The sequence below is a fragment of the Chelonoidis abingdonii genome, chromosome 9, assembly GCF_003597395.2.
Source record: "Chelonoidis abingdonii isolate Lonesome George chromosome 9, CheloAbing_2.0, whole genome shotgun sequence".
Classification (NCBI taxonomy): domain Eukaryota; kingdom Metazoa; phylum Chordata; order Testudines; family Testudinidae; genus Chelonoidis; species Chelonoidis abingdonii.
Genome location: NC_133777.1, coordinates 8,990,183 through 9,060,996, shown reverse-complemented (window position 1 = coordinate 9,060,996; position 70,814 = coordinate 8,990,183). Strand labels below are relative to the sequence as shown.

The 70,814-nt window shown below is 50.0% G+C and overlaps 1 protein-coding gene across 2 annotated transcripts; it reads left to right on the top strand.

The window, feature by feature from the left end:
* Window positions 1–39,476: 39,476 nt before the first annotated feature.
* On the top strand, window positions 39,477–70,146 carry SLC29A4 (solute carrier family 29 member 4). 2 transcript variants are annotated; one of them, XM_032767761.2, is made up of 12 exons: window positions 39,477–39,548; window positions 47,541–47,713; window positions 50,083–50,214; window positions 51,146–51,259; window positions 52,160–52,288; window positions 53,917–53,991; window positions 56,239–56,504; window positions 57,601–57,736; window positions 58,924–59,111; window positions 59,638–59,878; window positions 61,295–61,372; window positions 69,989–70,146. In XM_032767761.2, the coding sequence occupies exons 2-12, from the start codon at window positions 47,551–47,553 to the stop codon at window positions 69,994–69,996; spliced, it is 1,530 nt and encodes a 509-aa protein (XP_032623652.1). In that variant the 5' UTR covers window positions 39,477–39,548; window positions 47,541–47,550; the 3' UTR covers window positions 69,997–70,146. The 2 variants fall into 2 exon arrangements, with proteins under 2 accessions (XP_032623652.1, XP_032623651.1); XM_032767760.2 differs by lacking the exon at window positions 69,989–70,146 and having other exon boundaries at window positions 61,295–63,898.
* Window positions 70,147–70,814: the final 668 nt, after the last annotated feature.

The window sequence follows — 70,814 nt, the reverse complement described above, 5'->3', positions numbered from 1 at the left end:
ACAGTTGCAGAGCTGTAAAGTGCTAGTGTAGACAAGCAGTTGAATGCTGGCTTCCTACCTGAGGCAGCGTAGATAGTACCTGACTTGTATATAGCACTGTTCATTCATAGATCTCAAAGTGCTTTACCAAGGAGGTCAGTTTGGTAACCCCCAATTTACAAATGGGGAAACTGAGGCACAGAGAGGGGAAGTGACTTGCCCAAGGTTAACCAACAGGCCAGAGCCAGGAATAAAACCCAAGGCTCATGCATTGCAGACCAATGCCTTTGCTCCTAGGTGTGGATGAAGGCACTTGTAGCCTTACTCTGATGAGCTACAGGAAATACCAGCAATGTAGTATGACTTAATGTGTGATATTCCCCATGGTACATTCTGGACAGATGGACAGCTGTGTCCCCTCAGAGCTCCAACCTGGGAGGCCTTTTACATTGCTTGGCTGTAAGAGCAATCACCCTTGGTCCTGCTCGCGTATGGCCTCTCACATGTAAAATCTCTCCCAGCTGAATTACGTGATTGCTCTGGCCTCATGAATTACATACAGGGAGACACCAGCAACTTCCCAGTTCCAGACCTTCTCCCAGAACGTGTGTCTTGTACTGCCCAGCACCCTCCTGGACAATACTAGGTCATAGAAAGTCCATCATCTCAAATCCTGTTATCTCAAGTGGCATTCCCAACACTTCAATCCAAACACACTGGTTTAGATAAAACAATAAAACAAGTTTATTAACTACAGAAAGATTTTAAGTGATTATAAGAATAGGGCCAGAGATAAAATGCAGACTATCTTCTGGCTGGAAGCCTCCAGACCAGGACTCCTCCTGCAGGTCAGTGTTTCTTCAAGTGTTGTGGCTGCCGTGATCAAAGAGGAGTGGAGCAGAGAGGTGTGGAGGAGAGTGGTAATTTGTCTTGTGTGTGTTCTCTTTCCTTATACCATTCTCCCCTCTTTGAGGATTATCTCTAGCTGGGGGTCAGGTGACAGCCATTCTGTTTACATGGGAACCCCCAGTTGTTCTATTGTCAATCAGTAAAGTTCTTGCTCACACCATTCTTGAATTGCCACATACCTAGCTGATGGTCCAATTGATTTTGTTGACACCTGGCTATGGTGTTGGTTTGTCTTTTGTTCCTGAGAAACTGGTTTGTGCCTATTTTTCTAAACGTGGAGCACGTTATACAGTAGAATCTTATAATTTTACATACAATGATTATACACATATTGTGTCAGGAATAGTAATGTTCAGCAGATTGAGTTTTCAGAGGGAACCTCAGAAGGCATACTTTGTACAAAATTTATCATGGATTTCTAAAAAGGATGCATATAGGCATGTAGTCTGTCTCGCTGTAATATGTATGTTATCGGCTGAATATTGGTATGAAGCTTTATCCTTTATATAGAGCAGTAATGTTTAATCGCTACTATGGAAGGGCGAGGATATGTAATGCCAGGACTGCCCTGAAGAGGGCTGCCTTTGTCAGAGCTGGAAGTATTCACGATTGACTCTAGGAGTTGGGCATCTACCCAAGCCTGATAAGGACACTGAGTTTATGGTGTCTGCCAGTGGAGAGTGCTGCTTAGGGTGACCAGATGTCCCGATTTTATAGGGACAGTCCCCAGTTTTGGGTCTTTTTCTTATATAGGTTCCTATTACCCCCCCACCCTCTGTCGGGATTTTTCACACTTGCTGTCTGGTCACCCTAGTGCTGCTCTTTAGATAAGCTGCTGAGACGGGGTGTTAATTTAGCACCTCCGGTTGGATTCCGTGACTTTTTTTAAAGAATAAGGGATAACTCATCTGTTCTGCCCTATACAACTAGGGTCTCTTTTCCAAGGCATTGTGGGGAGTAGAGGCGGGGAGGAGCATGTTCTCATGGCAAAAGCACAGGCCTCGGATTGTGTCATCTTGTGTGTTTACAGCATACAGTACCATGGGGCCCCAAGTGGACTGGGGCCTGTGGGTGCCATAGCAATGAAAGTATTTACTAATCCTTGTTCTGTCCCCAAGTCTGCCTCTGACTAGCTGTATGAGAGCGAGTCAGTGGCGTTGCCTCTCTCTGCCATGTTTCACCCATCTGTAAAATGGAGATAACGCCCACTCTGCCGGCATTTATTAATTTATTGCACGCTTCATGTCTTGGCTGGAAGGTGCTCGGATACAGTGGGGAAGAGCCATGGTATAAATTCATGTATTCCCCTGTGGGGGACATTTTTTCCTCAGCAACACCAGTGTCTTTGTGTCCTCCGGTTTCACCGTCCTCCTGCCAAGCATCCCTGTGTGGGATTAAGAGGATCCTACCCCAGTTTCCAGTTCCTCTGTCCATCTTTGTTACATCTTCAGGACCAAATCCCACAGCACCTGCCGGTTTGCTGAGCTCGCTCGGCTGAGTGCTGCCGTGAATTGGCAGCCTTATGCAATGAAACTGGAGCCCTTAGGAACGGTTCAGCCTTGTGCACTGAGCCCTTGCTGTCAGCTACAGGTCTGCCTTTGAAGAGCTCTGTGCAACAGAGGAACAAAGCAAACGGTTCCTCTGTGCAGACAGCAAATAAAGCAAAATCACACTGAGCTTCTGTTCCCTTTTCTACTGAAAACAACTTAAAAATAAAGGGGACGAGGGAATAGAAAGACTTTTTGTAAATTTTCATATTTGAAACAGCCTTTCATGTGTCCCAAGGCGAAAGGCAATTTTGCATTTCAGGAGGTCAGAGTATAACTACTTCTTTCATTTTTTCCCCATTTTAAATGTTACTAACTCTCTCTCTCTCTCTCTCTCTCTCTCTCTCTATATATATATATATATATAATTTCATTCTGTGGCTTTTCTTTTTTTTTTTTTTAAACAGCTCCTGTCTCCCTCTCTCTGATTCCCTGGCCATTCCAAGAAGTTTGAGGTGACTTTATTGGAAAGGAATCTAGAACCAATTGTAGATGCAAACACCACCAGTCCTCCAGCAAATGATAAAGAGGAGCCACCTTAGGCTGTTGGGTAACCTGCTTTCCTAAGAGGGAAATGAATTTATACATGGGCACTTCACCAGCATTGTTGATATGACGTCAAGTGTCAGGTAGGTGTCAAACCTAAACTGCTCTCCGCAGAAATGGCACCTGATGGTAAAGCGTGTGCAGAAACCAGCGCCTGCCCTCTAGCCTGTGTATAACTAGCCAGTGGGGGTAGCAGAACATCATGGCTCCCACGAGGCGGGAAGAGGATATGGAGCAATACCAGTAATAGTCACTTAAAACCTACCTCTGCCTGACTGTAGCAATGTCCACCCTGCCTCTGCTGAGGAATAACCTCAGCTACACAGCCTGTTCCTCCACCCTGGCTATAGTGTTTCGCAAGCCAAAGCCTGTTGCAAAGGGTGTTGCAGAGAAAGGGACTTTGAATAATCATCAGAGAACCTTCCCCTCTGATCATTCCTAGTTGCCTCACTGAGTGAGGAGAGAGATGCCTTTCTGGCCCTACAATCTAATTGTGTCTGATAAAGAGCCCGCAGTAGCACCTCTGCTCCAAAGAAGGGAGACGCAAACCTTTCATTGCCAGGGGCTGCTGTTTGTTTTCTCTTCTGTCAGCTTACCTCTTCCTGCTGGAGAAGGATTGGTGATTGCACTGGAGAGCGAAGCCTGCTGCAGACACATACCCTTCTCCCTCTCACCACCGGCTATGAGGGATATCAGAGTTCACTTTAACAGATGCACTCTGGGATATTCAATGACACACAAAGAGCCATAGAAATGAGAAGCATTTCTAGAGAGATGAAGCTGGTTTAGTTGCTTTAAAACACATGCATGGTGGTGGTGAGGGGCAGATCATCATCTTTCTGTGACATTGTGCAAAAAAACGAGAGAGAGAGAAAATCCTGTTTATGAAACCACACTGCCTGGTAGAAAATTGATCTCCGGGAAAAAGCTTGTGGCTAATTTTAGCTCCTCTTGTTTCTTTAAAATACAGCAGTGGTTTGACTGTTTTGGCAAGTGCCAGCCTTTCTCCCCCCTCCACCCCACTCACCTTCTGCCTGCCAAATGATGCTTTTATTTATAGCAAGGGGCTCATGGAAGGAAGGAGGGCATATGGACATAACAGAGAACTGGGAACAGGGCAGCAGGGGCAGGAAGACAGGCAGAAAAAAAGACAAGAGATAAGAGGAGGGACAAGAAGCCTTGAACAAGTCCATGGAGTAAGGACTGGGCTGGAAATGATGTAACTCAATTTGGCAACACACTGCAGGCCTGCCTCTCCTCTCACCAATGTAGCTAGTCACTTCAGTGGTGCTAATCCTGTTTTACACCAGCGTGAGAGCAGACTCGGGCACTGTTGCACTTTAAGAAGCCTTCTGTTGCACTCGGGCAATTCTGTAAGAGACACTTTCACCAAAATCCTGCGTTCCCACTTTGTTTTTCCACTCCCTACATCTGATGAGAGATTGTATCTAAAGAGATCTTTCTTTTTCCTGAGGGCTCCCCTCCTCTGGTCTAATCCATTCAGCAGCATCACAACCCATCTCAGTATGACATTCTGGGGTGCAGTCCAAACCAGTGTGGGGCTGTGTCACCACCTGCCCTGCAACCTTGTGTTTCTCACCATGCTTTGCTGCTGTAGCTCCCACCTTGGCTGCTCACACACACCATGCAGGTAAAACCTTGCGTATCTGGGTATCAGGGTTCCCTCTAACTTTTCCCACCCATATGTGGAATGAATTCTGTTCCATGCATCAGTACGGAGGAGATGTGTAACACATCACCTCCATATTGGTGCGCATAACAAAAGTCATGTGGAGGGGGTGGGGCTGAGGGGTTAGGAGAATGGGAGGGGGCTCAGAGCTGGGGCAGAGCGCTCGGGTGCAGGGGTGTGAGGATTCTGGCTTAGGGTGTGGGGCTGGGGATGAGGGGTTTGGGGTGCAATAGGGTGCTCAGGGGCTACGGCAGGGAGAGAGGACTCCCCTAGCTCTCTCTCCCCGCAGAAGCACCTGGGCTGGGGGGGGAGAGGCACCTCTCCCACGGTAGGTCCCTGGGTGGGTTCCCTGAGCACCTGCGCAACGCTAAGAAGGCTGCTACATAGCCTACCAGCCACACTCTGGCTTCAATCAGCCAGGCTTACTACTTGCAGGGTGACCTCAGCACACTTCCAGTCCCAGATATCCCCCCCACAAATGTGTGATCTGCCCTGTCAAACCCTCTCCTGGACAGTGCAGATATATTTGGTCCTTTGCCCCTCTAAGGGGATCAACATACTGCTGCCTTAAATGAAGTTACCCAAACAATTCACAACAGTGGATTAGTTTCAATTAAGGAATAAACACGTTTATTTAACTACAGGGAGATAGATTTGAAGTGAGGGCATTAAAGTCAGAAATTGTTACAAAAGAAATAAAGAGAAAACGCTTCCTAAATGTAACAACCTGGACTTGGTTCCTGGTGATGGTAAAGTCCCTTACCACATTTCCAGTAACATCGCTGACCACACTCTTAGGTTACGATCTGGTCCCAAAGGCCAACAGCTGTTTCTTTTGTCTTGTTAGGAGAAAAGAAAGAGAGGGAGAGGGAGAGAGAACTTGGGGTGGTTTTGCCCCTCGCTTGTATAGTCCGGTTCCCCTGTGAGAGGCATTTTCCTGAAGGTTACAAAACAAAGTTTATTCACACAGTAAAGAAGGCAGTATGGCATCTGGCCATGAAATAGGGATGCATGCTGTTTCTTCTCACCTCTGTTTGCTGAAATACAGATTTTCCTTGTCTCCTGTTTTCCCCCTCTTGCTGTCTGAAGACCCTGTTAACAACCTATATACAAATTGAGGTAAACCCGCGCTCCTTTGTTTAAGACCTGCTTGACCAGTCCTGCCTAATCAGGGCTACGTGGGTTTGAACATGAGCTATCAACATCAGTTAGAGGGAATTCATAACTTTATATATAATGTTGCTACACACATTTCATCATGGCAGGATTGACCAGTAAGTTATTATTTTTCAAATGATGCCACACAAGGCATATTTTGTACAAAGATGATTACAATAGTGTGCAGGGCATGAATACAGGGTGCTTTTAGTCACACTCCATTCTGCAGCACCTGTGGAGGTGCCACCACTGACGCAAGAGAGGTCCCAGTGCCTGGCTGATCAAAGCCTATCCCCAAGGGTACTCAGGAGTTAAGATTTCCCCTGAGCATTGAGAAATTGCTGATGGAAGGAACCAGGGACAGAAGGTGGAGGGTGACCAAGGGGCTTTCCCCTGCTCCTGGGTTGTGGCAGGTTTTGGAAAGACCTAAAATGGGAAGGAAAAGAAAGGGAAGGGAAGGTGCCCACAACAAGACTAAGCAGGTACTGGAAATCCTGAGTAATAAAAAGGTTTGTACTTGCTATTGTCCTAATCAAAGGGACTGGGGAGTAGGATGGGTTCCTTTCCCCTAACCTTTGCTGCTCATCAGCTGAGGGACTGTGTTGGCACAGTGCTTCACGCAAAGGGGCCTCATTCTCAGTTGGCCCTGAGACGCTGCTGTAATAATCATGATGAATAACTAACATAGAATGGCTCCTGGAGACCAGACAAAATGGGTGGGACTGCTCCCAGCTCTGTGCTACCTGATTTGTGGAAGGAGGAGGCGGTCACAATACAGCAGCTGTCCCTCTGCACTGCTACCTCTGAGGCAGCAGGCAGGGTCAATAAAAACCCTTTATATAATTTATTATTCACTTAAACACATGCTTTGATAAAGGCCTTCCAGGAGCAGAGTCCTGAATCTCCGGAGAGCACCTTCTCCCTTGGGCGAAAAATAGCCGGTGCTCAAGCTCACTAATATAAAGCTACAGTCAGCTCTCTTCCCCAGTCCACTGTAATATTGGTAGCTGTTCCAGGCGACATCGGTACCTGGCAGCTGCAGGGATAAAGAAGGAACTGGGAAAAGGAATTCTTTAACAGACTGGCCTTTAAATGTACTGCACGTCCCCGTCTTCCTTTTCCCCGGGTCCCAGTCTGTTCAGGGCTGATGGATGTTGGAGACTGGGGTGGGAGCACTGAAGCACAGACGTGCATTTTATGCAAACTCAAGGGATGCTGAAACCCTTTTCTGCACCATACCATAATTCAGACTAGAAGGAGCTGATGACTTTGTTTTGCCGCCATCCAAGATGCTCCCCCCAACCCTTCCTTCCTGTCCAGCCTTTGATCTTTCTCCCAAGAGGGGCAGCCCAGACCACTCCAGCAGGCCTGCAGCCACTGGCTGTGCTGCTGTCTTCTACTCTGTGCCTCCCAGATGCCCCCTCTGAATGTGGGGCCAGATCCTAGGGATCCCATGTTGATCTGCCCTGATCTGAAATACCTTTTCATTTCCTTCCCTCTCTCCTCTCCCAGAGGCCTTTGCGCTGACTGCCTCGGCCATCTCTATTACTTTACAAATCTCACTGGGTAACAAACCTGTGTCCACCTTGGAACATCGCACTGGTTATTACACTGCACACTTCAGCCATGCTGAGCAGCAGGGCTAGAATGCAGATCCTGCTGCTCCAGGCAGCCCAAGCCCCTCCCTCCCCGCTCTCAGTTAGATGTTAGTAATAAAAGGCAATGGCTCATAACTGAGCAGTTCTGATTCTTCCAGGGGTGCTGCTCAGCTCCACTAGTCAAATAAATACCTACAGCTCTTCTCCCATGTCTGTACCTCTGGATTCCTCTCTTCCCCCTGCTTCTCTGTAACAATATCGTGTAACTCAGTAACGCTCCTGGGGAGACAGTGCGTATGCTAGACGCGCTATGAAATGAAAGTAACACCATGTCCAGGAGGCACTCTGGGAATGGATATCAAGCCCAGGGAAGCTTTCATCTGGGGTTTGGTTCTAAGATGAGGAAGGTCTTTGTAACTGGTGCAGAATATTACGTTGATTCAATGGCACTGGGTCTTATTCCAGTTCTTCAGAAGTAAGAACCAGCCATCTCTGGCAGGGCTATGCCCATGAGTGGGTGCACGGCAATTATTATTGCACCCAGGGTAGGTGGTGGTATGCGCTAGCTAGTGGTTCTCAAACTAGGGCCGCTGCTTGTTCAGGGAAAGCACCTGGCGGGCTGGACCGGTTTGTTTACCTGCAGTGGGAGCTGTGATTGGCCAAATCTGCGGACACTGCAGGTAAACAAACTGGCCTAGCCTGCCAGGGGCTTTCCCTGAACAAGCAGTGGCCCTAGTTTGAGACCCACTGTGCTAGAGAGCAGAGGTGGGGGTGTCAGCTTGCTTTGCTGACAGGGCCAGCTCCAGCTTTTTGCCGCTCCAAGTGGTGAAGCGGGAAAATAAATAAATAAATAAAGCCGCGATCGGTGGCACCTTGGCAGCAGCTCTACCGCGCCGCATCATTCTTCTGCGGCAATTCAGTGGTGGGTCTTTCCCTCCGACAGAGACTGAGGGACTCACCACCAAATTGCAGCCAAAGACCCGGACATGCCACCGCTTTCCATTGGCTGCCATAAGCACATGCTTCCTTCGCTGGTGCCTGGAGCCGGCCCCGTTTGCTGAGCTGGTAGGGCCTGACTGGCCCAGAATGCTGGAAGCAGCCTGATCTGCTTGGTAAATGGCCTGTATTTTTACCTGACCCAAGGATCCATTTCACGGATAAACTTTTATATGGCTGTCCTCAGCACACTGCCTGAGCACTTTACAAATGTGAACTAAGGCTCATGACTGCCCTGTGAGCTAGGGAAACTGAACCACCAAGACGTTAAGGTCCCACAGGAAGCCCAAATATGGCCAGGAATAGAACCCCACTCCCCTGAATCCAATGTAAATATCTTAAACAGAAGACGGTCCCTCCTCTTATGCCATTGCCAACCACCAGGGCTGCAGACAAATATCACGTCCACTGGAAAGTTGGAGATCCCATTAGTCGAATGACCACTGGGACAGCAGATTAGCGGCTTGGCCTGTGACCCAGCCAGTCCTTCCTTGAAGCAGAAAACCTCAGCACAATGGTGCATGGCAATGAAATTCTAAGGTCTTGAACAAGATCCAGCGGTGTCACCCATCTGCTTTTGGGCCATCAATTCCTCCCTGGTATTCAAGAGTTTGATGACGAGCCTGGGTGTTTTCAGTCGCTTTCCAGAATGGCTTCATCGAATTTATCAGCGTTGCCATGTGCAAGTGTTAGATACAGAGTAGAGCAGCAGAGGGTGGTGACAAGGGGGAACGAAATCTGGATGCATGTCTGGGAAACACTTTTCATGCTATGCCAGGGTGGAGGAGGATTTGCATTTCAGGCAGCAAATGCTGATTTTTCTCTTCTCTAAACAAGGGTTTCAAAAGGAAAAAGAGACTTTGCTCAAGGACACGCTGAAGGGGTTTATACGAGGACATGGGCCCTGATGTCAGTGGAGTTTGAGGGGGGCACTCCACCATGTGGGAGGAACTCAGCATCTCATAGGATGTGGTGCAAAAACGTGAGTATTGTGCCTGCAGAGGCCTCCTGAACATGAGAGAATCTCCCTTCATACAGAGAGTATGGATCTATGCATATACATCCTCTGCTGTAACCCAAGGTGCTCATGGTTACATGCTGTCTCCAACTGCCGTCTGTGGTCAGTGTCTCATCTTACTATCGGCAGCCTTCTTTGTGTTGGTTTGGCTATCTGACGGGGGGGTTTATCCAGATTGACCAGCTGGCAGAGTTGGAGCTATTGCTACCTAATGGCTGTAAAAACTTTGGTATGGCTTTTTGCTTAAGAATAGTCCCTCTATTTTGCTAAGGGTTGTTGTCTTTGCACCGAGTTTCTATGTGCAGGTGTCGGTGTTTCGGTAGCGGAAGTTGGTGCATAATGGGTTTAATTTCTACAAAAGCCTTTGATAGAGCTTCCTGGGGACGGATGTCGGCTGGAACACACAAGCATGCTGGGATGGAGGGGTGGATGGGTGGCAGACATGTTTTTCCTTTAAGGCCATTTGCAGCTGGAGGGTGACCTTGCTTCTCCCCGTGAAAGCAGAGCAGGTTCTCCCAAGGGGGGCCCTGAAGCTCTCACTAGAGCCGGGCATGTTCCCTTCCAAAGCCTCTGTGTGATTCTTATGTGAGGACAGGCTGCTGAGTAGCAATGCATTGCCACAAAATTCATAGCCTTAAAGATGGGATAGGAGCACTGTCTTGAGGGTGGCTCCAAACTCAATAGGAGTGTTGCATCCTGAATGTCCTAGGCTGAGCCTGTCTCTCTAATAGCATGGCTCAAATCCAAATGCTCCCAAACTCTGGGCGGGTTAGAGTAGAACCGGGATCCAGAGCCAAACTCAGCAAGTTTGGCCCATCTCTGCATTATAGCTTCTCCCTTTTCTTTTCCACATGGCTAAGCTTTTCAGATGGCCGCCCACCATCTGGGACATTTGGTCAGTTTAGTGATAGTTTCACCAAAGCAATTTGTATAATTGTCCCATCACAGCTGAGCTCCCCAGATCTTTACTTTATCTGTGTCTGTGGCTGTGTCTATAGGAATATGTAATGAACAGATTATTCAATTAGGAATTTAACACATGAACAGGTGATCATTTAAGAGGATTTCCAGTAAAACAGGATATGAATAAACTGGTGTGCGAGTAATGTATTCTCTTAACTGGTTTATTCCCTTATCAGTTTTTTTTAAGCACTTTAGCACATTCAGTTTGTCATTGTTGATCCTTTTCTCAATGCTCTCCCTTCCTCCCCGATTTATGCAAATCCTCACTAAGGCGTTTAATGCGCTGCACGTGTCAATAGCGCTGACATCTCCAATAAAGCCTCATACTTCATGCACGCCCTGGCTGATTCAGATTGGGGGACGGGACCTGATCTTGGAAAGGGGAGGTTTCCATTCAGCACTTGCTGCTTTTGCCAGTGGAGCTCCTGATTAAATCTCCCCATCTTTTTGCTGTATTTCTTTTGATGAAAATGCTTCTTCTCTTTGCACTATAATCTTACTGATATATGAAGGAATTTGAATAGGGAACTGAGGCCAGTCCTGTCTGGGTCTATTTCCTGGTGTGTCACTCAGCTATTGGAGGAGCTCAAGGGGGCAGTTAGATGCATTAATGCTCATTGGCTTTAAAATGTATGGGAGGATTTCTCATCCAAGAGAGAACATGAGCAAAAGGGGTGGGCAGACAGACAGACTATGTGCAGTGGCAGCAAGGAGAACAAAAAAATCCTGCAATAGCTTGTTTGCATTCTGTCAAGAACCCAGTGGAGAAATCAGAGGGTAAAATCCTGTCCTCCAGGTGCATTCCTTGGTGACAGAGCTGACTGACACATTAGTTGTGGGGACTCACTGCCTCTCCCTGAAAGATGCCTGAATATGTTAATAAGGAAAACTGGAATTGCAGGGTAGGCTGGATACTGCTTTGCAAATTGTTAGAGAGGCAGAAAAGCAGATTTTCCCATTAATAGATCTAATGGAGCTGGGGATTTTTAAGAAATCAGCCTGACAACTGCCACAGTAATTTGCATAATGTTACCCAGCATCCTCTGCAGTTCGTTTTGTTTTCTGATGATTGCAGTGATTTTCCAACATTTTTTTGACATGAGCCATTACTTCAGGTCAGCCTTCCTTCCCACCCTGATCCTGCATCTTCTCTGTGGCCATTAGAGCCAGGTCTCGATGCATTCTAGATTCCACAGCTCAGAATTCACCTTGCTCTAATATCTCAGCTCTCATTTTGAAACAAATGGTTTCCAGCCCTCCTGGTTGCAAAGATAAACATGAACAGAGTGTAACCGAGGCAGGGTTGTCCATCTAAATCTGCAGACAGCCTGAAACAATGACTCTGAGAGGTGTGAACCAACCCATTGATATCAAATGATCGTTAATTCTGGAACCTAATGATAACACTCTGGGAAATATTGAAAACTAAAACTATAGGGCAGGGCTGGCTCTAGCAATTTTGCCGCCCCAAGCATGGCGGCATGCTGCAGGGGGGTCTCTGTCGCTCGCCGGTCCCGCGGCTCTGGTGGACCTTCCGCAGGCTTCCCTGCAGGGAGTCCGGTGGTCCTGTGGCTCCGGTGGACCTCCTGCAGGTCATTTTTGTCTTTAACTCACTAAAATCCTCAATTTAAAAAATGACCCAAAGCTTCTGCAGAATCCAAGGTCCTAGCTGGAAAATTTTGGCTCCTCTCACCCCAGAGTGTGTGGGAACCTTGATTATAATGTTCAGTAACATGACGTGTTAGAAGGACGGTTTGAAGGGGCAAGTGAAAGTAATTCCACTCTATCGAAGCATTGGGCGCTGCTTCTTGCTTACATCCCAACTTTCTGTTTCTGCGCCATTCAATTCCTCTCTCTAGGTTCAGGACTTCACCTGTATTAGAACCTGAGTTATTCTTGTAGCCTCCAGAGGATAGGGCACTTGGAGCTAGGGTTAGGGTTCCTATTGGTAGGGCTTCCCACCCTAGCATTAGCGTTCTTCAGGGTAGGAAACTTGGAGCTAGGGTTAGGGTTCCTATGGGTAGGGCTTCCTGCCCTACGGTTAGGGTTCCTAAGGGTAGGGAACTTGGAGCGAGGGTTAGGGTTCCTATGGGTAGAACACACTGCCCTAGGGTTAGGGTTCCTAAGAGTAGGGCACTTGGAGCCAGGATTAGGGTTCCTATGGGTAGAGCTTCCGGCCCTAGGGTTGGGGTTCCGAAGGGTAGGGCACTTGAAGTTACAGTCAGGGTTCGTATGAGTAGGGCGCCCTGCCCTAGGTTTAGAGTTCCTATGTGTAGGGCACTTGGAGCTAGGCTAGACTTCCTATGGGTAGGGCTTCCCACCTTAGGGTTAGGGTTCCTATGGGTAGGGCAGTTGGAGCTAGGGTTAGGGTTCCTAATGGTAGGGCACTTGGAGCTAGCGTTACGGTTCCTATGGGTAGGGCTTCCCACCCTGTTGTTAGGGTTTGTAAGGGTAGGGCACTTGGAGCTTGGGTTAGGGTTCCTAAGGATAGGGCACTTGAAGCTACGGTTGGGGTTCCTATGAGTAGGGCTTCCTGCCCTAGAGTTAGGGTTCCTAAGGGTAGGGCACTTGGACCTACGGTTAGGGTTCCTATGGATAGGGCACTTGGAGCTAGGGTTAGGGTTCCTATGGGTAGGGCTTCCCACTCTAGGGTTAGGGTTCCTAACCTTAGGGCACTTGGAGCTATGGTTAGAGTTCCTAAGGGTGGGTCACTTGGAGCCAGGGTTAGGATTGCTATGGGTAGGGCTTCCAACCTTAGGGTTTGGGTTCCTAAGGGAAAGGCACTTGGAGCTAGGGTTAGGATTCCTATCGGTTGGACACCCCGCCCTAGGGTTAGGGTTCCTATGGGTAGGGTTTCCCGCCTTAGGGTTAGGGTTCCTAAGGGTAGGGCACTGGGAGCTAGGGTTATGGTTCCCATGGGTAGGGCACTTGGAGCTAGGGTTAGGGTTCCTATGTGTAGGGCTTCATACCCTAGGGTTAGTCTTCCTATGGGGAGGCCATCCCACGCTAGAGTTACGGTTCCTATGGATAGGGTGCCCCACTCTAGGGTTTGGGTTCCTATGGGTAGGGCACATAGAGCTATGGTTAGGGATCCCATGAGTAGGGCTTCCCGCCATTGGGTTAGGGTTCCTAAGGGTAGAGCACTTGGAGCTAGGGTTATGGTTCCTAAGGGTGGGTTACTTGGAGCTAGGGTTAGGGTTCCTATGTGTAGGGCTTCCCGTCCTAGGGTTAGGGTTCATATGGGTAGGGCTTCCCGCCCTAGGGTTAGGGTTCCTAATGGTAGGGCACTTGGAGCTAGGGCTATGGTTCCTATGGGTACAGCTTCCCTCCCTAGGGTTAGGGTTCCTATGTGTAGGGCACTTGGAGCTAGGGTTAGAGTTCCTGAGGTTAGGGCACTTTCGTCAGACTAATGGTCCATCTAGCTGAGTATCCTGTCTTCCAACTGTCATAAAGCATAAGTCCCAATTCTGAACCTTAGCGTCAAAATCTGGGTGCCTGCATGAAACCTCCAAGCTTAATTACCAGCTTAGATCTGATAGCGCTGCCACCAGCCAGAAATTCCAGTGTCTGGCTCACTCTGGTCTCCCCAAAACCTTCCCTGGGGGACCCCAAGACTCAGATGCCCTGAGTCTCACAACAAAGGGAAATAACCCACTTCATCCGCTTCCCTCCCCTTCTTACACTCCTGCCAGATCTTGCTCGCCTGGGTCCACTAGGATGAGATGCACCAGGTGTTTCAAAGTCCGTGAAACACATACACAAGAGTAGGAAATCAGGTTTCCCTCTCACACCTCTACTCAAGAGTCCCTGCAAATGCAGGCTTAGTGACCTAATATAAAGGGATTTCCTCCCTTCGTGATCCGATAGCCTTAACAAGAGAAAAAAAATCGAAACTAGTGTCTTAAAAAGAAAGCTTTATATAAAAAGAAAGAAAAAAGACATAAAAATGAGTCTTCTGTAATACAGGTGGACAATACAGGGTTCATTGGGCTTATAAAATGAAACAATGAATAGGACAGCTCTTAACCAAAGAAATACAATGTAAAACATTACCAGCAAACTAACACGCATGTAAACTACAAGAACCCAATAATAAGCCTTATTGTCTTCTACCTTCTGTACTTACATCTTGGACAGAAGGATTAGAAAGGCCTGAATGATAGAGAGATGGCACTCTCAGAGCAGAGCAAACAGAGACGAGTACGAAAAAATAGAACACACACACCCAATTTAATAGGCCCAAAAACCTACCTCCCCTTTGAGAGATTTTGAAAAGATTTGAAAAATCTTGTTTCCTGATTGTCCTCTGGTCAGGTGTTTGGTTCCCTTTGTTAACCCTTTACAGGTAAAAGAAACATTAACCCTTAGCTATCTGTTTATGACACCAACAGTTGCCAGTACCAGATTCTTCAAAGGGAATATGCCTGTCCTGGAGACAGCTTTATACACGTTTTTTGGGCTCCCTGCAGAACAACAACCCACAGAATGTTAAAAAATCATTTATAGGATGTCCTAGATCTGTTGAGGAAAGGGACAAGCTATTGAGCTTCACAGAATTCTTCTTCCGGTCTAGGGAAGGAAACCAGAGTGTGAGGGAAATGCAAGTTGGGACAGATTGTTACATGGAAGGCGGTTAACACAAGTGGTATCGTGTAGCATGTAACTTATTCTTGGCCGTGCCCCTGGCTTGTCAGGCGAATCACCAAACCTTGCTGCGCTTTGGTGTCCCCATCTGAAAAATGCCTCCCAGGGTTCCTGGGAAGCTACGTTTATAAGTGCTGGTCAAGTGCTGTGAGAGCCGTAACTGAAAAGCACTATCACAGGGCAGAGCGTTGTTACACATCACCGAGCTCTTCACTGTTTTGTTTCATCCTCGACCTCAACTCTTTAAATAGCCTAGATCAGCAGGAGCAAACCCAGGCGCTGAGCCCATCAAGACACCGTCGCTGATTAGCAGGCTTCTTCCACTGCTCCTGCTGCTGATTGTCTTTTTTTTTTAATTATGCTAAGTCGTCGTAATCAAGGTCCTGAATTAGCTACTCATCTTGGATTAATTAGTGATGGATGCCAATCAGTTTCAGCAACACGGAAAAGGCTCTGGATGGCTTCTGTTCGTTTATCAGCATATTCCTAGGATTGTGTGTTTGTGTGCGCACGTGTGCCTCTGTGAGTGACTGTGCTGATGGGTATGATGGTCTAGAGAGTATTTGGTCCTGCCGTGAGGGCAGGGGACTGGACTCGATGACCTCTCCAGGTCCCTTCCAGTCCTAGAATCTATGAGTCTATGAATAAGTGCCACATGTAACCATGGGGACAAAATGTGGTACAATGAGATTTGCATACAATTCTGTACATGCACACCTAGGCACTAGGGACTACATGCAATGAAAGGTCTGCAAGAAAGTGGAGAGACCCCCCCCCCATCACAAATCTACCTGTGTCCCCTGAACAGTGCCCCGTCTCCTGGGAGGAGTAAAAACCACCCTGCCTCCCATGTCACAGAGGGAGAGGAAGGAGTGTTTGCAGGCTAGCAAGAAGAATCTCTTTCCCCTTCACTTTGTTCTGAGCTTCTGTGTCTCTCTGCCAGAGATTTGACCCTAACACCTTGTGACCACCTCTATTTACAGTCATAGCGCCTCCTTGCATCCAGACTTGGTGTTGCACTGAGCTGTACCTTTAACACCCCCTTTGGCTGCTTCCTTGGTGCTACACCGGTTTATCCTTTGCCTTTGTGTTCTGGGACTAGCCCTCCAACCAAGACATTTCTCCAATCTGGTCCCTTCTGAGGTATCAACCGCCCAGTGTAATTAGCTTCAGTCAATGGTAAACAAGAAGGCCCCCTTCCCCTTTGTAGGACTATGTCAGAATCACCAGCTTCACTCTTGGGATTTCCCTTCCAAGTGAGTCTCTCCTGGACAGTGGGCCCGGCCTTTTCTGCCAGCTCCCTCAGGCTCCGTGATAAGACCCAGCTGTCTAATGAGCCTTACCTAGCTCTGCCTCCTCTGGCCAGAAGGCAGTCAGTCCATCAGCCCACAGGTGGGGAGCATTTCTCTAACTGAGGCTCTTTCTCTTCTCCAGCAGGTGATGGGAGAAACCCCATCACATACCTATTATGCCATCAGCTGTTAAAAGCATCTGCTCTAGTCTTCCCATGTTATTACTAAGACCAATGCCACACCTCAAAGGACCTCAGCAGCCCCTCACTAGCACTCCCCACCCCTTCAGACTGCCTGTGAATGTTTCTTGGCCTCCTTCCCAAGGCAGTGCTTACGGTGCTTAGGGGCACTGAGCTTCCAGAAGTCCTTTCTATGCCCTGCAATGTGCGTCAGCCATCTCTCAGTCCCCGAAGTTTCACTATGCAGCTGGATATTTCTATGAACCAATGTGTGGAACATCTGGACTTGTCAAATCAAGGATGGGTTTCATTTTCCTGTTGGCGAGCCTCAATAGCCTCAGAGAGGCTAAGTCGTCGCTGATGACTTCAGTGACCAAAGTAAGTATTTATTCCCATTAACCCTGCAAGGATGAGACAGCTATGGGAGAGTGTGGTGGATTCTAGTCTGGCCTTCCTATCTATCTATCTATCTATCTCTATCTTTCTTTCTTAGGGTTTTATACGGCCACCCATCCGTGTAGTATCTTGCACTGTATCTGTAGCACTGGGCACTATGCGCGCAAAATCAATCACAATAGCCAGCTGCTCGGTTCCAGCTGCAGGGCTGTTTTTTCTTACTAGTGGTTATTATTCATTACTTGAATTGTGGTAGCACCTAGGGTCCAGGGTGCCATTGTGCTAGTCCTGTGCAAACACTTAGCACAGGGTACTCCTGCCACAAAGAGCTTACACTCTAAGCAGGAGACTATAGTCAGCACAGTCCATGAAGAGCCCTGCTTGACTCTCAGATCCCAGAGAGGATTTGCAGGGCTGGCAGTTAAAAACACTGCCTTCTTGCTTTTAAATGAGCTCCATCCTGTGGGTCACTCTGGAAGCTGTTGTGTGCTAAGCTCTTTGGAAATTCTAGGCCCACATATGGAACTCTGTGGTGCCATTCCTGCACTCATGTGGCAGCAGTACTTGTCTGCAGCTAGCATCTGCCTAGGTGAGAAAGCAATGGGAATAGGACAGCTCACTGCTAAGTTCCTATGTGTACAGGTCCTACCCACTCTTGGAATTTGTGCCCTAGGCTGATGCACTGTCATTTGGATCTCCACTTGTACACCATCACTTGATGAAGTCGGCCATGCTGTATTTGTCTTTCAGGGCTCCAGAAAGAGCAGGGATTCAATGCAACAGCTCTTCAAGCAATGATCAGGCTGGGGGTATTTAGAATAAAAAATGCAACTCTGAAATATATTGTTCTGTGATCTGAGGAAACAAAATAGCAACCTGGAAGCATGTTCTCTCCCTCTGAGTCGGATAGCTCTGCCGAGGGAAAAGCAGAGGAGAAGAAAGGATGTTCAGCTGTCCAATGCAGTGGTTACTGGCCTGTGTGGTCTCTCCACTCCAGAGGGGACAGAGGGAGGAAGAGGGACGCTATGTTTCAGTGGTGCTGGCCTTGCGCACATACTGTCTCCAGAGCGCCATGGAATCTCTTCGAATAAAGGTGCTACAGAACCGTTAAAGGTATTACTGTGAAGCATGAGCTATTATCTGGGAATGCACAGAGTTTTCCAGTGTCACCAAGAATTACTGGTGAGCCATAAGATTGAATAGCCCAAGCTGGCTGGATATAGGCATCAGGGAGAGGCATTTTAATCTCTAGGTATTTAAGACCACAGTGACTCCTGTTTTGACTTTATTCCATATTATAGGGTGGCAGGACCCTGCACACAGATGCAGGGCTATTCTGCTGATTCACCTTGGCACACAGACTAGGCATGTCCTATTTGTTCCAACTCAGGAGCATAAAACAGTACCAAGTTAAAGCAGAGGGAAGTAGGAAATAACTACTGAGAAACCCTAGGAACAGTCAAGCCTAGGAGAAAGCTTAGGCTGAGGTTTGGTTTCATGTGGATGTTAGTTAAGGTAGCAACAAGGAAAGGTTAAGTCAGGTTTCACTGCATGTGTGAGTACTGTGTTGTGAGCAGGGCAACTTACACTATATCAGTGGCAACAAATGAACCAATCTCTAATGACTCTTTCTTGTCTTTCACCTGTTCATTAATGTGGGAGAAAGCTTGTCCTGGGACCTGGCAGTGCTTCTCATTGCTAATTAGCAAACAGCCAAAGCCGTTCCAGCATATGTACAGTTATTAGAGATGGCTGCCCTGCAGGGTGCAGCCTGCCCAGAGTCCTGTGCTAAGGAGCACTCCTAGTTTGCATTTATCTTCTCCCACTCTTCTGGGGGTTGATCTGTAGGTATAGGGACCAGCCCAGCCCATTCTTTGCTGCTCTGCTCCAAGTCAATTAATGGAGCATGAAATGTGGGTGATACTGGTGGGTCTGCAGAGTAGGGGCAGACAGCCCAGAATCTGCTTATCTACAAATTGGAAGCACTGGCCTTCATTCCATGTGAGTTACAAGAGTGTCAGAAAGATAAATAGGACTTTCCATTTGCTCTGTCTCGTTAATTTGCCATCTGTGGTCATGGGCAAAGATCCTTCATCCAGGCTGGAACATGCATTTCTCCATGAGCCCCGTGCACTGCACCTGTCACCAATGTTCTGCTGCTGGGCATTCGAGCGGCCCAGAACACTCCAGACTCAGTGGTTATCACTGGTCATAGGTGGGACCTAAAAATAATGTAGGTAGGGGAGGGGCTAGGAGTGTCTTTTTTTATCCTGTTGCACAACATGAAGGTCCTTTTCCATGACCGGGACTCCTAGGTGCTACAAATATAATCATACTAATTGATGAATCATGGGAAGAAATCCTTTAGCACAGCTGGAGAACTCAGCCAAACAGCAGAGCTTGCATAGACTAGTCATGCTCATGTCCACTTGTCATTGAAGATGGACCAGAACCACAAATGTGGATGAGGATCTGAGGTGTCCCTTCTGGGGTTTTACTTTGGCTCATTATGGCGATAAGAGTCATCTAGTCCTGACCCAACCAGCCCCAACATTTGGGAGTGTTAAGATCTGGGGTTTGGTTTCATCCTGATCTCTTCTTGAGTCCAAAGACAACTGTGAGCCCAGGGTGAACACACAGTTAATGCCACAAGCCCTTTATGGCTTCTGGTTTGAGCTGGGTTTTTGTTCCCCACTGAATTGGATTCTGACAAATATCCATGCAGAGGAGGTGAATTGCATTTAACAAACTCTCTGGATATTTTGTGTTCCTTGCAGGCATTGGTAATCCATGAATAACTGTGCATGGCTGTGTTCAAGCTACTGCATTCTTTTTTAATCTCAGACTTCGTTCTGCAAAGCTGGCTTTGTTGAAAAGCCACTGGTATTTTCTCCTGGTGTGTACCGCTTACTCTCCAGAGCTGCCCTGGAGGAGTGCACTCCTGGGAAAGCATTTGAAGACATAGGATGCTATTTAGAAGCATAGTTTCCAAGAGGGGATTGCTCGCTGAGTTCCATTTCCAGTAGAGAATTGATGCAGTAGATATGTACTCATAATGCTATATATAAAACCAGTGTGTGTGTGTGTGTGTGTGTGTGTGTGGGCACACATACATACATGCCGCTTATTCACATGCTCAGATACTCTGTCCAGTTCCTTGCAGTCTCCTCTCAGAAATGACAGCTGTCCTGCCCCACTCAATGACTCTTGAGACCATCACCTTGGGGAGACCTTATGTGCCTGCTTTTTGGAAGGATGGGTGTGCAAATAGGCATCCATTGGGCACTTAATCTGTATGCACAGATTATGGTGACGGCATGTGGAATTGTGAAAAGTGCACAAGCAAATGGCCAGCTGTGCACAACTGTAAAACTGCATGTGCATCTCCGTCATGCAGAAGCATGCGTATCCTTCTGAAAATCAGGCACTGGAGTGATGGGCTTTTCGTGTGCCCAAAAAGGCAACTCAAAGGGGCTCAGCACAGCGTCCAGAAAATGAAAGGTGATGTGTGGAATTCGGGTATAAGGATCACCTTGGGGAATCCCCTTTTCATCATTTTATCCAAACAATCCCTACACAAAGATTTTGAAAAGTGTGGGCTTCCCAAATTAGATATTTGCATAAAAGCAAAATACCTTCATTGTGAGTTCTACCAGGCATGTGAATACAAAGGCAGGTCATTCAAGTTATAATTGGCTCTAATTAGCACTCCCACAGCTGTAACATTCTTTACCTTCAGCCAAGTGGCACTCAAAAAGTGAGAATTTTTTTTCCTGCCTCTGAAATCATTAAGGAAATCAGCTCCGCTCTGATCCTTACAAATGACTGATCAGTCTAAATGAGAACAAAACACATCAGCACAAGTGGAGGGTGGCTTTTGGAAAGTAAATTTGGACACATACAACTGAAAAAACTCCCTTTATTGATCAGTAAAAGCAAATTCTGCTAGAAAGAAGAGAAAAAAGTAATATATGAAACACAATGGACCAGATTCTTCTCTCAGGTCCAATCCCAATCTGATAGTCTTTTTAGCTAAATAAATCAAAGGGCCAGAATGATCCTCTTCCTAGTTCCCAGAGATTAACCAGGATTTAGCCAGACCTAAGGAATGTGGAGTTGATCATATGAACAGAAAGAACCCAAATCAAGAAGACCTTGTAGAAATTCAGGGCCATGTCTACAGAGCTAAGCAAATTCACCCCTAATGTGTTACGATTAAGTGCTCCACTCAGAATGCTGCTGGGGGACCTGATAGGATTGGTCTGGAGTGACAGGCTCAAGAAGATCTTTCGGGAACTTAAAATATAATAGTCATGGAAGCGCTGGTACTGATATATTTTGAGAGCAACAAAGAGTCTAAAATCTGAGTTGAAGCATGCTGGAGAGAGCAGAGGTTCTTCTCTTAACTCGCCCCCATTGAATGTCAGGGAACTACAGGATGGTGACTGAAATGTAAACACGGCAAAATCCCTAGATTCACAAGAGAACACAGCCCCTTGCACTGTTTGGCCATGGACAAAGGGCATGTAGCCCTCTGTGCTCAGTTCTTTATGCATGTCATTGACCTTGAGATTTTTGTCTAATAAGGATGGACCTTTAGTGTCTAGATACTATGGAGCTGGACACATCAGAAATGCCTACAATAGACTTCATTGCTGGTCTCAAAGGGCCATTTTAAATGTGTGTACGTAGGTTGGATTCAAACTATTTTAGAGCTTCAGAGAATATCTCCCACTCATCCTCTTAGGATCATAGTAGATAGCGTGGGAAAAGAGTGGTTAGATCAAGTCCATTCCCTAGCAAGGGAAGGACATGGTTTCCCAGTAGGGGCCTTACCCAGGACTGCCCTCACTCTCCATTCCCCATGCCCTTCTCTGCAGTCCTTGGCTTTTTATGGCATCTGCATAATATTCCCAGAACTGTTACTTTGTAACAGGTTGTTTTATTGATGGGAGATCCCTGGTGCCTTGCTGATGGGCACCAATGTACATTTCCAAAGGAATACATGGCATCCCAGGATCCAGCCGCTCAGGTGATTTTATTTTCCAGTGTGGAGGAAAGGAGGAGAAATCTGGAATAAGTTAGCAGGATCCTTGCCTCCCAGCCTGGGAGCTTTTTGTTTGGTAGGTTTTCCTTTATTTTGAAACTGGGTCAAGCAGCAATTGAAAAAGCATTCAAACTCACAAACCCAGACTGAAATAAAGTCAAATCTAAATTATTCAGGCCTGGTTAAAAAATGTAACAACCCAACAAAACTCAGAGATTAAACTAGATCTTAACGCCCCCAAATGAGCCCACTCTCCTCTCGCACAGCCCCTCCGGTCTGAAGAAGGTGGGTTAGCCACGCTCAGCACCCACCATCAACAGAGGAGTGAAGTCTACCCCAGTGCTTCCACCCTCCCACCCTCTGCTCTAGGGATAGGGAGACCTCATCCAGGATATGATTCACAGAGCTCTTTCATGATGATGGACAGAATAATCCGGCTCCAAAGCAGTAATCCGGGGTGGGACAGCAAAAGCACTAAGCAGGGCTCTGTGACGAGCGATGGCTTGTATGCCGTGCAAGAGGAGGGTAAGCACAGAGAGCACTGGACATAGGCACTGACTCCACGGGTGCTCTGGGATTGGAGCACCCAAGGGGAAAAAATTGTGGGTGCTGAGCACCCACTGGTGGCCCTCCATCAGCTTCCCCCAGTGCCTTCCACCTGCTGGCTGGCCCTGATCAGCTGTTTCATGGCTTATAGGAGGCTGGGAGGGAGGGGGCAGACCGAGGATATGGTGCGCTTGGGGTAGGGGTGAAGTGGGGTGGGGCCTTGGGGTGGAGTGGGGGCAAGGCCTGGGGCAGAGCCAGGGGTCAAGCACCCCCCAGCACATTGGAAACCCACTTGGAAGGAATTCATACTGAGTTCTAGCCGAGTCAGACAGGTTGCAGCAGGGCCAGATCCTCAGCTGATATTAACTGGCACAACTCCAGTTAAATAAATTCAACGTCGCTGATTCACACTGGCTAAGGATCTGGCCCTATTACACAGCAGACTCAGATTTTCACCTCTAAAGGTGTTTCCTCTCCTTTCTATACCAGGTCTCAGGGATTCTTGGAGGAATGCATTTATAAATGGAGAAATTAAGGGTGGCCAGGCAGGCCCCTGGTGTTCGACACAGCTTGAAACAGGAGCGATACTTCCCTCTGCAGCTGTTAGCTGTTGTCCTTTTAAGTTACCATTATTTTAGTCAAGATCCCAGCCATGCTGGTGCACCAATGCAAGCACCGTACTGTGTGGCGGGTGCTAGCAAGTGGCAATGCCAAATTTCTCTAACGTGTAGAAGAGCCCCTGGAGCTGAACCAAGTTTTCTTCCTCTGAGCACCGCTCCTGTTGTGAGGCCTAAGTGCATTGCTCAGTAGTAGTTTGAGGTTTATTGAAAACTGTGTTAAAATGATACGCTATTGCTTCAAATTCTCTGGGGTTTTCCTGGTCCTGCTTGCAGGCTAGGGGATGTGTAGGGAAGCATGCAATCAGGGTCTTTCAGCAGTCTGTCTTCAAAGAGCCAGCCTAGAGCAAGGTGGGGTGAGTTGTACCTCTCTGCCTTAGGGAGCAGCCTGCTTTGTCTCTCCTTGGTTTTGGTTCTTGTGCATTAAAGTTCTGGTTTCTCAGAAATAAAGTAGTGTTAGATTGTGACCTTCCAGAAAGTTTATCTAACTTCTCTGCTTGTATGCCATGAAAATAACATAGCTAAATGTCTCCTTGATATAAAGCTGTCAGAGCTGAGCTGTCAGCTTCATTAGGCACTGTTAGAAGTCCATATATATAGCCCAATGCATCTGAGCCAGGCACACTGTGCTTTCCCAGAGAGTGCACTGGCCGCTAACTCACAAGACCCCCATCAATATTTACAAGCCTCTGAAAACTGGAGCAGAGACTGTGTTCGTAACGGAATGTGCTTTCAGCCAGCACAATTTATTTAAAAGCAGAAAGAGAGATTCTGCCAATTAAAAAAAATAAAAATAAAAAGCCAACTCCTGCTGGCTTGGCTGCTTTCCATGATGTCAAGTGCCACTGGCTGGGGGGGCAAGGGGAGAATGTGGAGCTGACTGAACGTGTAGGAAGGGGACCTAGAATGTGGAGCTGACTGGACGTGTGGGAAGGGACCCTAGAATGTGGAGCTGACTGGACGTGTGGGAAGGGACCTAGGAGAATGTGGAGCTGACTGGACGTGTGGGAAGGGACCTAGGAGAATGTGGAGCTGACTGGACGTGTGGGAAGGAACCTAGGAGAATGTGGAGCCGCGGTCTGCCCACCAACACACAAGCACACTGTGAGTGTATGTGAGGGAGGCTTTGAGTCACGCAAGAAGGAGGAGACGTGTGATGCTATCAATCTTAACTATATGTGTTACCTTTCTAGATGCTATACCTGGCTGTTGCGGGTGAGAGGGTTGTGGAGTTACCTTGTAGTTGGGGGTTGAGGTTGTGGCAGGGTTTACCTTGTGGAGCATCACTCTGCCCCCACACATCCACGTGCATCACCCCTGGCCCCGGTGCCTCTCCCGAGCTCCCACCTCAGTTCCCCTGTCATCTCTGGCCCCTGCTGCCTCCCCTGACCCTCAGCCCCCCATCATCTCTGGCCCTGCTGCCTCTGGACCCTCAGCCCCTCCACCCTCTCCAATTGCGCTCTGACCCCCACTGCCTCCATATCAACCTCCCATCCAGGGCTTAATTTGTCCTGGGCTTGCTGGGGCTAAGTCTGCTGTGAAAAGTGATATTAACAAACATAGAGGTATGTCTACACTACGGGATTATTCCGATTTTATATACAACCGTTTTGTAAAACAGATTGTATAAAGATGAGTGCACGCAGCCACATTAAGCACATTAATTCGGCGGTTTGCATCCATGTACTGAGGCTAGCGTCGATTTCCGGAGTGTTGCACTGTGGGTAGCTATCCGTAGCTATCCCATAGTTCTCGCAGTCTTCCCCCCTTGGAATTCTGGGTTGAGATCCCAGTGCCTTATGGGAAAAAAAACATTGTGGGGTGGTTCTGGTAGTCTCACCCCTCCCTCTGTGAAAGCAGCAGACAACCATTTTGTGCCTTTTTTCTGGGTGAACTGTGCAAATGCCATAGCACAGCAAGCATGGACCCTGCTCAGATCAGACCGCAATCGTGGACGTTGTAAACACCTCGCGCATTCTCGTGCAGTCTATGCTGAACCAGGACCTGCAAAGCCAGGTGAGGAGGAGGCGGCTACAGCAGAGCGGCGACGAGAGTGATGAGGACATGGACACACAAATTCTCTCAAACCGCGTGGCTCCTGGGCTTTGGAGATCCTGCTAGTGATGGGGCAGGTTCTAGCCATTGAAAGCCGATTTTGGCCCAGGAAACAAGCACAGACTGTGGGACCGCATAGTTTTGCAGATTTGGGATGATTCGCAGTGGCTGCGAAACTTTCGCATGCGTAAGGGCACTTTCATGGAACTTTATGACTTGCTTTCCCCTGCCCTGAAACGCCAGAATACCAAGATGAGAGCAGCCCTCACAGTTGAGAAGCGAGTGGCAATAGCCCTCTGGAAACTTGCAACGCCAGACAGCTACTTGGTCAGTCGGGAATCTATTTGGAGTGGGAAAATCTACTGTGGGAGCTGCTGTGATGCAAGTAGCCAAAGCAATCATTAAGCTGCTGCTACGAAAGGTTGTGACTCTGGGAAATGTGCAGGTCATAAGTGGATGGCTTTGCTGCAATGGGATTCGCTAACTGTGGTGGGGCAATAGATGGAACCCATATCCCTATCTTGGCACCTGGAGCACAGGGCAACCCAGTACATAAACCGCAAAGAGTACTTTTCAAATGGTGCTGCAAGCACTGGTGGATACACAGGGACGTTTCACCAACATCCACGTGGGATGGCCAGGAAGGGTTCATGACGCTCACGTCTTCAGGAACACTACTCTGTTTAAACGGCTGCAGCAAGGGAATTACTTCCCAGACCAGAAAATAACAGTTGGGGATGTTGAAAATGCCTGTAGTTATCCTGGGGGACCCAGCCTACCCTTGATGCCATGGCTCATGAAGCCATACACAGGCAGCCTGACACAGTAGTCAGGAGTTTGTTCAACTACAGGCTGAGGAAGTGCAGAATGGTGGTAGAATGTGCATTTGGCCATTTAAAGGTGCGCTGGCGCACATTACTGACTTGCTCAGACTCAGCCAAACCAATGTCCCCATTGTTATTGCTGCTTGCTGTGTGCTTCCACAATCTCTGTGAGAGTAAGGGGAGACCTTTATGGCGGGTGGGAGGCTGGGGCAATCACTTGGCCGCCGCTGATTACGCGCAGCCAGACACCAGGGCGATTAGAAGAGCACACCAGGAAGCGGTGCACATCAGAGAAGCTTTGAAAACGAGTTTCATCACGGGCCAGGGTAGGTGTGTGACTGCTGTGTTTGTTCCCCTTGATGAAACCCCGTCCTTGATTGACTCATTCCCTGTAAGCAACCCACCCTCCTCCTTCAATTACAGCTTGCTTAAGGAAATAAATTCACTATCGTTTAAAAATCATGTATTCTTTATTAAGTCATTATAAAAAAGAGGGAGAGAACTGACAAGGTAGCCCAGGTGTGGTTTGGGAGGAGGATAGAGGGAAGGAAAAGGCCACTAAAAAAATTTCAAAGTAATGACAGCCTTTTGGTTGGGGGCTGTCCTTGGGGGTGGAGTGGGCGGGTGCACAGAAGCCTTCCCCACGCATTCTTACACGTCTGGGTGAGGAGGATATGGAACATGGTGAGGGTGAGGTGGTTACACAGGGGCTGCAGCGGCACTCTGTGACCCTGCTGCTGTTCCTGAAGCTCCACCAGACGTCGGAGATGTCAGTTTGATCACGCAGCAGCCCAGATTGCATCCGCGCATCACTCGCCTACACCTCTGATCTTCCTGCGTGCCACCTCATCTCGAGCGTCCCTTCCTGGCTTCATCCTCGCGCGTTGGTCCTCCTGTCCTCACTTTCACTGGCATCTTTCCTGTAATTTGATACCACGTCCTTCCACTCATTCAGATGAGCTCTTTCATTGCGGGTCACTTCCATGATTTCCGAGAACATTTCGTCTCGCGTCTTTTTTTTCCGCCTGCCTTATCTGAGATAGCCTTCAGGATGGAGTAGGGAGGCTTGAAAAAATTTGCAGCTGCAATGAGGGAGGGAAAAAAGGGAGAGAAGTATTTAAAAAGATACATTTTACAGAACAATGCTTATACTCTTTCACAGTGAACAACACTATTCACCTTACATAGCACATGTGATTTTCACTACAAGGTCGCATTTTGCATCTTATATTGAGTGCCTGCGGCTGGTGTTAGAGATCTCACAGACGCAGGTCGGGCAGCAGAATTCAGCTTGCATGCGGCCATGGTAAGCCATTGTCTTTGGCTTCTGCAGCCCTTCATATACACAGTGCCCTCCTTTCCCAAATACCAAGCAAATCCTGTTCAGTGCTGCTTCTTTTCCTGTTACATGCAGCAGCAGAAAACCACCCCCATCCAATTCTCTGGGATGATCGCTTTACCCCTCCCCACCGCGTGGCTGGTATCATGGAAGATCACTGCTAATCACCCCCTTCCCCCCCACCGCGTGGCTGGTAGCAGGGAAGATCCCTGCTAGCCAACGCGAAAAAGCTCAGCGCCAATTCCCCTCCCCCCCCTGCTTGGCTACCTGCAAGGAGGATTTCTTTTAAGCAACAGGCAAACAGCCCAGTAGGAATGGCCATCTCTGTCCCCTTAATTAAATTCCTGAATTTCAACCAGGTTACATGAACGATATCACTCTCCTGAGGATAACACAGCGAGATAAAGAACGGATGTTGCTTGAATGCCAGCAAACACCGGACCATATGCAGCTAGGCTTTTGTCATGCAATGATACCAGATTACTTGCTACATGCATGGCGTGGTCAAGTGTCCTACCATGGAGGACGGAATAAGGCTGCCTTGCCAGAAACCTTCTGCAAGCTTTTGGAGTACTCCAGGAGAGCTTCATGGAGATGTCCCTGGAGGATTTCGCTCCATCCCCGACATGTTAACAGACTTTTCCAAAACTGTACTGGCCAAGCGAATGCATCTCCAAGTCTCAGGGCAAATAATCATTAAAAAACGCTTGCTTTTAAACCATGTTTTATATTTACAAAGGTACACTCACCAGAGGTCGCTTCCATGGCTTCATTGTCTGGGCTAGTGGCTGGGAGGGCTGGGAGGGTAATTCCGTCTGGGTGAGAAAAAAGCTCCTGGCTGTTGGGGAGAACGGAGTGCTGTGTGCTCTCTGCAAGCTCGTCTCCTCTTCCTCCTCCTCATCTTCCCCTCGTCCGCAGAATCCTCAGCCATGGCTGAGATTACCACCCCAACTCGGAATCCAAGACAGGGACAGGGGGAGGTAGTGGTGGCGGACCCCCCCTAGAATTGCATGCAGCTCAGCGTAGAAGCGGGCATGTTTTCGGCCTGCCCGGACCTTCCGTTTGCTTCTTTGGTTTTCTGGTAGGCTTGTCTGAGCTCCTTAACTTTCACGTCTGCACTGCACTGAGTCCCTGGTGTGGCCTTTCTCCATCATGGCCTTGGAAATTTTTTTCAAATGTTTTTTTCATTTCGTCTTTTGGAACAGAGTTCTGTTAGCACAGAATCCTCTCCCCATATAGCGATCAGATCCAGTACCTCCCCGTGTGGTCCATGCCTGGAGCTCTTTTTCGATCTCAGGAGACTGCAATTGTTACCTGTGCTGATGAGCTCTGCGTGGTCACCTGTGCTGGTGAGCTCTCCACGCTGGCCAAACAGGAAATGAAATTCAAAGTTCGGGGCTTTTCCTGTCTACCTGGCCAGTGCATCCGAGTTCAGATTGCTTTCCAGAGTGGGTCACAGTGGTGCACTGTGGGATACCGCCCGGAGGCCAATACCGTCGAATTGCGGCCACACTAACCCTAATCGACATGGCAATACGATTTCAGCGCTACTCCTCTCGTGTGGGGAGGAGTACAGGAAACCGTTAAAGAGCCCTTTATATCGATTGTAAAGGGCCTCGTTGTGTGGATGGGTGCAGCGGTAAAGCGTTTTTACGCTTGCTAAATTCGGGTTAAACCGCGTAGTTTGTAGACAGCCATAGATGCCCACTTTTCAACTAGCAGCAGACTTTACTAGCTAGCAAGTTTAAAAAAAGCACCAAAAAAGCAAAAGAAACAACAACCCTTAGGCCAAGGCTCAAATGCATCAGTGAAGTCTTTCTCCTGAATTCAGGGTTGCTCTACATCTGGCAAGTGGAAGGTGAATAGTATGTAGTAGCTGGGCATAACTGTCGTTACTTTAAATGCTACTGTCCTTACTTTAATCTAGCTGGCAAGGGTAACAGTAACAGTGAAACCAAGGTGACAAGGTCTATGCAACCACGTACAAACCCAGCGGGGACCCTGGACACATGTTCAGGTGACTAACGCTTGCCGCCACATCTTCACTACTGAAGGACAGATGTATACATCCATGCTACAACTACACCTTCACTTGCAGTGTAGATGTGGTTTGAGCATTGGCCTACTAAACCCAGGGTTATGAGCTCAATCCTCAAGGGGGCCATTTAGGGATCTGGGACAAAAATCTGTCAGGGATGGTACTTGGTCCTGCTGCGAAGGCAGAGGACTGGACTCAATGTCCTTTCCAGCTCTATGAGTTAGTTATACCTCCATATTTTATAGCTAGTTATTTGCCCAATTTTACAACAGCCTACCTAAAAAGCCCTAGCAAAGTCAGTACAAACTAAAATTTCATACAGACAATGATTTGTTTATACTGCTTTATGTACTGTACACTGAAATGGAAGTACAATATTGCTATTCCAACTGATTTATTTTATAGTTACATGGTAAAAATGAGAGAGTCAGCAATTTTTCAGTAATAATGAGCTGTGACACTTCTGTATTTTTATGGCTGATTTTGTAAGCAAGTAGTTTTTAAGTGAGGTAAAACTTGGGGTTACGCAAGACAAATCAGACCCTGACAGGGGTACAGTCCTCTGGAAAGGTTGAAAGCCACCGTCCTAGGGCATCAAGCTATTGCATGTGGCAGACTGGGTGGAGAGGACATTTTTCATAGTTTTCCCAAAACCCTACAGCTGGCACAGAGTAAACCATTTCCCTTTTGTCTGCTAAAGCTCTCCCAGGTCGGGCCTGGAGACGTCATTGGTGGAGATCTCACCCAGCCCAGTCTGTGCCCTTCAGGATCTGGGGCCTAGGACCTTTCTCTGCAGAAATCCAGGGAGTGAAGCATCCGCATTCATGGGGAGTTCCTCATCTGTTTCAAACAGTGATGTGTCTTTCTTTATGATGATGCCAGCATTGTTATAGCAGCCACCAGCTGCCCCTCTGAACCGTCTCTTTGGGCTTCTCCATGAGAGGTGGTTCCTTTGTCCTGTACAGATTGATGTAAATAAGACTAATAGGTTTTAACTGAATAAGTTCAGGATAAATTAGGTTTCGTCTCCACAGGAGCCAGATGGCTTGATGATGTTGTTACAGAGAATGCTCCATTAGAGACAGGCTTATTTGTTTATTTTCTAGTGAATCCAAAATACTTCCTCGGGGTAAAACGCACATTACACTTGGAAAAACCTGGACAGGTTTTGTGATTTTTAGTATAAAGCATACAGTTCCGATTCTGGGCCTTTCCTAACTAAGAGTCATGGTGTCTAACACATTCAGAGATCACTAACACGCTTTGTTATTAAATACCCCTCATCATCAGAACAACACCCAGGGACTGCAATGGGACCCAAGAACTTTACTGCCCGCTACGCCAACTGTGGTTAGTGAGGGAAAACACCTCTTAGATCATTGAGTCAATCTTCCCTGGGGAGGCAGGACATACTGTAGTCCTGTGACAGAGGGCGTAATGTCAACCCCAAAACTGAACAAATCACGAGTCAAGCTCCAAAAATCATGAGATTGCCTTGAAAATCATGATATCTATCTATCTATCTATCTAGTTCTTTTTCTTTGCCTTCTAGTTTCAGAGGCTTTAGGGCACCCTTGGGTAACATTTTCAAACTTTTCTCCACAACCATGAAGGCTAGAAACTTACTTTTTAAAAAAATGAAATCCAAGATTCTCATGCAGAGTCCTGGCTTCAGGATCTGGGGTTTCAAGAAAACCACTAAATATCGCGAGCCTGGCTATAAAATTGCGAGTGTGCATATCAGTCAACACAGTGGATCTCAGGGTACGTCTACACTGCAGTCAGAGGTGTGACTGCAGCACGTGCTAACTTTGAGTTAGCCAGCTCAAATGCAGTGAAGCCATGTCAGCATGGGCTAGCGACTTAAGTACGTACCCAAGGTCCTAGTGGGCTTGTACTGCCTGTGCTGCCGTACTGTCATCACTTCATTGTTACTGTTATTCAAGCTAGCTCGAGCAAAGCTAGCTTGGGTCCATCTGCTGCAATCCTATCTCTGACTGTAGGATTGGGTGCCTTGCTGGACCAGGAAGGGGGAATACAGGTGCAATTTCCCTGAACTGTGACATGATTGCAAATGTAGCCAACAAGCCTAGAAAAATCAACCACACTTGCTTTACCAGAACCTACTCTTTTCAAGGAAGCAAATCCTTTTGGTTAAAATCAAAGGCAAAAATATTATGGACAAGGTCCATACAATTGCAAACCAACAGGAAAATCAACGTTGGGGCATATTTTTGAACATAGCCTCATCGACTGCAGCACTGGCTGATGTTACCTAGACCCTGGTTACGCTGCCCCCTAGTGTGGGGGAGGGCATATGCTATTACATTCCATGATAAATTTCCCATCTCATACCAGAGTTAATCCTACTACTGTTTATTCCATGCTACTGCCTGTTGCCCAACTGGATTCATGCCATAGAAAGGCGAAAAATGCCATGCAACTAGTAAGATAAATAGCTGTTGCTGTTATTCACAAACTCAGGAGCTGCTGAAGTGCTTGTTGGCCCATGCAGTCTGCTGGTTCCTAATTGGCTTCATTTTTCATACTGGCAGATGGCATTTCTGCGAGACAGTACGTAGCTAATGGAGAAAAGCGAGCTACATCCCAAACTTAATCCTCAGCACATCAGGGAAAGGCGATGTTCTGCTGGACTGCCTTTGGTCAGCGGTTATTAAACATTCATTTTTTCCACCTTCCATATTCATGGGTTTCTCCTCCAGCGCGCACCTCCTGGGGATATTGAGGTTCTGCCATGCTGGCCTGTGCATCAGCAATAATATTTTAAAAACAGTGCAAATATATTTGCAGAAATGAGTCTGCCAGCTTTGGAAGAGCCCTGGGAGCTGAGCCCACCCTGAGACAGGCTTGTTCCATGAACTGAACTCTGTGGTTCAAAAACACGTGGTAACCCTAGTCCAGCGTTATCTTTAAGGACATATGTGAGCTAGGCTACATGTATACACCCCCTTTCATTCCAGGATCATGGAGCACTTTACAAAAACAGGTAAGTGTCATTAGCCCCTGTTTAACAGATGGGGAAAGCGAGGCACAGAAGGGTGAAGGGACCTGCCCGTGGTGACACAGCAGCTCAGTGTCAGAGCCAGCAATAGAATTCCGGTCCTTTGCCTTACAGTTGCTGCTTGCTCCCTCCTAGGATGTACACTGTATGTAGGGTGACCAGATGTCCTGATTTTATAGGGACAGTCCTGATTTTTGGGTCTTTTTCTTATATAGGCTCCTGTTACCCCCGTCCCAATTTTTCACACTTGCTGTCTGGTCACCCTATATGTATGCCTCTTTGAACTGGTCCGCATTTTTTAAATTAAACTTGTTCTTGTTAAAAAATGGCCTTTTCCAAGAAGAACTATTGAGATTTTTTTCCCCAAACTGTTCCAGTCTTTACAAAATGTTCACAACATTTTTGTCAACAAAACCATTATTGAAATTGTTATCAAAATGTTGCGCTTACCAAACTCTGGTTTTCCGGTAAATGAAAAATGTTGACAGCCCTTTTGATAACTATTTTGATCATGGCCCCACGCCTAAGAGGGCCCCGTGCTTTAGGTGCCTTTTTAATTCTTTTTACTCACCTGGCACCCGGAGATGGGTGTGTGTGTGTGTGTTCCCAGGTCTTCAGCAGCATTTCGGAGGCGGCGGGAGGGAGTGCGCTCCGGGTCTTCAGCAGCATTTCGGCAGACAGGCGGGTAAAATTTTCCGCCACCATTTTCTTTTAACTTTGTCAAATAGAAACAACATTGCAATTTCCAAATTTTCTCTGCAATTTTGTCCTCTTAATTTTTCAACCAGCTGTCTTGCCCAGAAGGCTGGCTGGCTGGTGCCACAGGCCCTGGCTCTGGCTCTGGCTCTGGTTCTTATTGAAAGTGGAACAGAAGCTAGTTAAGTTAGTCTCTGGGGTGGATTTATTTCCTGGGGTATGATCCCTGGCTCTGCAACCTGTGCAAAGGTGAGAGTCTGCATTTGCATCTGCTTAATACATCTGTTATTTTATGAGTCATGTGAAAGGGAAGTAAACCGATGTTGTTTAGCAAAGTTATAAATCAGCAAAGGGGAAATCATTTCACAATAATAAATAGAAACCCCTGTAACCAAGCACTGCCTAATTGCTCTGTGGTAGCTCTCAGGGAGAATGGGTAGTGGCTGGGGAATCCCAGGCTGTCTGGGTCACAGGCACAAGGCTACACCTAGAAAAGGTGCACTCCTGCTCTCACCGTCAGTTGCTGTGGTTCCTGCCACTCGCCTGAGCTCAGTGGCTCGTTCCACTGAAGGAGGGGGAGCTAGGATGTAGTTAACAGGAATGAAGGGGAGTAGATAGGTTGGGCAGCTGCAGAATTTCATCTACCTTCATAGAGCCTGATTCACCATTGCCTGCCCCGCCTGTGTCATTTACATCCGTGGGTATAAAACGTTACTAGATCAGAGTAATGGGAAGTCAGGTCCAAAATGTCCTTTCTGCAACAGAAAAGAAATGCCACTTGTCTCTACCTACGCCAGGGCTTTGAGCTTCACTTGCAAGGGCAGGAGTGAGTGTACATGGCACACAGTTCTTCTGGCCCAACCTGCTGGCTTCCTCCTTCCTCTGAGAAGCTGTCATTGGAACAGACCAGGATCCCACTCCTGGGGGTGCTCACAGAATGGGGTTCTTGGATATCTCTGGACTTCGCCAACTTACAGGCAGAGAAAAGATGCTTGGGAACTGAACATATGCAGTTCACTCTGTCAGGCTTTCCGGTCTTGACAACATCTCCTTCACTGTCTGTTTGGTGAAAACGTCCCCCACACTCCCTGCTCCTCAGCTTGGCAAACACTAGTTCCTGCCCGCTAGACATGAGATCTTGGGAGGTGTGGAGAAAACTCCCATTCACTGTGTGGCTGAGAGAGCTCATGGGGCTAGAGGCAAAGAGACTCTCCCTTCCTACTATGGAACAGAGGGAGGCCTCCCTCTTTCGGAGTTCAAGGGGGATGACAGGAGATCTCTAGGATATATCTGAACAGGCATAAACATGGAAACACAGCCACGTATATGCACACAGGCCTTGGTCTAACTAGGAAATTACACTAAAGAGTTCAGCTGCTATGGATGAGATTTTAAAATTCCCTGCTTTAAACAATGTTTCTATTTCTTTCTTTCTTTCTTTCTCCCCAAATTACAGCTGGACAAATACAGCAAGAAAGATTCCATTACTATTTGCTCTTAACTTTAAACTGAATCCAGGCTGGCCCTGTTCTTTCTCCTTCCCACAAACATTCATGCAATCCGGTCAAATGCTAGTGAATGCCAAAGTTGCATGTGCGTATTTGTGTGGGATGTGCTTGCATGCTCATCCAATCAGGGAGCAAAAAGGTAATCACACCTGACTATTCTGACCAATCATAATTTACCAAGATAGTTTGACTAGTGAGTAATGAATCATGTTTGTGATCTACAGAACACTGCAAAAGTCACCAAACACTTCTGTTGAAGGAAAATAAAATGGGAGGAAATTGCCACCTGCCCAGGATTGTCCCACAAAGGGAAAAAGAGGCAAATTCCTTGGGTAAATTATTTGCTTTGGATTTTCACTCGGTTCTATTTCGAATGAAGAGGATACTGAGGAACCGTTGCCTACTGTGTCTCTCTAATTTCCTCTGGCATCACAGCCAGCACTGCGTCCCCCAGGACCTGTGAGCTGATTTATGGAAGGCGGCACTTCCTGATTACCAGAAGATTGTAATTCATAATGAGGCTTTTCAAAGTTGCAGTCGATGCATGTGAGGTGGGAATCGGGACTGTCATTCCCCTCCTCTGCTCCTACCTGCTTTATCTGTTCTGGTTCCAGCCAAGCCGCTTACTAATCAGAAAGTAAAAGAAAATTTCACATCCCCCTCTCCTTCCCCTAACGGGCTTAAACGTTGTTTCTTTCAGTGGATACAAACATGGGCTACTTAGTCTGACATTAATATCGTTCTGGGGTTTATATATCTGGGTCCTTTGGGATGGCAGGGCTATGAATGAGGAGACCCAAATGTGGCAACTGCAAATGAATGAGCAAATCCAGGGTCTGAATGGGTGGAAAATCCAGAGCTGGAGAACAGTTTGGTACTGGCCTGCCATGGTCCTGGTACTATTCTAGTTGTATCCTCGATTTGGAGACCTGTCCCCTTTGCTTAGCCTTTGCCTAAGGCAACACTTCGGAGGACTAATATCCAAATCTGCTCTGGTACCCAAACTTTCCAGCTGAAATTGATGCAAGTCAGCATGGGGCAGAGAGAGCTCTGCAGGGCTAGAGGGACAGAGACGGCTCTTGAGCATGGGTTAATGGGCAGTGTGGGGACTAGAGGCAGAAAGACTCTTTCTCCCTGCTCTATCCCTCTTTAGGAGCTAGAGGGATGGAGACAGGTTCTGCTGAGCTATACCAGCAGATCTTGGGTGTGGCTCTAATGTGTGTTGTTTGCTACAGTAGGTTGAAACCAATGAGTCTCTATGTGTAATATCCCCCCTTGAAGGACCCGCCTCCGTGCCCTCCACTGGGGATTTGGAGCAGCCAAAGTAGAGCCAGTGCCCCAAGGGCCCATGCTGGGACAATCTCTTTGGGAGGTTTCGTTTCGGGTAGACAACTGGCCATGGGGGATGTAGCCAATAAACCTGCCTGTCTGCTACTTTAACCCTGATCAGATTGTGTCCTGCCCCCGCATAGGAGAAAATGGTGGAGGGTGAAGATTCCCCACCTACAGACATACTCTCTCCCCTGCAGGAGAGTGGAGCAGTCCCATTGGGGGGGTGCATGAAGTGCTCTCTGATAGCTTCACTGTTGGTGGGCCTGCACCATTTTGCCTGTGTTTGAAAGGGTCCCTCCAGGATCCCAGTGCCCATGCCTTCTCCAAGCAAGTGAGCAGAGCCTTCTGCACTACAGCTTAGCCGAACATTATTAAACCACAACCAACCCTTTTATTGCAGTATAATTACCTCATACCTAGAGATGGGGGCCATTGTCTGAGGATGAAGTGCCTCACAAAGCTGGCCGGCTGGCCAAACGAGTGCAGAGCTGTAATTAAAGGACACAGGCAGTTAATGGAAAAGCAGCAATGCCTCCAGCAAGACACCAGGTGAGGCGTTGTGACATCCAGGCCTCGGGCGCCGTCAGCCACAAGCAGCAAAGTGCAGAGTAGGGTAGGCGAAACTTGGTGGGCTCCAATGGTTTTAACCCTCAGGACTGCTCTTTCTCTCTCTCAGGGAAGTTTGCAAGAACTTATTAGTCAATACCAACCCTTTTACACCACGAGAAGGGGTTGGTGCAACAGGGCTGCTACCTGAGACCTCTTCCTGCCGTGCCTGGGGTCAGCCGGAAGGTGACATGCATTGCCGTTTTTAGCAGCTGAAGAAATAAAATCAAACATCTCAAAGTCCCTTTTAATGCAGTCCTGCTGGAGAAGGCTCCTCCTAGCTTGATATTAGTGGCAGATGTTGCAGGGTGAAGCTGGTTTCTGCCCCTTTTTCCAGGTCTAGCCGTTAACCCTTTCTTGCTCTGGTCCAGTTTGAGCTTTGTTCACCCCATCACAGGCCTCTGTACCTCCTTTCTGAGTGCTCTGTCCCATTTTTGCATGCCTCGCCCTGATTCCTGTCCCACTTCTGCATGCCTGTCCCCAGTTTCCCTGTGTCCTCCCTGGGGGCTCCAGCTCCTCATGCACCATTCCACTACCATCTGCTGTCTTAACAGGCCAAGGGAGCTGCATGAAGCGAATCCACAGGGTGGGAAGGTCCTGTCAGTGAGCACCAATGCACCCTAACAATGACTAGGGCTTGCCATTTACTCAGACTGCTGGGTCATAAATCCATCATGCAGAATCACTAAAACTCATTGGCAATCACCTCAGAGCTTGTCCCCTGACAAAAAGCCAGAAGGGAGGAGACCCAGTCTGTGACTGTCCCTAGCACTCCATATTGGCTAAATACATTCTCCCCAATACGAGGGGCACAATGGACATTCAACTGTGAATTATAGGAGTGTAGGTTTGACTCTTGTCTGGCTCTCATACACTGTCTCTGGAAACAATCATGCACTGCCTTGGAATATGGATATAGATGATCTAATAAGTCTTTTTCCATTTAAACTACTTTGGTTGTGCTTGCCAAAATTACATCAGGTGTTTCCATTGGGGATGGTATTTTTCTTACTTTCCTGAACTATATTGTGTATGGATTCTGTGCATTAGTAAACGCCTGCAGCATTCCACCCCAGAAGTGGCAACATTTCAGTGATGTCTAGCATGAACTTCCTGTATGGTCTGTATGGCAGTTTGCTGAGTTTGTCATATGCCTTTGAGACCCTCAAGGTGCAAAAGGAATGTAAGATTTTCTTATTTAGTTAAGTGGCTTTGAAGTGGAATGTGTTCTGCCAGTTTTATTCAGGAGAGTGGGGGAGAAGGCGGGCGGGTGGAGTCATTTTCCAGTGGGGATCACAAGCAAAAGCTAGTCAAGAAGAAGATGTGTGAAACTGTCTGCTCTGTTTGTCTTGTCTTGTCAGTGTTTCTGTTTGGTATGTGGGAGGGAGAGCAGGTTAGATGCTCCAGCTCTGGGCACTGGGAGTCAGTGTTTAAACTGTTACAGGAGAATGCACCTATACATGTTGCCGTTCAGCTGCTGGATACATGCAGTGACTCGATGGTCCTGATTCCTCACTGTCAGTCATTCACACCTGTGCAAAGGGCAATGGGTGGAAAATGCTGCCACTTGGCTAGGGTAGCGCTTTGCAAGGCAGGGGAAAACCAGGCCAAGTGTCGCACACTGGCCTGCTCCCATGTAAGTCAAGCTCCCATTTACTTCCATGGGAGTAACATTAACACCCTGAATCAGGTACTCACGCAGCTTGGGTGCTCGGTATCACTCAGCCTTCAGCCTCAGGCTGTGGACCTGAGGCACCAACAAATCCCATTCCTTGTGTGTTGTTCCCAAGTGGTCCACACAGAGGTGAGGGTTTGGCCTATTTATTAATAAGAGTAACAACAGATTACATTTATGTAGCTCTTTTCCTTCCAAGGGGCTTGGTTCAATGTAAACATTTATCAGTTCATCCTGGAATGCGGCCGTCTCTGGGGTGAGATACAGCAGCTATTTAACTGTGCATAGCAACACTGTGGGTCCATCACCAAAGAAGAATCCTGGCTCCAACTGAAGCGATGGGGAAGTTTAGGTAGGCAGAATGTGACCACCCGTATTAGCCCATCTCTTCATATTGTTATTGATGATGTGCAGGGTCTTCCCCGACCAAGGCTCAGGGCCCAACAGCAAGGTGCTGTACAGAGATATAACAAAGAGGTCCCTGCTGTGCAGAGCTGCCAATCTGGATGTGGGACAGGATGGACCAAACAGACCATGGGAGTGATGTGCAAGGGGGAGGTTACAGTAAAGCAAACAGCCATCTCAGCTGCCCATCTGCATGGGGCAGGGCAGTGTGTGAGCCCCACGCCCAGGTCGTTATTGAGGAGGAGGGTTGCAATACTCCTGCTCTTATAGTGAAAAGCCCCACAAGGCCTTTGGTAACCACAAACAGCAAGGCTCATTTGCCCTGTCTGCCAGCCAGTGGCCCCCAGGCTGGTGCCCAGGTGCTGGCTCAGACCAGCCTGGGGGAAGCTGCCACCTCCTGCAGAGCTGGCAGCGCCCCTTGTGCGCCTGGCTGCTCCCACCCAGCCCAGCTCCCCCCAGGCCAAACTGCCAAGTCTGCTGCCTTTGTGCTGGCACAGCCGGACCCTAGGCCTGGAGGGGGGCAGAGAGTGACCAGGCACCCAGGGGCGGGCTGCTAAAGCCACCCAGGTTCACCTGCCCTCCCCAGCCGAGGGCTGGAGCCCTGCCTGGGGCTGGCACCAGAGGCGCGGGCACCACCCCGTCCCTTGCCCGGGGGCTCGCCAGGCGCGCGGGGGGCGGCGGAGCGGCGTGGGCGCCGCGGGCAGAGCGGAGGACGGCTGTCTGCTGCAGGCGGAGCGGGAGCGGGGCTGGTTTGGGCTGGCGCGCCGCGCACACGGCTCCCCCAGCGCGGCCGGCGCGGAGCGGGCAGAGGCTGCAATGGAGCCGGCTGGCCGGGCTGGATGGCACGGGCCGGCTCAGGCGGCCGGGCTGAAAGGCTGCCGGGCAGGAGCGCTGAGGCGGCGGCGGAGCCAGCCCGGCCAGAGGTAAGGGAGGGAGGACGGGGGCCAACCTGTTGGGTAACGCTGGAGCCCGGACCCAGGGCTTGGGTCGCCCGGCCAGCCCGGCTCAGCCAGCGGCCCGGGGACGGAGGACAAAGACCCCGAGCAGCGCAGGTTGCACATTGCACGGAGCTGGGTAAATCCTCGCCTGAGATTTCGGGGTGGGGGGAGACACAGCCACCCCCCATCCGCCCCAGGTGCACCCCGGGCTCTGAACCTGCCTGGAGGCATCTCTCTTCCCACCCCTAAAATGCCCCCCCGGCGGGGCGCCCGGCGGCTCTTTGATCGTTGCGGGATTCAGACCCCCCCATCACTGGAATTAAATCAGGGCTTTTCAAATCCCTGTCTTCGTGCAACGTGGGTGTTTGCGCAGCGCCCCCAGGAGGGGGCATCCCAGGCAGGGGAGGGAGCCAGGAGCCCGGCTCGTGGCATGGGGGTGAATGGGGAGCAGATGGAAGGTGGAGAAATCAGCTGCCTTTGCTGGCACGGACTGGGACGGGCATCTCGCCGGTCCTCGCTTTAGAGAGCCGCGGGAGAGCAGAGCCCGGAGCGAGCCGCGGCGTTTAGCTCCCTTCCAGGCCGGCTTTTCTAACCCTCTCCTCCGTTCCCAGCCGTGTGAGGAGCTCACTTTGGGGCTGCATGGCAGCAGCAGGGCAGCTGGGCTAGGAGATGGCAGTGGAGGGAAGGAGCTAGAGAGAGGGAAGAAGTTGCTTTGGGGACAGAGAGCATCAGCGACTGTGGGGCAGCCCAGTGCTGGGGTTTAACAATCCAGGCGGCATTTAGTGGTAAGGGAATAAATCCTGCCTAGGAGAGGGGTCGAACCTGCTAGAGGAGAGCCACTGTCCGCACCCAGTCAGCCCAGGATTTACTAGATTTTTGCTACCGAAAATAATTTTAAAAGACACCACAAAAATCTTCCTGATGAGAATTGAGTCATCCTCCGTTCTGAGCCCGGGAAAGGGACTGGGGATGTCACTTGCCTAAGGCCCAATTCTCCTCTCGCTGATCGAGGTGTAAGTGAGCAGTAACTGCACTGGTGGCAATGGATGCACACCAGTGTAAACCCACTGTGAGTGCAGAATCAGGCCGGGTGTTATTAAGGAATTGCATTGGCTGCAGAACAGCAAAGATTCCTTCCTGGACTGTGTAACTGTCCATGGTTCCCAGTTTTATTGGTCTAGTATAACCAGTAAGAAGTTTAAGTTGTGATAAGAGCAGGAGCGGCGCCAGGGTTTTTGGTGCCCTAGGCGGGGGTCCTTCTGCGCTCCCGATCATTGGCGGCAATTCTGTGGTGGGAGGGGGCCCTTCCGCACTCCTGGTCTTTGGGGCACTTCGGCGGCGGGTCCCGGAGCGAGTGAAGGACCCGTCGCAGAATTGCCGCCGACAGCCCAGAGCGTGGAAGGACCCCCCCGCCGCCGAATTGCCGCCAAGGGCGGCAAAATGCTGCCCTCTCAAATCCTGGTGCCCTATGGAAGCACCAGCCCTGGATAAGAGGCTTTTATAATAGGCGTATTCTCCAAACAGGTTTTCTATTTAAAAAAATCTACCACAGGCTTTACAGTGGGTCTGGAGACTATTTCCTGTCTAGTCTTATCTGATTTGTTTCTTTTAGCACCAGGTGTTTGATAAGTGGTTTTTGCTGTGTTTGTTTTTAATAATTTTAGCTGCTCTCATTATTCTGCTGAAGGGTGTTAAGAAAAGGTTAATGAAGCGTGACTTTCTCAACAAAAAATAATACAGAAAGGATCTGTATTCATCCCCAGGCCTGTCTGAGCTAGTCAGAGCTCTGTTCCTGGTTGGATGGTCTCGCATCTCTCACAGAGAATAACAAAGCACTGACCTGACAGTCAACAAAAAGGTGCTAATTCCAAACTGAGTTCTGTAAGCAGATTCCTAGCACATAGTGTCAACAACTGTTTCATCTCACCTTTAAAAGGGAGTGGAGCCCACTTAAAGAAATAACCCGTGAAACAGATCAGAAGTCAATTCTGGTGCTTCAAGGTGACTGAGCCTTAGGGGTCAGTTTTCTGTTTTAATTTCATTTTCTTCAAAATGTGATACTCCAAGGTTGCTGTATATTGCCAGATGAAACCTTGCAAGCTTCGTCCAGTGCCTGGACCCAATGCATGAGGCCTACGTTTGTTCTGTGTAGGAGCAGGTAGCTAGATTTTACACTCACCCTCTTTCCATTCAGTGGAAGTTCAGGCAAAAAATTCCAGGCCCGTGATCAAGATGCTCAGTTTGGATCAATTTTGGGTTGCAGTTGCCTTGAGTAGTTCAGCTGCTTTGCTCTTGTTGCATTGCCAGGCTGCTTGTTGGAGAGGGCACATGCCCCTTGGATTGTGGCTGGAGTATAGGACCTGTTGTTGCTACTTTGACCTTTAGTCTCTGAAAGAACAACATTCACATGTCAGAGGCAGAGGCAGTGGACTATGCTATTAGCATAATGATACTGACTGGCCTATCACACAGATTCAGAGGATGCTGTGGCATGTTCCTGGAATAAGTAATTATGTTTATGGCTCAAGGAAGCAATCAAAGTTTGGAAGGACTAGATTCTGAGGGGTCAATATAACTCACTTTCATTAGCTTGTGTGACATTGGGACTGCAACCCAATTAAATAAGGCATTAGGTTTCTATCCTTGTTTATCCAACGTGTGGCTTGTCGGTTTACCATGGCTAAGACTCCATGTAAACCCTTATATCCTAGCAAACATCACATCTCATAATGAGACAGGAAATGACTGAAATTGAATTCCCCCCCTTCCCCATGTGAGTCTGTTTTTAGGAACATTTTATTCCCCCGATGAGTGTACCTAAAGCTGTATTTTGCCGGAGCACCACTGACATCCATTGGGCGGTTGGGGTAATACACAGTAGACATAACTATAAATAAGGATCCACCCTTTGGTGGTGTTTGGAATGAAATGAAGCTGGAGATCATCTAAAAGGATTTTGACCATGCAAAGAACTGTGGACCTATATGCATGAACTGTTGCTGCACTAAGAACAAATATTCAAGGTATCAGCTGGCGCTGTCTGATTCCACAAGATCCTCTTGGAGTTTTGCAAACTCTAGCCTCCCTGCAAGGCTTCTTGGGGTCGGGTGGGAGATTTAATGTATCAGATCTCTAATGGAATCACTGTGTTCCTGTTGGGATTCCAGATATGCAGGTAGATTTTTCCCCTCTTCAGAGCCATCATTCATTGTGGTAGCCAGACACATGGTGCTCCCCACAACAGAAAACAAATCAAACCCAAAGACTCCCAACTCTGGGAGGCATGTTCCTGCCTAAGGTGTCCTAGAGCACCATCTAGAGGCAGAGCTAGGTCCCTGCAACACAGCCCCAGTTAAGTTTAATGGGGTTCTTCGTAAGTAGATCGGTTAAAGCAGTTCCTGCTGCTCTCTGCTGGGCTCACAGGTTTGGGGTTTGGAGCCACCGATTTGGGTTGGAAATTACAGCCCTGGGAATGGTGGAGCTAGGGCCAGTTCAAGCAAATCTGGGTCTCCCTGCAAAGCCGTTCGCGTGGGGATCCCCTACTGAGAAGCCCATATTCTCTCCCAGTCCTGCTGCAGAAATCCAGAGCACCAGCCAGGGCCAGGATAAGGAAGAGATGTCCTGAGTGACCAGGAGCCTCAAGTTATGGTCCCATTGATTACCAAGCTCTCAGACAGCGTGAAGCAGCTGATGCTCCACATCATGCAGCCCTGGGGCGCGAACAGTAAACATCACACCAGCCTTCCAACCTGCCTTGCCGGGAAGGTTCTGTATCTACACTGCCCTCTACTGGAGGGAATGGGAATCTCCAACTCTTAGCAGAGCTCTTATGTTGCTAACAGAGTGTCTCCTTCAGCTCAAGGAGTAGGACCTGTGCTTTCAGACCAGGAGGCATTGGGTTCTCTCCCCATGTTGAAGTGCTCCTTGATCACACAGACAGTATAGAGTCAAGCACAAAATTGCAGGAGGGCCACCAGTTTGTTACAATAGTTTGCCCTTTGCCTTCAGATGAGGCTCTGAAATGCCTTTACACACATTTTCTAAAGCCTATGAGGAAGGTATTATCTTCATATTAGAGAAAGGTAAACTGAGGCTCGGAGGTTAACCAACTCTCCCAAGGGCATGCAATGAGTCAGCATCCAAGCCAGGAATAGAACCCTGCCTGCTGCTCTAACCACAGACAGCGTTGCCTCTCCCATGGCACTTCTCTCAGCCAGCGATGCCATCTCGTAGCCAGTCCCAAGTCTTCTTTAACCCAGCTGACTGCCTGGTCTGGAGCCAAAGCCACCCTGGTTGGTCTATTCTGGCCCCTGACTTGGGCTTTTTCATATTATTGTTCCTGGCAAAGCAGAGGATTAAAAAAAAAAAACTCCTCAGTTTTATTTATTGAAACTGAAGCATGTGACAGGCTGCTGCAGAGCAGGAGCATGGGGACATTAAAGCCCCAGCACCAAAGCAAACCCCTGACAGCTGTTGCTGTCACCCTGACACCCAAGGCAGAAAACGCCCTGGCTTCAGAGTGAAAACCCCAGTGAGTGGCAGCAGCCCCATCCTGCCGACTTATCAGGTTTGGAGGCTTTCAGTGAGGGATTAGCAGCACCGATAAACCTTAACACCATCCCTCAAAGCCTGCGATAAGCTCTCTAGATAGCCCAGCTCAAAGCTGCTGTCTCTGCTCTTGCATTTGACGAGACAGTGACTGGACCTGGAAGCAAAGATATGTTCTGCAGCCTGGGCAGAACCCTGAGCTGCCAGAGGAAGGGATCAGCCAGTGGGGACTCGCTTTGGTGCACCACATGAGGTGCTGAATTGCATACAGTAATGCAGTATCCTTTAAGGAGTGTCCGTGGAAGGAACGCACCTGTGCAAAGAATACAAGGCTATATGAGGGCAGGCCTAAAGGTCTCTGCCAAAATACCCATCCCTGAGCTAGGTCTCCGGGCAATGGATGAAGGGGCAAGTGGGAGCGAAGGAGCCATTGGATTTCCTTGTGGCCCTGCAACAAAATAACCTGAGACCAGCCCGCAGTCTCCAACCTGCACTCCTTACCGAGCCCCTTTGCCTGTGCATGGGATCCTGGCACTGTCCTCTGTGATGTCTCTGCACTAGGAGAGAGAGTCTCACCCAGGGCCAGATCCCCCGGGCCTTGCTCAGGTTTGATTCATCCTAACGTCCATCAGGCCAAACCTCTGAGTTGCTGAGCGCCTCCAGCTCCCACTGAATGCAGTGGATCGGGCCCATTAGCTTTGAAGGCCTTTTGCTTCAGTAAGGCCCTCTGGATTTGGTCCACTAAGAACACTGTTCCTCTCCAGTGCTATCTGCTCAGAGCAATGCTCTGGGTCTGGGCTGACAATGAAACTATGCCCATCTCTCTAGTCCCAAGCTTTCAGCTAGTGTGAGCTGCTGTGAGAAATGATGCAGAAGCCCTGGCTGTTGGTGTTTCACCTGAGCTGCGAAGGTGCAAAGGCTCTGGCAGCAGGATGGGATCTGTGTGATGGTGGTTCTTAGCACAGTCTTCCGGGCCTTTGGGAATGGGGGGGATCAGTTTTCCCTGATAGTCATTCTATCTCTGTTAAAAAGCTGCTCTCGAGTGCTTGGTTCTCAGACTCCGAGCCCATCTGGAAGCTGTAGAGCCCTCGTTGGTGTTCTGCACAATGAAACACTTTGAGACCCAAGCAGTGGGGGTCGGGGCACTGGGCAGGAAGGTGGGGTTATGAGACAATCTAGTTCTTGTGAAATGGTCTCCTGGATGTGAGCACTGGAGAGCCCCACTAGCCTCATTCTATGCAGGAGAACCCCATAGCATATGTGTGCCAGGCCCTGCATCCAGACCCAGCATCACTAACAACAGTGCGCAGGTCTTCATGCCACACTGCAACTGGACTTGCCCTGGGCTGGACGCCCCACCATGCAGTACAGCCATGGTAGTGTGGCAGCACCAGTGGTGCAATTAGTCCTTCAGAGACGGCCTCAACAGCCCAGAGCAATGGCTCTGTCACCTGACAAGCCGGCCCAAGAGTAGCCAAGGCAGCGCTGAAAATATGGCCCCTAGCTACTCTGTATCCTCTCTGTGGAGCTGTGCTGGGCATTGGGGGTAGTTGTGTAACTCATCCCTGTGTGGTGTGGTGCTCTGTGCCCTGCTAATGGCTGCTCGTCCAGCTAGAGTTTGATGAATCTACTACAGCCTTAGCTAAGAGCCACATGGCTTTTAGCTCATGCAGTCCAGGCTCATATCCTAAGCTTTAGCAGTCCCAGGTTCGATCCTGCCTGCCGCCGACCGGGGTCGGTTGGTGTTATAGATGCAACAATCCATAAGGCCCTGCCATGCCTAAGGAGTTTTATGTGTGCATGAGTGACAAGTGTGGGAGTCACACCAGTACAGGTTGCAGTTACGCAGTTCTTCAGTGGGGATGCAGCCCTATCCATTCCCTGGTTCAGGTACCTGGGCCCTGACAGCCGTGCAGACTGCTGCAGTAAAGGGGAGCCTCATAGCCCCTCCACTCCCAACAAACTTCGCTGGAGGGACCAGTGAAATCACACCGGCTGCGGTGAGCTCACAGCTACAGTCCCAGCTTCTTCCAGCAAGAGTCACCCTCACAAAGGATGTGGACATGCTGGCTGTTGGGGAAACTGCAGCTCATATAGTGCTGGAAGAAGTCCTGGTGTGAGATCTGCTCAAAGAGTCAAGAAGTAGAGGTCACAGATGACACCTGAGGCGGAGAGCTCTTTTTACCAGGGAAGAGACAGAACTTACACAGATTTAATTCTCTACGAGGTTTCTTTGCAGGTTCTTCTTTCACTCCATTGCTTCCCGCCTCGGAGTCCTTCTCTAAACACTATCCACACTCAGCTGGCAGCCTTCACTCTTGTACTGCACAACAGAGGAGCAGTTCAGTGATAGTGATAGAGACATCTTTAAGGTGCCTCACGCTCATAGGAGTTCTTGGGTTCATGGAGGGGTCTCTCCTGGTGTTGTCCACTGTTCTAGCTGTACGGCTCGAGCAGGCTCAGAAGGATGTGCTATTTTTCAGACCACCAGCCCTGCAAACTCTGAGAGGCAAGCTGGATTCTTTCCCTCTCACATGTCATAGTTTATTATATAGTGTTTATACTGCGGTGGCACCTGGCAGCCCGAGTCATGGACTGGCACCCCATTATGTGAGGTGCTCCACAAACACAGAACAAAACACCAGTCCCTGCCTGGGGAACCCCATGCTCCCCTGTGGCAAGATCTGTGTTATTGGTTCTGAGGACATGTGAGAAGGAAAGACCCCAGCTTGTCTCTTGGCCTCTCTTGGCTGAGGTTCTGGTGCTGGAAGATAAGGGGGAGAAACATCTTAGAAACTGAGCACGTTTGAGCCAAAAGTTACTGAGGGACAATAGAGAAAGAGCCAGGGTTGTTGTGTAATGTTGGTGTACTTGTCAGTGAGTGGGTGTGAATCAAAGTGTGTCTAACTTGATGTTAGGGATGTGTTGGGAGGGGGCAGGCTATTACACCAGGTTAGTGTCCGTCACCTCTTAGTTTGGGCCTGCTTGTGCCACTTTGCAGCCACTCAGGGTAGAGGGACATGGTTGTTTTCTACGGGTAGCCCAATGCGCATACCAGGGGGTGTAACTAGGAGAAACAGGAGGAGACTGAGCAAAGGAAATGGCTGATTATCAGGAGAGACTTCTACCAGTGAGGTGAGGGAAAGCAGTGGGAGCCCTGTCGCTTGGGGCAGTTAAAACTAGACAGGGCAAAGCACTTCAGATGCTGTGGTCATTCTGGCTCCAGGAGGGGGAAGGGCCAGGTGACCTCACAGTTCTTTTCCCTCACTAGCTACTGTGCTATTTTCCATGGAGCGTTTAATGTTTTCCCTACGACGTATTATGTTAGCTGAGCCCTTGGCCCTGTTGGGAACAAGCCGCCGGGGGGTATCCCCTGAGGACCATGCTGGGAATGAGCTGATGGTGTGTTGCTGCCCTCTCTTGCTTTAGGTCAGCCACAATGGGCTCCGTCAGAGGAGATCACTTCAAGGACATCAGCCCCATGGTGACCCCTGAGGGGAACGTGGTGATGAGCTTCAGCTTTGACAGCTACCAGCTGGAGGAGGAGGAGCTACAGGCGAAAGGAAATCAGGCCAAGGGAGTCCTCACCTTCATGGAGCCAGGTAGGGCTTGGCGGCTGGGCTTCGCATCTCTCCTGGCTCTCAAGGAGGGGGCATGGAGGAAGGGCTGAGGGGGGCACCTAGCGAAGGCAGTGACAGACTGCTGAGGTGGCTCCCTGGATGCAGGGAGAGAAGTGGGGAGAGAGAGCATTGTCATAGCCAGTGCTGCCCCAACCAGCAGAATGCTCCACGTATCACAGAGCAACGGTCAAACCCTGCTTTGCCCCCCAGACTTTGGCCAGGTGTTCAGATTATCCTGGCTCCTTGAGTCAGGAGATCTCACAGGGGTGGGCTTTCTTCCAAGGTCTTCTGGCCAGGCCAGACACGCCCCTTGAGCAGCCGTTACCTCATTGTGGTAACGCTTTAGGCCCAAATGAGACCCGGACGCACTGAGACCACAGGACAAGGTGGAAATGATGACAACGATACGTTTGGCGAACTTTTTCCAAGCCTCCAGAAGCTTCGGTTCAAATTTTGGCCAGCATCTGGGGCTGGTTCTTATTGTACAGGATCCATTTGGCCCAGTCCTTAAGCATAACTACTGTGAGTAGAGCCTGTTGTCCAGGCAGCCCCTGAACCATCGCCATGGCCCAGACGTTCTCCTGTGGCGCAAACAGCCTGTGGGGAGAACAAATTAATCCCAAAGCTTTGTGGCTTTGTAACTGCCACAGAGGTGACACACCCTCCCACATCCCCAGGACGGGCATGGGGGTGCTGCAGCCAGGATCCACCAGAACAAGCAGGGAATTCCCCAACCACGTGGGTCCGAGGCAGCATGGACACTTCTCTGCTCACTAGCCAAGGGGGCATGACTTGGCCAGCAACTATGTGGCCATTGGCTGACCATCCTCTCGCTGAGCCCTCCCCTCGGAGGAGGTGTGCAGGCTTTGACATCCCAGCAGGGTTGGGTAAGAAAGGCCATTCTTAGGGCTGGGGTGAGGAAGTGTGTGATTTATCATGGCTTCTCCCTCTGCTCTTAACCACTCCCCCTTCACTGCCAGGCCTCTCTGTGGCTCTTTTCATTCCTCTCCGTGTGATGCCGGGACAGTGGGGAGCCTGGGGGCCTGTGCTATTGGCAAGGCACACACATTACCACTTCCCTGTGCAGAGCCCCCGGTATTTTAACAGTGCAGACTCCGACATGTCGTAACTGCAGTGTGTTCCCAGATGACAGGAAAGCAATTAACGAGCAGTGGCTCCCTGGCCAAGATGATCTTATTCGAGAGTTTACTCCAAACATCTCACAGGCTCAGTCACTTGAGCAGGTGCCAGTTGTAGGACAGACCCTTACCTCCTTACCTCCACTGGGACTAGTTGCATTTGCACCAGCTGCAGCTCTGGCCCTAGGTTTGAACCTCTGCCAATCACTCCCTGGACGTACACTGGTTGGCATGGGACTGCTTCATACCAGATTACTTCCATCCATTTCACATCAAAGACCTGGTATTCTTGTGCTGCCAACGTCACTGTTGAAATGTCTCTATTCACAGAGTGCTGCTGTTTATTTGTGGAGCTCCATAGGTGAGCCTGGCATTGGGCACATTATGGGAACCCTGCAATACAGCTATCGAACATTAATCCCGCCATTCACAGTTTGTAATAGAAAGGCTGTATAATCCGTCTTGGATCTCTCCGACCCTGTAATGAGGAGTTAGGGCTTGAGAGCTGCTTTCCCACATGGTCTTGTGGAGCACTCGCTCCTGGGCCATTAGCTGGCCCTTTGGGAAGGGCTGAGATTTAATACAGCTGTTGCTCTTTTGGGGCCCCCAGATGTTCCCTTGCAAGCCCACCTGAGGTAACAAGCAGGCATCTCTGCTTTGCCCTTTTCAGGGAGGTTGGTGTGCAGAAGTGTGACTGGGCTGGGGTCAGTGATTCTGTGGAAATATGTGTGGCTGCGGAGATAAATAACTTCTCCTAGTACAGGGACCATTTAATTCTGTGATAGGAAAACCTCACTCTTTTCTCCCGGTGTGGAAGGCTGGGAACTAGAGGTAGGTGAACAGAGGCACGTGTTCACAGATCCATACGTATGAGTGTAGTACCGTTGGCTGGCTATTGTTAGAGACAGGATCCAGAGGAGCTGGGCCACTGATCTAGTCGGGTTATTGCTGTGCGGGTGATCGCATAGAATAATGGCACTGCAGCATCTCATGGGAGAGAAGAGAGTTGGAATAAATATAATGGGGATTCTTACTGAAGCTGCAAGACACAGACAGCACCTGTCTTTTGGGAGTGTTCTGTACTTCATCTCAGTGAACAATAAATCCGTTGCCTCTCGATATATTTCCCAGGCTGGCTGTAGGACTCTGTGTTCAGCTCGAAGCGGTCCATCAGCATAACTGTCACCTGTTCTGTCTTATTTTGGCGTGTAGCCTCGGAAGAGCCTGAGCCCCAGGATCGATACCATGGGATTTACTTTGCCATGCTGCTAGCAGGGGTTGGATTTCTCCTGCCGTACAACAGCTTTATCACAGATGTGGACTATTTACATCACAAATATCCAGGTGGGTTCTTCCCAGCGATGGTGGTTTGGCATGTCCCAGGCTCTGCTCCCTGGATTTCATTCACACTGAGCCAGGACATGACATGGAAGCTGTCACATCCGAATCCTCATTAGCAGGAATGCTAGTCTGACAGGCAGAGGGGAATCAGCCCGGACAGGCCGCTGATTTCCAGTTTGCATTTAACCTTTGAAAGCCAGCAATCAGGATTCCTGATGTGAAATGCCAATAGCAAACACAGTCAGATTTAGTGACAGGAGATCCTAGATGCTGGTGCTAGGATGTTGAAAAGACAGGGGCTGCCAAAGTGAGTGTGTGTGTGTTTGGTGGGGGTCTGGTTTTGAAATAGGACTTGTCCTGGTCTCCCAGTTCTTCTGGATGCAAATATTTACAGGTGCTGGATATCTACCAGCCTGAACTCACAAATGTAGCCCAGTTAATGAGAGCAGTATCACCCAGTGGTGTTTGTATCCTGAGTGCAAAGTGGAGCTATAAAAAATGTGCAGCTGCCCTATGGGCATCTCCTGTGTTGTCCATGGGGTATCTCCCCAGACCCTCACCCCACTCTCTGTCATTCCACAGCCTTCTATTTCAGACAGCCCTGGCTGCCTATTTCCACAATCTGGAAAATGTTTCCCCTTCCTAGATATCCCTAGACGATGCAACCCTGAAATTGTTCTTTGAGGCCACAGCTGAGTTACCCAAACAATGGCACAATAAACACTGAGCCCGGTTCAGCCCTCAGATACACCAGACAGGTGGGCTGGGGGAAATACAGAACAGCCACCAGACCCCAAATTCTGTTCACAAGTTGCCAACACAGACCCGTGATCAGCAGTAGCTTGAAAGCTCTCCCTGCTGAAATCATTGCCCTCAGTCCAACACTGCTCTTGGAGCGTTGCTGACCACCCTCACCTCTTCTGTTGCTCTGCAGGGACCTCCATTGTGTTTGATATGAGCCTCACCTACATCCTGGTAGCCTTGGTAGCCGTCATCTTGAACAACGCCCTGGTGGAGCTGCTGAGTCTGCATACCAGGATCTCTGTGGGTAGGTCTCTCCATTTCCTTCCCCTGCCCCAGGGTTCCAGACAGGACCCAAGCCTACCCTCACATTCTGGGGCTACCATATTTCCGTGGCTATTTTCCCATCTCATTGGTGCAAGCAGTCAGACTAGCATTTGCCAGAAGGGTGGAGTCTACTCCCGTCTCCAGCGCGTCTCCAGTACCTCTCCACCAACTGACCTGGAAAAAGGCTGCAAGTACTGAGATATCATTGCCCATCCTTGGCCCCTTCAGGGTACCAGAGTGTCACTTCTGCTCCCTGCCTGATCTCCCAGCAGTGAGGATGAGATGCGTGTTATGTGTGCAGATTCCTTCTGTTCAGTTTCCAGGGGAAAGGGGGTTGGGAAATCCGGGCTGGTCATGTACAAAGCAGTATCAGCATATTCCATTCACCCAAGCCTCAGGCCACCCAGTCACTTAGATTTAGCCCAGCATCCTGTGTAAACACCCAAACTTCCAGCCACGCAGTCAATCAGACACACCATTAGCTGAACACCAGACATATGATCAGGCAGACATTTGGACACCCAAACATCTGGCTGCCTAGAAGTTCAAACATGATGAGGAACCCACATGTCGATACCTAGGCTTCCATTCCGCCCCATAAGCAGTTAAATAACTAAAGCCATCTTGGCATAGATGGAAAGAAATGGGGGGTTTCTCTGGCCCCTTGTTCATCTGCTCTGTAAGTCCATCTCCGCCTCAGGGCAGGGACGCACTCTCCCTCCACGCTGTTCTAGTGGCTCTGGTGCTTGGCCCATTGGGGTTTCATTGGGATTCCACAGGCTGCCGAACTCATCACGTTGCTGTCCTGAGTCAGTCCAAAGTCTGGCTTCTAGCTCTGCTCTCTGCCCCCTGACTCCCGTCTCCATCTTGTTCACTGCAGGATACCTGTTCGCTCTGGGTCCCCTTCTCTTCGTCAGTATCTGCGATGTCTGGTTGGAGCTCTTCACCCACAGGCAAGCGTATGCTATTAACCTGATAGCCGTAGGGGTCGTGGCCTTCGGCTGCACAGGTATGTGAAGACTGGCACAAGGAGGACAGGCCAGGTGGTTTTGTGGAGAGCAGAGTCTTGTTTCAGGGTACAAGGCCTGCTTGAAAATAGAGAGGGGAGTATCTGGAAGGGGGAAACTGCCCCTCCCCTCAAAGATCCTATTTCCTTGCAAGGAAAAGCAGGAACAAACCTTCTGACATTTCTGTTGGGTCCATATAACTGAACGGTTTGCAGCCCCTAATGGGCTACCTGCTGCTGCCTGAAACTCCAGATCCCTGCTCCCTGGACGATGTCCCCACTCTTCTTCTGAAGTAGATTTGTTCAGTCACTTACATCTGCTCTTCTCAGATCCCGGGAACACCCTGTACCCCATAGCACATGAAACAGCATGCACACCTGCCAGCAAAAACCAGATGTCTGATCTGCATAAAATGGAAAATATTTGCATAATATTCCCCTATTTGCATAAAGTGTTGCCAGATGGTCTGGGGGGCTTTCAGCTTCTCCTGGAACCCCCAAATACCAAACTCCGTACCCACCCAACCCATCCTCAATCAAACATGCATCCCTAGCATCATCACGTCAATTGCAGTCAGTGGGGCCAGATCCCAAGCTGGGGTAAATCAGCATAGCCACGGCTGCTCCTTGCTTTGCCAGCTGGCCTCTTAGTTCTGTTGGGAAGTGCTGACTGGGTGGGGCATACGAGTACCAGGCAGATAGATTAGATAGAAAAGAACGTGAATTGAAGCTGACCTCTTGTTTGGTGGAAAAAGTGTATGTGGGGAGGTTCCCCCTCCCATTTTGGGCTCTGTGAAGTGCCCATTTTTGAGCTAAGGAGACACATTTATGATTTTTGAATCACTGTTTGCTGTTCCAGCTACTGAGTTTCTGGTTCGTTTTGAAAATGTTAGTAACCCAAAAGCCATCAAGTCCAGTTGTTACTGCGCTAACCAAAGCCTTTTCCCATGGGGCTGAACGCTTTGGAATAATGAAATTCCAGGGCACTGTGCAGCTGCTGGGCAGCAGGATTTGTTAATCCCAGGGCAATCCCCAGGTGGGTGACCTTTATTTGCCAACCATATTTCATCCCGTGAAAACCCAGCCTTCTGCAGCTAATTAGCACCAGCTAGCCCAGGTGTGTTTACAGCCTTTTTATGATTTTCTTTATGATGGTGTTTAACACTCTGGAACACGAGTCGTTCACACGATGCTTCACATCTGTAAACAACCGGATTCAATCTGCACCCCCCTTCCCCTCCGCACACACCACCACCAACACCCTGTTACAGTTTTGCTTTTAGTAGCTAGGGCTCTCATGTGCCGGAGGTATCCAAGACCGAAAGCTGGTGCCTTTCCACAGTATTGTTTTCTTATAGCGTTGGCAAGGGTGAAGAAGGCAGTTCTGATTCATGGAAGCGCTTAGACCTGCTTGAGTCCTTCTCCAGCTACAATGAACTTAAAGTTAAGCATGTGCTTTCTTGAATCAGAACTGTAGGTAGGAAACTGCACCAACCTCTCCTGCTTCAGCAGCTCCAGGGACCTCGGTAGGACTCCCAGCAATATATTTGGGTTAGACCCCCCCCCCCGAATTGTGGATAGGGAATAATACCTCTTCTCCTCTCTTTTTTCGGTGTGCCTCTCTCTTTAAGTGCAGCAATCCAGTTTCTACGGCTACACCGGGATGTTGCCCAAGCGGTACACCCAGGGGGTGATGACTGGCGAGAGTGAGTATCCTCCTAACCCAGGATTCTTAAAGCCTGCTAGCTGGCAGAGCTACTCGCAATTCTGATTAGATAATAGGCTCATTAGCCAGCTGCTGGTTGGCACCTTGGCCAGTGTGTCCTTAGTCGGCCCATTCTCCTAGATGTAATTATTAGTTGGCACATGTAATAAAGACCTCCGGCTTGACACAGAGACGACGTCTATGCTTGGAGCTCAGATATGATTCCCAGCTCATGCAGGCATCTCATGCTAGCTCTTGTCAAGCTACTGTGCTAGCCATGGCAGCACGGGCAGCCATGATCAGTGTTATGGGCTGGCCGCCTTGAGTACATACCGACAGGGTTCAGGCAGTTTGTGCTTGGGGTGGTTACCCCGTGCTGCTGCTTCCCATGCTGGGAGCATCTCTAACTGCCAGGGTAGACCTAGGCAGAGGTGGGTTGGATGTTCCATCCACCATAATGTCAGGTTCTTGGGGAAGATGCTGCTGAGAGATGTGACTTCTCCACGCTAAGAGGTCTAGGCGGAGTCCTCCTTGAGCAATCTGGTACCGTTACGCCCAGAGCAAAGTCGCATACACAGGGTACGGCTGTGCTGAGGTCAGAGGTGTGATTGCAGCGTATGTAGACATACCTGAGCTAGCTGGAGTCTAGCTCACCCGAGTGCTCATAGCTGTGAAGCTGTGGCGGCCTGGACTTCAGTGCAGCCTGTACAAGCCCACCTGGGACCCGGGGCGCTTACTCGGGTGACTAGCCCCTGTGCTTCGTTGTGGTTGGTAGCTAGCTCGGGTATGTCTCCACGTGCTGCAGTCACTGTTGCAGTGTAGATGTACCCACCATGTTTCTACAGCTGTCTCTCTGGCTCTGTAGAGGGTAGGACAGCATGAGCAGCATGCAGACAGCACACTCACGTCCCATGGCATTTTACAGCGAGTAGAACAGAGGATGGAGTCTCTGCCTTGAGCAGGGGTATGGGTAGGGGTGACCTCCGTCCCAGTTAGATTGCAGCCCATCTTCCAATGTACATAGCAAAGGCTTTCATTCATTATTAGCTGAGTCTTCTTTAGAAGACCCCTCCATCTTCCATTGCCAGCGTATGTTGGCCCGGCCAGCCCAGCAATCGCCCAGTCTCCACCCCTGCTTTCTGAGATGGCTCGTTGGAAACTGACCAGCGTGCTGCTCACTCCTTGGGTGCTGCTGTCCAGAACAGACGTTAGTCTTTTCCTGGTAAAGTCAACAGCCATTGGCCGGGAGATGGATTTGACATCCTGCTGTGCTCAGACCCGTTGGCCTTGGCACATGCTAGCAGGTGATGGGCACACTCACCACCTACCACTGGCAGATGCGCTAACTGATGACAGCTGGGGGGCTCTCACTGATATTTTGACTGATGGGGAAATTCGTTGGTCTTTGGTTGGTGTTTTCATCAGTGGCCAGCTGGCCCTATGCCAGACAGAGAAAAACTGTAATTACAGTGGGCATATGGGCCAGAAAGAAAGGCTTCCCTCTCCCATGGGCTGGGGTAATGAACAGCACTCAGTGTGGTTGGCCTGTCCCTTCCGCTTACAAGGAGTGGCATGAAAACTCTGGCGTTGTCCCTCTACCTATTGCTAGCTCCTGGGTTCCTTGGGGAAATAAGCTGACTGGCAGAGGGCAGCATGCATGTGTGCGGCTGCTGCTAACGCACAAGCATTGCCAGGGACTGCCTGCTGACGGGGCAGCGCCAGGTCTGTGTGGTGTAAGCCGATTCCCCTGTATTTCCTCCAGCAGTAGATGAGCCGTCTCCCAGCAGGGAGAGAGAACAGACAGTTCCTGTGCCTCACCCCTTTGTCAGGCAGATACCTGCAGTGAGGGACAAGTGCTGCGCCACTGGCCTCTCCACTCACTTTCCCCCACTGCAGCTAACTCCAAAGCACACAAGGCCGGGACCAGGTGCCTGTTCTCCTGTGTTGCTGGGGGAATCAGCTTTACTGACAGGAATCATCTCGGCACACAGAGTAGCCGCTGGCTCACATCAGTTCTCAGTTCTCATTCCATCCAGCCCATACCAGCCCACTCACCATGCGTTAGTGCCCCTCTCTGGGGCCAGGCCAAGACAGGCCCGGCCTGGCCACCGAGTCACATCTTGGGTTCTGTCCTTGTCAGTGGGTTTCAGACCTGCTCCAGCATGGCTCTGCAGCCCTAGCCATTAAGCTGCGCGCTGTTCCTGAACCCCCTGTGCCAACAGGCCTGCTTGTGCTCTCTTCCGCTCAGGCACTGCAGGGGTGATCATCTCCCTCAGCCGCATTTTCACCAAACTCCTCCTGTCGGATGAGAAGGAGAACACCATCATCTTCTTCTTCATCTCCATCGGCATCGAGCTCATGTGCTTCATTCTCCACCTGCTGGTGAAGCGCACCCATTTCGTCCGATACTACATCGCCTGCTCCCGGGAGGGCGCTCCTGCGGGCAAAGGGGTCCCAGACCACGACACCGGATACAGGGTTCACCACGACGTCACTGCAGAGGACGTCAGATTCGTAAGTCTCTCTTTCTGTGCTATGTAGGCGGGTGTGCCAGGGCTTTTAGATCTCGCTGGAGTCCTGCTGCCTCTGACCTGGGCCTCCTGCTACTGGCCTGAAGCTGCTGTGCTGGGGAAGCTATCCCCTAGGGAAGGCTTGACAAAGGGGTACAAACATATGCTGGTTTGGTCCAGGTGGCCTTTTGATGCAGAATCCAGCGCTGGGTTAGAACTCGGAGCACAGCATCTGCCCTCAGACCCAGGAAAGCAGCAAGCTGGGCCCAAGGGAGCAGCTCCAACCCGTGGTGTCAGTTGTTTGGCATGAGAACCATGCTTTGCTTCTCATCACGGTGTGTCTGCCACACAAGTCCCTGCCGAAGGGCATTAGCAGGGCTCCTTCAGCTTCGCAGGCAGAGTGGGTAGGCTAGAAGTGCAGCGCTCCAGCCCGTCACAGACGATGTTCATGAATGAGTGTGATCATTGGCCTGCATCTCAGTTGGCTGTAGGACCGGGGGTGCCACCCTTTCTGGTAAGCTGCCTGATCTCTGCACGCTGGCCCCTGCTCTTTGCTTGTAGCTGTGACATTAAGACATTAAAAAGACATTTAAGATTTTCCTACCATTACTGTCCTGTGCAAACAGTTGCTGAGGTTGCCACAGGGACGGTACACGATTGGGCATGGGAGGGGAGGTGGGCTGTGCAGCCCGGAATGGAAGAGGAGATGGGCCTACAAGACAACCTGCTTTCTGTTATTGTGCACACTATGGTAAAACGTGAGCGCCCCTCTTTTAGGAGGTATGTGGCGCCCTCTACTGGTGCAGAGGTGCAGAGAGACGCTGAAATGTTGTATATAAAGCTGTACAATAAAGGTGGGTGTCCTAGCATGGCACATAAACTGAATGCTCAGTCTAACCCATATTTCCCTCTGCCCTTCCTGGGTGGAGTGTATTAGAGCCACTGACCTCATCCATTCTGGCTTTGCTAGTGACAGCAGGATGGTCTTACATCAAGCTGGATAAGTTCCCGGAGTCTTTCCCCCTCCTCCCACTGAGCTTTTCTTTGCAAAATATCCCCCTGGCTCAACGCTACCCAGATCCCTCTTGTGCTTTCCCCAGGAAAATCGGCCTTGTGGGCAGGTGGGCTCCCCTCCGGGCAGCCTGGGGCATGAAGCTGAGCTGGCTGGCAGCGGCACCTACGTGAGGTTTGATGTCCCTCGGCCAAGAATCAAAAGGAGCTGGCCCAGCTTCCGAGGTAGGACACCAGTGTCCAGCTGCAGGGACCCGCTAGCCGGGCTGTCCAGACCCTCCCCGACACTCACTGTGACAAGCAGCTTGTCTTTTGCTCCAGCTGGCAGGGACAGCTGGTCCCACTCTCACTTAAAGGGCTTTCAGAGGCTGCCATTTAAAGTGGAACTGTCACTTTTTTATAGTACCGCGTCCACTTGAGCATTTCTGTTGTGCAGCTAAGGGAGGAAGGATATTCCTTTGCTAAAGGCTCAGGACATCTAGGGTCAGCTCCTCCTTTGCTACAGCATTTTGATGTGACCTTGGGCAAGTCACTTATTCTCTGTATGCCTCGGCTTCCCATCTTCACAAAGGGGGTGAAAACGTGCCTGTAGTTCATCAGTACGTGCAAGGCACTCAGAGGTTACTGTGATGGCAGCCATAGATGTCTATCCCTAGGATAGACTTTCCACTCCCAAACGCTTCGTGCTCTAGATACACACAGCATCTCTGAGATGCAGCTGCCTCTAGTGTGGGAGGTGGAATCTATCCAACACATCGCGCTGTGGAGGCAGAGAAACTTTTAGGTCAAAGGGAGGTAATCTCATGGTATCCCATGATGCACATCACAGGGAATCTGAGGCAACATTTCTGCCAATCACTGGACATAAAATAACACTGCCAGCTACTGTAGTCTGTCGCTTGTTTGCCCTCACCGGGGCAGGGGAGGACAGGGAGGTCACAGCTAGTGTAAGTTAGCTATTCCCTGGAGTTGCAGCTGTGGCATGTACACAACATGTGGAATGACAGCATTCATACAGCCCTAGTGTCCGATGGAAATCAGAGAGACTGCTTAGGTAGCCTGCTGGATTCAGCCCTGAGTTCTGCTGAAGTCATTTGAACAGCAACTGTTTACACCAGTCTTGATCCTCAGCCGCAGGTCAGGGAATGAAGTCTGGCACGGACAAATGGGTTTCCAATGTGGGAGATGGGGTCAGAGTTCTGAGGGCAGAAGCCAGTGTGGTCTTCTGGATTGATATGTCTCTGCCTCATGCTGGGAAAGCATCTGTTCACGTGCAGAACTAATCAGTACCTTTGTGAACACCCCTAGACCCGGGCGAAGGCTGGTGAAGGTGAACCACTCACTGCCGTGCTCTGCAGGGGCAAGAACATGGGGTTAGTAACAAGCTGACGAGTTGTTTTGGTGTCCTCCAGACATGATGCTCCATCGCTACGTTGTCTCCAGGGTGATCTGGGCCTACATGCTTTCCATAGCCATGACCTACTTCATCACACTGTGCCTCTTTCCTGGGCTGGAGTCGGAGATCCGCAACTGCACTCTTGGGGAGTGGCTCCCCATCTTAATCATGGCTGTCTTCAACCTCTCGGACTTTGTAGGCAAGGTAGGAGGGGTCCTGGCTAGACTTCCTGTGCAGGCTTCCTTGGGGAGGGTGGGCAGCCATTGAGGTGCCAGATGAGCAGTTACTAAGGAGTAGGTCTCGTCTGATGGCCAGTCTACCCTGCCGTGGAAGAGAACTGGGAGTCAGTTGCCCAGGTTCAGGCCATGGGCTTGGAGTGGCTCATGACTTCCTGCAGTGCATGTTTTTACAGACTTTGTCTTCCCTCCTCTGCTATTAGAAAACCAGTCAGTTCAAACCGGCTTGTCTGCTGATCTGGTGTGTTATTAAGGATGTGGCTGGTGTGTGTTTGGGCTGGGGGTCTGGTCTAAATGGCGTTGGATTGTTACTGAGAATGGGCTAAATTTGGATTCCTTCAGATGCCACAGTAGAGACCTGTTTGTTTTTTGCTCTGAAATGATCCCTCAGTCTAGGCCGGCTTCCTGAACAGCCCCGCGTTTTATGGATCTAGATTTTACTGCAGAAGTCACTTTACTTTGCAACACAATGGGACTTTCCCTCTGTGTTTTAGATCCTGGCTGCCTTGCCTTATGACTGGAGAGGGACCCACCTTCTCATCTACTCCTGCCTGCGAGTGATTTTCATTCCCCTCTTTATAATGTGCGTGTACCCCAGTGGGAAACCCACCTTCAGCCACCCTGCTTGGCCTTGCATCTTCTCCCTCCTCATGGGGATCACCAGTGGGTACTTCGGCAGCGTACCCATGATCCTAGCTGCTGGGAAAGTGAGCCCGGAGCAGCGGGAACTGGCAGGTAGGAGGAATAATGTGTTGACACATGCCAGCCGCTCACGGGAGCCGTGTAGGGAGGCAGGGACAGTGCTGGCTGGACCCACAACATCACATGTTCCATTTGTGTTTCCCACGGTTAGAAGGGGACCAGGCTGTACTGCCACACCCTTGTCACTGCTCCTGCCTTCGGGCCCATCTGCAGGTGCTGCTGAGTTCTTAGCTGGGTTAACACATGGCCACACACCCCATGGCTAGCAGGTGGCTCCTAACCAGATAGTGCACTGTGGTTTGCCATTGTTCATGACCCTGTAACATGGTTGGCACCTACATTTCATGTGGCTGGGCCCTGCCTCTATAACCGAATTAGTAAGTCCCCCAATTTCCCACGTGTGTGCATGAGAGGGGATTTCCCATGCTGCTTCAGCTGCATTGCCCCAAGTGCACCTGGAAGCAGCAGTTGAGGCAGCGCAGGAGATTGCCCAGATGTACCCAGAATGCATTGCTGCAGACATTGCTGTGGGATGTGGTAGGTGTGGGCAGCCAGTGGGGGGAAAGATGCCGTGTGCATGGAACCAGCTCCCATCCAGGTTACATGTACACAGCTCTCTGTAGTGTGGAGAGACCCTTACTGCAGCAGGGAGAGACCACTTGTGCCTGGGTGGGGAGAGAGGATGAGGTTGGATCACTCCCAAATATTAAATGGATGCGGGTGGGAAGCAGGCCTCAATGGGCGGTCAGGTCCCTCTCCTGTTCCTTGTTATCCCTGCAAGAGCCCCCAGCTCAGAGGGCTTCAGGCCAGAGCCTGCTGCCTCTGCACGAAGCCATACAAAGCTTGGCTATGCACTGACGTGCCAGCTGCCCTGCATGTCGTTCTGCAAACGGCACTGGCACAGAGAGTGACTTACCCAGTGGTGCCAGCCCAGTATGAGAGTCATTCCCCATAAGCCCAGTTTCTAAGATCACCTATGCTTGGGGCTCTCTCTTGGGCTGAACTGAGTCCAGGAGAGGGGCAGGAGGTCAATGCAGGTGTGAGGATCCTGCTGTCCCTTTGGGGAGGGTGGCACCATTTTGGCCCTGGTAGAGTTCCTCTCCTGGTGGCTGCCTCCTGCCCATGCTGATCCAATTCCTGCTCTTAGGGTCCACTGTGGAGCCGGAGCGCTGGGCCCCTATACACTGCAGGGCACAACCAGTAACTGGATGCACCCTCGCTCTGCTTTGGCCTCCAATAGCATCGCCACTGGCGCTAGCGCTGGATTGCTCTGGGGGATATGTTATGGATTAGAGCTAGAGTAGGGAACCTCTGTCCCAAATCCGGCGGGGCCCAGGAGCATTAGTGGAGACACCTCTGGGTGCCCTGTTAGGGTCTGAGCCGTCAGCATGTGTCTGGCAGATGAGGATTAACCTCCTGGCTTCTCTTCCCCTTTCCCCTTCTCTGCAGGTAACACCATGACTGTGTCCTATATGACCGGATTGACACTGGGCTCCGCCGTGGCCTACTTTGCCTATAGCCTCACCAGTACGTCTCACAGTACCTGTTTCCACACTGAAACCTACAACAGCTCTTTCACGGCGGGGTACTGAGCGGGCGATGCGGCTGGAGCTACAGAAGCTCTGTGCCGGGACGGGGTACTGGAGAAGGGGGCAGGTGGGTTGGGCTGGGGAGGCAAGGAGAATGGGAATTATCTGTCCTGTATTTATTACTCTGTTCTCACCCTAGCCACAATCTGATCCCTGAAATATTAATCCCCCTTCCAGGCCCCTGGCCTGATGGACTGAAAGGGTGGAGCCGATCCTCAGGCCTGCAAGCTGGCTACAGGCAGGGCCAAGAGGTGTTTGCAGTGAGTCGTCACTGGCTTCAGCAACGGCACAGAAGTTTGAGGGTGACAGTGGGTGTCGCCCTGAAATAGCCACTCCCAACTTAGCCTCCTCTCAGCTTGCTCTTGTGGGTGAGCTCAGTGCTCTGAGGCTGGCCTCATCTCCCTCCCACCTCTGACAGGTCCTTGCGGGCTCTGGATTAGTGGAGCAGAACTTTCCAGACATTGGATACCCATTAGAGGATACAGTGGGTCTAGCGCGTGCCTGGTGTAACACCACTGAAGTCCAGGGTGTTAAACCAGGGATAAGCTTGGCCCAGGGATTTCCCAGCCAGCTATGGGTCTAGGCTGGGGTGTTATCCCCTATCGACACTTGGCTATTGTGGCAAATTAAAAACAAATGTGAGAGGGCGTGTGAATTGTGGTGAATCTCTGCATTTGGAAGTCCAGCTGATATGTGCCACCACTATGGAACCGTTTCTCATGACTAGAGGGGCTCCAGCTCCTTGGGGAACAGAGCAGTGGGGATTGCCCATTGACTGCACCCCTTGCGTTAGCATTTCACCCCGCAGGGTAGAGCGGGGAGGAGACTCCTGGGGTGTAGTTTCCTGATTTTGTACAAGGGTATGGGGTGTCCCCACCCACCCTGACCCAGAGAGCGTGTGTGCACAAAGGACAGGGTGCTGAGACTAGTGGGAATGTGATGGCGTTTGTGTCAGACGTTTGTGGTGGTCTTCGGCTCGAAGATAAAATTAACCCCTTGGCTACACCACCTCTGCATATCCCACCACCAGCCTACTGTCCAGCCTCTTGGTCTTCAGACCCGCACGCAGCCGCTTTGCAGTACACGTCACTGCCCGGCACCGTCCTGCTGCGTCACAACTATCACAGCTCCCCAGCACGTTCCTGACACGTGGCAGGTGTAAACCCAAGACTGAGTGTGCGCGCCAAGGAGATGCAAAGAGAAGATGAAGGGAAAGTGGGGAGACATTGCAAGGGGAGGGGGCAGTGTTAGAGGAGCGGAAGAAAGCAGGAGAGAGAAAGAGCTTGACAGAGGGCAGGAGGAGAGGAAAAGACCTGCGGTGACAGAAAGATGCTGTGTTAGAATGAGACACTGTATTGTAATCACTGGCCAAAACACCGCTGGCCTCGATCGGGTAGGAGTGGGGAAGGAGTTATCAATAGCAGGCACCACAACTGATCTACCCGGTGTTTGTTACCGTGGTCCTGGGAGTGTAACACTGAGGGGGTGTGCCCCTTCCCAAGAGATGGGTCCTGTGAGCTGATTGGAACCTAGGACCAGCTGCTCTGCTGTCCTCAGCGATTTGTCTACACTAGCAGGGCTTGTACAGTTTGCAAGTGGTGTTGTCTACACTAGCAAATATTGAAATAGGGGTGAGTGACAAGCTGGCAAATACCCCAGTGTCCTCTCCACACTGCAGCTTCCACCACTGCTATCACTTCTGGGCAGGGATTGGTGGTTATGCAGTTTGTAGTGCAGACTGAGCCTTCTCAAAAGTTCAGGTCTTCCTTTTCCAGCTTCCCCAGTGTGATGTTGTACTAGGAATTCCTGCCCTTGGAGACACAGTTGCTCCACCAGTCACCCACCCTGAAAGACCCAAGGGATTAGCTCTCCCATTCCCCTCTTCGGTCTCCCCCCCCCCAGAGCAGGGCACGTGCTCAGTGACCATTCCACTCTGGTTCCCAGGACGGTGTCAGGAGTTAAGGAGGTGGAGTGGGGAATAGAACAGTCACTGGAAACTAGGATGGAGCAGCTTCTTCAGCTCAGCTAGCACAGAGCTCATGTGGGGACCACATGCCCAAGTCCCACCATTGACACTTCCCCATAAAAGAACATCCCAGTAACTAGAACTGCCCTAGAGAGAGGCCCAGAGGTTGTGCCACAATCAAGGCTTGCTTCAGTCCTGCATAAGCCATTAAGGTGACTTGAAATGGGGGTAGGTTGTTTTTTTTTCCCCCTTGTAAATTGCAGCTCCACATTGCATACTCTTGCAAGTCTCCTGGTCGTTGGTGTTTTCCATAAAGCCCCAGCTCCTGGAGTTAGGAAACTCAACTTTAATTCAAACAATATACGTTTCCAGCCCTGGTTCTAGAGACAAGCCTGAAAACCTGAACCCCAAAATCCCTGAAGGCAAATAAAAAGAACCCAAATCTTATTATATTTTTAAAAATCTCATGATTTGTAAACCTTTCTCATGAGTTTCAGGAGCCTGATCCATGGGTTTTAAACGCTATGGGATGTTGCAGATGTACCCTGTCTCCTCTTTCAGTGACATATCACTGAGTCCAGGGGGAGCATAGCGTGTGCCACTGATTTCTTTTATCTGCGTGATGATCATTATTGCACAGAGCCGCAACGTACAGGCATGACTGTATCAAGTAGAGACACACTGGCCAGTTTTATGATCTTTGGACTAGATTGTAAAGTACATGATGATAAATACTGAGACAAGCTGCTTGTGCCATACATTTTATATGTGCACGTAGCTCATTTTGTAATATTTTAACTATATTTTAGAAGGTCATATACTTTTTGGGGGGGGGCGGGGGTGTAATACAGAGCAGGTGTCTAAGCTATTTATGGGGAAATCAGTAGATTTTTCTTCAGGGGAATCAAACCAAGCACATGTGTGTCTGCTTGCACCTGCGTCATCCTGCCAGTTGACTAGAAATACCTAGCAGTTGTCACCGGCAGTTAAACTAACCATTAAACAAAGGCATCAAGTCATGGTGCTGAGCTTTGGCCATCCTCTATAGTTACAGTGCAAGAGTGGTCACAGGCTGCATTTGCATCTGTCTATGCTGCAGTTAGACATACCCTGCAGCTGGCCCCTGCCAGCCAACTCGGGCTCACGGGCTTGAGCTATGGGGCTGGTTAATTGCAGTGTAGTCGTTCCGGCTCAGGATGCACCCCAAGCTCTGGGACTGTCTGACTTTGTAGGACCTTAGAGACTGGGTACCAGGCTGAACATGGATGTCTACACTCCAGTTAAACAGCCCCACAGCCCGAGCCCTGTGAGCCCAAATCGGCTGGCATGGGGCAGCTGCAGGATTGGAATTGCAGTGTAGCCATATCCTAAGTGGCCAGGGCCTGCAGTCTCAAAGCCATGTGACTTTAGTCATGGCACAAAGCCTTTTCCTTTGCAGCACAATGCTCCATGCTCCACTTCAGCTAATGGTTCCTTGCCATCCTTCCCTGGCCTCCTTCCTGCTTTCTATGCAGAGTCACAGAGTGTCAGGCCAGAAGGGATTATCAGCATATTCTTGGGCAGCCGACCTGCTGCAGAGCACAGGACAGAGAATTTCGCCTGCAGCGGAGAGGCCTAGTCCTCCCTTCTGCGTAACCTAGCAACACCTGTCTGCCAGCATCATGTGCTCACACACAATCTAGCACTAGGTTGAAAACATGTCCTCAGCACTGAGTTGGCTGATGGGCAGAAAATGAGTCATGTCAACCGCTCCTAATGCAGTGATGACGCTGCCTACCAGCCAACCACTCGATGCCTTGTTGGGATGAGCTGGCGGGGCCATGGTCAGGAGCCAGGCCTGTACATGCATCTGACGAAGTGGGTATTCACCCACGAAAGCTCATGCTCCAATACGTCTGTTAGTCTCCAAGGTGCCACAGGACTCTTTGCTGCTTTTACAGATCCAGACTAACACGGCTACCCCTCTAATAATAAAATATTTGGCATCGCTAGTTCAACTAATGTAAATTGTCTTGAGGCAGAGACACGGGAAGCGATGCGCCCAAAAAATACTTGGCTTTGTAGGGAGTACGAGCACATGGCCCCATCGCCCGCCAACACCCGCCTCTCTGCTGGGCCTGGGCGGTCTGTTCTGTGGGCAGGAGAGCAGAGTGAACGTTGGCTCATGGCAGCCTGCGCGCTAGACCAGGGCAGACAAGCTGAGCAGAGGGAAAGGGCACCAAACACACTCTCCCCGTGGCCTGGCTTTGTTGCAGGGACAGCTGGTGAATCAGAGGAGCTGAGAGTCGGAGTCAGTCTAAGTAAATAGGGAAAGAAATTTGCCAGGGCTGGTTTTAAACCCTGTTCTTCCCAGGTAGGGGCTGCTGGAGAGGGAGAGCAGTCTAGCCATCAGAAGCGGGTCAGCTCAGAGGCCTTCCCAGCTCTGCCATTGGTCCCCTGGGCAAGTCCCTTCACGTTGCTCACAGCCTCAATTTCCTCAGCTGTGAAATGGAGCTGCTGATAGTATGGTCACTGGGGATGGAGTGGGTCAGTCACAGAAGTATTTGTAAAGCACATTGAGGGCATCAGCTGGATGTTGCTGGGAGGGCACATAGCATGATTAGCACAGCTTCCCAAGCCAGGGCTGACCAGCCCTGAGCCATTTCTGGGAGATCAAGTCAAGTGGGCCAGCACGGGGATGTGCCCCTCTGTTCTCAGATCGCTCATTTCCTGTGCAGATGGCTGAGGAAGGGCAGGAGCGGAGGCAACATTGTCCCACCCTTGGCACTGCCCCCATCATCTCTCCTGTGTCGCTACCTGCTGCTGGGGTTCCATGTTGATAGCATGTCAGTAAGAGCGGTGGTTTCCAGCGTCCACAGCTCCCCTAGACTCTTGCACCGGCCAAAGCAAGCTCAGGGAGGGCCACATCCTGCTGGCTGGCACATGAAAACATGTGATGGGACCAGTGTTTGTGACGGGGTTCAGGTTCGTGTGGGTGCTTGCCCCAGTGACAAAGCCCTCACTGCAAGCTATTATTCAGGATCGGGTAGGGGGGACCCTAACTACTTAATTCTGCCCCATCCATCCCACCCCTCCTGATTAGGGGCAGTTACAAGTGCTTCCTAACCTTTTCAGAAAGTGCCGCGCTCCCTCCAGTGTGTCCTTGCCCCATGCGGTGGGACCTGGTTCTATCAATGGGGAGAGCAATTTAATATTGTTGCAAATCCATGACTACTGCAAAACATCTTGGTTGCTGGGCCTGGCCAATCAGCCCTTCACAGCAACAGCAGGGAGAAGTGCCAGATCTCCCTTCTGCCAAGTCACTGGAGTCAAAGACGACGCTCCATCAGTCAGGAGTAATAGCGGGGGCTGTGACACCAAGGCTATAGGTTAATTAAAGGGGTGGCCACCCTGTGGCTCCGGAGCCACTTGTGGCTCTTCAGAATTTAATATGCGGCTCCTTGTACAGGCACCAACTCTGGGGTTGGAGCTACAGGCACCAACTTTCCAATGTGCTGGGGGGGGGGGTTGCTCACTACTCAACCTCTGGCTCTGCCCCAGGCCTTGCCCCCACTCCCTTCCCTGAGCCTGCTGTGCCCTCACTCTCCCCCATGCCCCAGAGCCACCTGCTCTCCCTGAAACAGCTGATCAGGAGGTGGGGGCAGGGGGAGGCACTGATCGGTGGGGCTGCTGGTGGGCAGGAGGCACTGGATGGGGGTGGGGAGTAGATGGGGGGGCTGACATATTACTGTGGCTCTTTGGCAATGTACATTGGTAAATTCTGGCTCCTTCTCAGGCTCAAGCTGGCCACTCTTGATTTAAGAGCTCAGGGGCACAGGCTGAGACGCTTGTGAACGCTGGTGGCAGAGGGAGGTTAGTACTGGCCAGTCATCCCTCAGTACTTAGCAGGAATGGGTGCAGAAATATGGCCACACACTCACACTTTCCCTTTGCATAGTTCGGTTTGCTTGTCTGGTGCACAACCGTGTGGGGAGGAGCCCAATTGGCTGGGTTCATGTACACTGAGCAGGGAACCTGCAAGCACCAGCTTGGATTGCACAGCAGGGGTAGTTGCTAAGCATAGGTTCAGCTGTGGTGTATAGGGCCCCTAAGGGCTGCACCCCACCCTACACAGAGGCCACAGTTATAGCCCGTCATGGTGCTTTTCTGCACTGCAGCGAAGCCCATGCCACATTTTAACTGTGAGCGCCGCTAAGAGTGTTACTTTAAGACCTGGACAGAGGAAGTTTTTGCCAAACCCCAGGCCCAGTGCTGTAGAAGCCTGAGTGCCAGCTACTGGCCTCTGAGCTGTTAACTTCCAGGGTACAGATCTGCTGCCAGCCAGCCCACACAGCACAACACTAAGCCATGCCGACTCCCAAAGCTGGTTGCCCCTCTGTGCTTTCCCAGCTGCCTTTCCTGCCCTACCTGGGATTTCATTATGGCGGGACCACAGTGCACAAGAGCGACAGCACAGTGTGGCTGAGGCCTATGGCACAACAAAGAAGCCCTCTAGTTATGGGCCTGGTCTGGGCTTTGCTGGGTGGCAGGAGGTGACATTCACATGTGTGGCTGCGGCGCTATAACAACAGGCTGACACACAGCCTAACCTGCCATGGCTACATGGGCTGCTGATCTGGTTGCCAGGGTGGATAAGGCCAAACTGATGGTGCCACCATACTCTACCCCAGGCTGCGAACATAGCTAGCCCACAGTTGGAACACGTGCTTGGCCAGGCCGTGAGTACTAGAGCCTTATTTGCACAGAGCAGGTTCAATCCTGTGTCAAACTACTTGTACCCCCCCTCACACACACACTTGGAGCCCAATGGCTTGCTGGTTTCCCTTGCCTCTTCCTGGAGAAAGGCCATGCCCGATGAGCACATGCATCCAGCCTCAGCTCTTCTCTTCACGCCCCATGTCGGGACACACACGGCTTGTTGCACATGCACCCGGGCAGGCATTGCTCCTGCCTACACTGCAGGTACTGGCACAACAGTGGAGCGTTTACAGCACCAGCGATGTCAGTGGGCCACACGCTCACGCTAGTCAGTGCTGGGGCATTACAGACTGCGAGCCTGGGTCTAACTAGAGCTGAGTGGGTAGGAGCTAATCAGGCCATTTCCCCTCGCTGCCTGCTGCTGTTTTCTCAAACTGATCCACTAGTGTAAATTAGTCACTTGGTCCTGTAGCTTGTCCAGCAGCCATTGCTGGTGAGTATTTGACATACAGTGGGGCAGGAGGGTGGGGGGGCATGTCTCTTGGTTCATTCTGATTGGTCAACCCAGGGAGACGCGATTGTTTGTGGTGTTACCCTCCGCCCCGCCCCGGGTGCAAATGACTTGGGTTCAAATCCTCACATTTCCCATTCAAAAAGTCACTACCTTTGAGTAGCCTCCAACAGTTGATTTCAAGTGGCTGGCCACACAAATGTGCCTGCCAGCAAACTCCTTGGCTAGTGTGGCATGGAAAGCAGCTGAAAAATACAGCCTGAGCATGGGCAAAGCAAATGGCAGTTTTGGTTTTATTGAGATGACATGTCGCAGCTGGAGCGATTTGCTCAGCGCTTGGCCCATCGATGGAAGGGAATCTAAACTCTGTTAGAACCTGTCTGGGTCTCTCGTGTGATCTTTTCAGTGATGATGGGCTAGGGTGACCAGATGTCCCAATTTTGTAGGGACAGTCTTGATTTTGGGGTCTTTTTCTTATATAGGCTCCTATTTACCCCACACACACACACACACACTCCCTGTCCGATTTTTCACATTTGCTGTCTGGTCACCCTGTGGGCCCTGGTCAGCTAAAAGAGCCTGCCAGGAAAATCCTAGCATGCAATTTATGTCTGTCCTCCACACCAACATACATTGTAAAAAAAATGCTTTACGACTGGGCTCAGTAGTGCATTTAAAGTCCATGATGCCGCCTGCAAGAGAGGGCTGAAAATTGTAGTCACCGTGGGGAACTGGACACTCAATTTCCATAGCCCCCCCTCTCCCCAGAAGCCTTGACCAGTTCAGCTGAGATAGGTGCTATTGGGGGTTGCAGAAAAGACAAATCAAGTGGGCTTGTGTGAAGGAGCCAGTCATGTGACAAATACAAGCTGATTCACTAGCACACAGTTTGCAACTAAGCAAACATCATATGGCCGGCTGAGCAGGGCTCAGGCAAGGCCATTTTGTAGCCTGTACCAGCTTATCAAAGCCAAATAACGTGTGTTTGACCGGCCAGGTTTACAGGCGCAATATGACTGTTTAGAGGCACGTGCAGCCGCCCATCTCTGCTTGTCCAGTGGGTGTGTATCCATAAACGTAGGGCTACATTAACTGTAAGCCACACTTTGAAGTTGGCACCTTTCACTATGTTCTTTTCTGCCCCTGAAAATACCCCCAGGCCAAGCTAGACAGGCAATTAAGGGGCTACTCACTAGGTAGCAGGATGGAAGCAGCAGCATGTCTCAGCCCAGCTGCTGTCAGGTTCCCTTGAACACACACGGTGATTTGTGAGGGAGCCTGGCTCACTCTGGAGCTGGCACCCCCTTGGCATGCGGGTGCGTGTGTGCTGGCGTCCTTACCCCAGAGCGCTGCTGAAACATCTTTGTTTGCATCCACAGGGCAGTAGAGCCACGGGCTGCAGGCCGGGCTAAGCTAAAGACTCTAATGTGCGTCTCTCTCAGGAGGGGTTTCAGGCCTCGTCCAGTCTCTGTGTCGCTGTCTTAGTTGTCACTTTGCTGTTGTGTGTTTGCTGATGAATAAACTCTGTTTTTTTGTAAAAGGCACCAGAGAGCCGGCCCCGGGTCACTTCCTTTCTCTGCTGGGGGAAGTCTGTCCTGAGGGGACAGTCTGCAGCCAGCCAGCCAGGAGCCATTTGCTAGTCACTGAGCCTCAGCAGCATTGAGGTGCCCACTGCCTATTGATTTGAGTGGGAGTTAGGCACCTGAATAGTTTTGCCCCTCTGGGACCAGAGGGCAAAAGCAGGGTGCCGCCCTCGCCGCATCATCCCTTCCAGCGCAGTCTGTACAGCCCTTTGGGAGCCCCGCAGTCCCAGCCCCAGTCAGAGGACCTGGGCCAGCCACGGGTCTTTTATTACAGTCCCTCAGTTTCCCACCTGTAAAATGGGGAGAATAGCACTGCCCTACCTCACAGGGCTGGGGGTGGGAGTCACTGGCACAGACCGCAAGCATTTCTGCCGCCTGGTTCTGCGTGCAGTGCCCTAACTCACACTGCTCTACCCAGGCTTTTAAAGCCCAGTTTAGAAATACATTTTATTCAGCCTTAGCTCACAAAGTAAAACCGTACCTCACCCCCCAACACACCGTTAGACAATTAAACCTGTGAGCCTTTGGTCCCAAAAGAACAGGAGCATTGGGTTGTGGGGTCAGGCCCATCAGTGGGGCAAAGGGAGTGGTCCTTGTCACAGCTTGGGAAAAAGCATCCTCA

What these genes read in the sequence shown, in the direction of transcription:
- SLC29A4 (XM_032767760.2), top strand. Translation starts at nt 47,551, where the DNA reads ATGGGCTCCGTCAGAGGAGATCACTTCAAGGACATCAGCCCCATGGTG. An exon ending in GAGCTGGCCCAGCTTCCGAG is followed by an intron (nt 57,737 to 58,923) that starts GTAGGACACCAG and finishes GGTGTCCTCCAG; the next exon opens with ACATGATGCTCCATCGCTAC. An exon ending in TCTCGGACTTTGTAGGCAAG is followed by an intron (nt 59,112 to 59,637) that starts GTAGGAGGGGTC and finishes TCTGTGTTTTAG; the next exon opens with ATCCTGGCTGCCTTGCCTTA.